The sequence below is a fragment of the Salmo salar genome, chromosome 13, assembly GCF_965601325.2.
Source record: "Salmo salar chromosome 13, fSalSal1, whole genome shotgun sequence".
Classification (NCBI taxonomy): Eukaryota; Metazoa; Chordata; class Actinopteri; order Salmoniformes; family Salmonidae; genus Salmo; species Salmo salar.
The window spans coordinates 38156328-38211314 of NC_138303.1; the positions used below are offsets into that span (position 1 = coordinate 38156328).

The 54987-nt window shown below is 42.5% G+C and overlaps 2 protein-coding genes across 6 annotated transcripts; both read left to right on the forward strand.

The window, feature by feature from the left end:
- The first annotated feature begins 6104 nt into the window (after positions 1–6104).
- Positions 6105–36348, forward strand: LOC106567215 (uncharacterized). 3 transcript variants are annotated; one of them, XM_014136242.2, is made up of 24 exons: positions 6105–6227; positions 11017–11157; positions 14069–14214; positions 14377–14590; positions 15257–17064; positions 17217–17382; positions 21889–21956; positions 23125–23274; positions 23924–24001; positions 24102–24254; positions 24349–24456; positions 24723–24858; positions 25113–25232; positions 25349–25390; positions 25514–25593; positions 25756–25868; positions 25976–26244; positions 26448–26593; positions 26721–26811; positions 27247–27395; positions 31607–31692; positions 32791–32860; positions 33074–33192; positions 33466–36348. In XM_014136242.2, exons 2-24 carry the CDS (start codon positions 11028–11030, stop codon positions 33605–33607), a joined length of 4584 nt encoding a protein of 1527 aa, XP_013991717.2. In that variant the 5' UTR covers positions 6105–6227; positions 11017–11027; the 3' UTR covers positions 33608–36348. The 3 variants fall into 3 exon arrangements, with proteins under 3 accessions (XP_013991717.2, XP_013991714.2, XP_082816179.1); XM_014136239.2 differs by lacking the exon at positions 23125–23274; XM_082960053.1 differs by lacking the exons at positions 31607–31692; positions 32791–32860; positions 33074–33192; positions 33466–36348 and adding an exon at positions 27539–27731.
- Positions 36349–40636: 4288 nt separating this feature from the next.
- mare1 (Microtubule-associated protein RP/EB family member 1) lies at positions 40637–49725 on the forward strand. 3 transcript variants are annotated; one of them, XM_014135584.3, is made up of 8 exons: positions 40637–40774; positions 41249–41376; positions 43474–43619; positions 43717–43909; positions 44030–44077; positions 47941–48053; positions 48249–48401; positions 48561–49337. In XM_014135584.3, exons 2-8 carry the CDS (start codon positions 41256–41258, stop codon positions 48609–48611), a joined length of 825 nt encoding a protein of 274 aa, XP_013991059.1. In that variant the 5' UTR covers positions 40637–40774; positions 41249–41255; the 3' UTR covers positions 48612–49337.
- The last annotated feature ends 5262 nt before the right edge of the window (positions 49726–54987 follow it).

A 54987-nucleotide genomic window follows, 5' to 3' on the forward strand; every position in this document is an offset into this window, starting at 1 on the left:
CCCACACCAGCATAGAGATTCTCCAGAAATACAATAGCCAGCCAATGATACATTTACGATCGTCTTTCCCATTTCATCTGCCAAATAGGTGATATTAAAGGTTATAGAATAGCAAAATATATTTTTTAAGATAGATAATAAATACATTTGGTAAAAATGATTCTATTTTCTGTCATCTGTATTATATATGTAATATATTATCTATCTATAACTATGGGTATCACAATACTCCAAAATGTCTGTGATTATATTTCACCATGGGGGGAATAACCTAGTTTTGGAATTAAGCGAGGGAGAATGCAAGACGGTAGATGGCGCTGTTAAACAAATCTAAAATCTGAGTGAAGTCTACTATGTGAGTACTGTGCGTGTGAGTGCATGCATGTTCATTTCTGCAGGCTGTACTTTCTACTCAATTCAAGTTTATTTGGGACCAGTGTGGTTCCCATATTAATTGAGGATCAGCACCTTGGAGGTCTTTGAGGTGTGCATCAAGTTCCTCTCTAGGCTACAACGCTACAAATGCTTATGATCTTAAAAAACGGTGTGTCAGTCACAATACGTTTTCCTGCTTCTGACCTGTCTGAACCCTACCCAGTAGACTAGAGAGAGACAGCTGTTGGCTCATGTCCAATGCTCTCCAGCTCCACACATAGCATACCCTCCACCCTTCCTGTGATGCCAAATCCAACCCCTTGGGCTCTCTTTGCACTGCTATTGTGAAGGTTAATGCACAATTTATTTGAAGTAATTCAGAGATGAATAAAATAAAACTTTAGGCTTGTATAAGAGGATTTCCCTAGGCACTTGTGACCCTATCAACCATTTTTGTGGGCTTGACAGAGCAGTTTTAGCTGGTAGAAGAACGAGGGGATGGTAGGGAGATTTGTAACACAGCTGAAGTTGAGTTTTGCTGTCAGCTAAAGGATTTAGATGGTTTCGCTTTTCCCCTCTGTGGTAAAAACCTGAAGAGGCCCTCCACAGAGGAAGCATGTTCATTCTACACAAAGGCAAAGTGTGTGTGTGACCCTGGTGACCCTACCTTCGCTCACTGGAGCACGTTTATCTTTGACATAACATCTGTTAGAAAGGGTTGGCAAGCTTATAATAATAAACCACAAATCCTGTTGGTCAAGAAATAGTCCTCCTGGTCAGTTAGTAGGCCTACCAGAAAACACTTGTACTATACCTATATGGACTTCTTGTGAACGAAATATTTACCAAAGAAAATGTTACAATACTGTCAGATGCGTGAAGAGTTCATTGCATTTGCCTACTACTCCTTTGTTCATAATATTCTTTTTAAATTAAGATGTTATTTCTTTACTCTACCAACATGACACAAACTTGCTGCAAATGCCACAAACTTTCCCTCTTACCGAATCTCATACAAAAAGCCATTTAGATATCAACACATCTGCTTGTCTTACATGCACAGATACACACTCACACTTTATCGTGGCTGTCTTTTTTAACTGTTACAGCCACCTGTTTGTCCCTTCTTCCCTGTCAATCCCAGCTCTGATCTGTGGCAATAACAGGTTCACTGTGAGAGACACAAACAATCCCTGCACCCCACAAACCCCTAATCTAGCGCCCTGGTTGTGACATGCTTATAATGACCCCCCATGGTCACACTGACATTCACTTGGGCCTGGTCGCACCAGTCAGAGCCAACCCTAAAGCATTATACCCTCCCCCTCCTTCCCTCTGACCCCTATCTCTGTTTTCTCTCCTTTCAGACTCCCCCTCTCCCTTCTCTTTTTCTCTGACTTACAAATACAACCCATTCTCTCCCACCTCCCCCTCTATTTAAGTGAGGGTTTGAAATAAGTTATTACCTAGGCCTACATACTTACTGCGAGATTCTGGCAATTATGCCATTTTTCTACATACCCAGAGTCAGATGAACTCCTGGATACCATGTTTATGTCTCTGCGTGCAGTATGAAATTAAAGGTTGTTTCGCGAGCCAATGCTAACTAGTGTTAGCACAATGACCGGAAGTCTACAGGTATGCTAGCTAGCCATAAAAATGGTATCCACGAGTTCATCTGACTCTGGGTAAGTAGCAAAATGGCTTATTACCACTTTTTGATGGTATGCACATCTACAATAACATTTCTAAGTCAAACCTTTCCTGCAGACTATTGACCTAGTAGCCTGCTACAGCCTCGCATAAAAACTGAGTTTGGGCGCCATGGGTTTGTCTCAATGTCAATCATTTACAGCAATGGCTAAACCATGTCACTGAGTGAATAATCCTGATCATTATGTCATTAGAATCTCTGGGTAATCCTAAAATTATGACGACGCACAGGTGTTACGTTTTTTGGGTAGTGATAAGCCACAATCCACCTTAGGTGGTGTTTAATCAAGTGGTCATTGTTGTGGCACAGTTTTAACTTCAGGAAAACTCTGACAAAGGCTGTTATAGCCAAAAGACATTAGTGTTGTCCTTTATAAATGCATATAAATGGATTTGACCTTGCTTGCTCTTCATGGCGTGCTAATCTTTCTCCTTCTGTGCCACTACTTCTCCACAAGGTTGGTGGAATTTATGGATGTGTGCTCCCTCTTTCTGTCTGATTCAACACAGACCACATATGATCCCTCCCTTATCTTCCAACCCTGCAGACAAAGCAGCTCTTAAGGAGCAAATCAGACCATTTCATCGTTATTTGGTCACTCCAATTTTCAACACACAGACAATTTTTACACACACAGGAATTCAGTTGCAACTTCACTGATAAACCATTTTTTTTGTTGCATAATATCCTACAAATCTCATTAATGTGTGACTCTCTCAACCTTCTATCTACCCCTTGGTGTTATCATCCCTTGACTCCCACATGCTTGGGAAGATCGAGGATGGGATGGTGAAGAGGTTTCTAGACAAACAAAGGCTACTTTGACCTCTGTGATCCTGCTTTATAAAGGGTAATAACAAGCTTCCACTGGGCTGAAACTAAAGGGGGTGTTGAGAAAGGGATGGGACCATGCTGGAGCACTGTCAGGAGGGCAGGGTGTAATCTTGATGATCTACTGGCACCTAAAAGGCCTACACATGTCTGTATCCTCAACTCTGGAAAAACAAAATGATTCTGGAGGCTACTTTTCTGTCATATAGCTATTGAGGATCATGTAAAGTTACCTCTGATCGTCATGTCATAGGCCTAAAACATTTTAAGAACCTTTTCAGAAAGACACAACTGCACTATTACAGGAGGGCTGCAAAAATGCAAAATACTGTATTTATACTGCCCTCTTGAAGAGGGACTCATGGAATAGTTTTCTACTGAGAGAATTTCTTCAACCCTTTATAAGCTCTTTCATACTGTGACTCTTGTCTCTCTTTTGCCTAAAGAGATGATCGAAGAAACTTCATGTGATTGGATTAAGTATTTCAAAGACCCCTGGCCCTCACAATATTATATTTTTCCTTCTGGGAGAAGTCTATTAGAGCTAATCAAAAGAGAACACAGAAGCTTGACTGGTGGGTAAAACCTGCGAATTCAGACAAACAAAGAGGTGTTAAGGGTTCGCACTAAACATTTTGAGTGTGAACCCATTACACCTCTTTTTAAGTTCTATTTTAGGGTTATAATAGTTCTGTTGACCAAAAATGTTTGGCTACAACAAACTGAAGTTAAACCATGAGAGATCATCAGACCAATGATATGTAAATAACCAGCTAAATGTAATACCAACTCCATGTTTATTTATTGAATTAATGCCATATGCCTAAACCTAGCTCTAATTTAGTTCCCTGTAATATGGACATCGTCCATAGGTTTACAGGGTTCTAGCGTGATGCCTCTAGAAGAATGTAACGCCACTACATCAAGTCACTTTAAGTAATACCTGTAAAAAATGTCCATTCTTTAATGCTTTCCTTGTACTCATGTTTCTCCTGTGTAAATGCAGGCTTTTCTTTGGTTGCTGATATCAATACTTTTTTTAAATAAAAATGTAATTTGATCTGTCAAACTGCGCCCCTTAATCCACTATTTTCCAATGGTGAAGGAAGTTACGACTTCAAGTGTGCACTACCATTGATACTTTTATAGATATCCATTATTTAAGATTTCTGTGTACCTGTTGTTGTCCTGATTGTTATAGAGTTGACAGTTGGATTTGGAATCCATATTTTTTTTTTTTTTTTTTAATATTCTGTGCACACCCTAACAAAAAAATTGCCCATGAACGACGGCACCTTCTCCCTTCACAACGTCTCCCTTGTCAGGGGTCGCGTAAAATATTACTTTTATCAAAAACTATGGATTGATTTCATCACACAAAGAAAAGCTCCTAGTTACACGGCACAAACATAGACAGGCCTACTACAAGAAAAGCGTTAAAGAATGGACATCGACTGATACGGACTCAATGTAGTCGGAGCTACAGTCCGCCAACACTCATTCCAACTCAACTCCCTCGAGATATATATATTGTGGAGTTGAGGAAACTCAATCAACCCATACCTAGTCCTAGATTATCCAACTAGTGAATCATTTGTTTCTACTTTCTGCCAATTAGAGACTGACAATGGTTTTTATTTATCAATAGGAAAATTGCTGCATCTGTCCCTGTGATTCATTATGATTTCATTATCCACCCAAAAATTGTACCCCGTGACCGTATGCAGTAATGATTCACTTGTGTTTCTTTCGCGCGAACTTAAAGCGGCAATCAGCACTTAAAACATGAAGAAAGGTAACCTGCTACTTGTTCCGCTAAAAAGCTGAGGGATGGGGCTGTTTTTTTTACCACTCCCATAGACAGAGCTATGCTTGCTTTTTTACCACTCCCATAGACAGAGCTATGCTTGCAAGCATAGACAGAGCTATGCTTGCTTTTTTACCACTCTCATAGACAGACCATCCATGATTTCAAAATATTAGTTGTAACCATGTTTTGAGGTGGACAATGTTTGTTTACATTACGTTTGTTTCAAACATTGGAGTTTATATTTTGGGTTCTGATGGGGTGCGACAGTTGAACTAAACTCATGAAGCATTTCTAAGTTATGGTCTTCGAGAATCAATGGGTACATATCAATCAATTAGGGGACAAATGGATGTTGAAACAGCAGATAACCCTTTAAAATGAGCGGTGAGTCTTCAACGAGGTTCTATGGCCGCCCACTTTCAACCGTCCACGTGCAAGCTCCCGGCACCCACCGCCACCGGCATCTTCATGACACTCATTTCCATCGTTTGTCTCCCATTGTGGCCGTGCAATTTAAATTAAATTCTGCAAGAGTTTATTCAAACTTTGTTCATAGTGTTGCCTCGTCGATTAACATTCACACTGCCTTTTGATTGGAAATTAAAGGGTATACCTAGTCAATTGCGGTTGATAGGCTACACTGTAGACCTTGCGAATGATGATAGCCTACATAGGTTGTATCCATGTCACGATTTGTAACTTCAGCAAGTGTTACACTACAGCAGCTAACTTGTGGATTTGTTTTGATGGCTGACTCATTACAGCATAAGTGATTAGGCCTACATTAAAACATAATTAGGCTACGTTGGCCTAATGCCATACGAGGAACGTCTAAGAATTTTGAAGACTCAAAACTATCAAATGACAACTTTGTTGCAACAAAAGTATCAGTTTACCGGCGATCATCACTAGTTAGTCATAATCTCATGATGAGTTCACCAAACCTCTCCGCCCATGCGCAATAATAATTTAGCAATTTAGCCTATGTGTTTTAAACTTAAAAAATGGCTTCAATTCAATTAGTCTGTTTAATTTGGTGGTTGTCTGGTCTAATGTTAGGCTATATGTTGGCCTTCGGTTTGGTGATATTCATATGTTCAGGAGGTTTTTCAGTCGAACTCAGTCGGCCAACTTGGTGAAGAACTCCTGGCCCCAATACTGCCCATAAAGTTCGAGACGATCAACCGAGGTTGCCAACGGGACATTACACACAAACGTTTGTGTGTTTCCATAAATCGTCGAGCTATCGCCATATTCGAAATGCGAATAAAAGATAATTGTATAATCTTACACAATTTCAACATCTGGGCCGTGCTATTTTTCTTACTCTACCGCTACCATTGTATGTATAGCAATGGGACGTACCCTTTTCGTACAGTCCGCCAATCCCGAACAAGAATAGCCAGGTTGGAGAGACGTCATTGGAGAGTATCGAGAAAGAAGCCTGTGGTTCTCAAACCGGGTGGCAGAGTGTACCCGGAGGAAGGGACAACGAAGGTAGGTGACCCTTGATTCATATTTAAAGCCACTGGTTATCATTCTCCATCGTGCACCAGGAGAAGCATGGCGAAGCTATGACTATCCGTTTATTTTGTATAGCCTACATTGTGTAGTGGTCAACAACTACATGGAGCCTAATGCACAAAAGCACAAAGACTGGTTGACACAAAAGACAAGGCTACAGTTTAGGAGCCGGCATGCTTACTCCTCTGTTACGGTATTGTATTTGATCAAACAATGTCAGTAGACATGATGCTCCCTGTCTTTTATAATCAATCTAAGGTATTTATCAGTTTGGGGACATTAGAGTTGGCAATGCTGAATAACAAGATTAGGTGAGCAATGTTGTTTGTTAACAACATCTTCAGTAGCCTATAGTGTCGTGATATCTTGGATTACCCACCAGTACAAAGGCAACAGCTTTATTGACAATAAAGGCTAGACAACAGAATAACCATATCCTGAACTCCGGTGTGCATGTCAGGCAATTTGTTACAATGTACAACACGGGATAGATGCCGGCTTCAAGTCAAGATACTTTTAGTTTACTTTGTGGTTGGCCTACTACAACTGTCACACTGCCAGAACATGCAACATTTGACCTAACCTGTATCGGAGAAAAGATAGAGGAAAGACTGACTGCTCTGCTGTTCTTTGTACGGAACATTCGCGGCAAAAATTACCCCGCGAGATTTCTTCATACACTTTGGAAAAGGGGAGGAGAAAACGAGGAGAAAATAAGACAGGGTGTCGGAACTGACGGAGAAAGGGAAAGCAATGTGGTTTGCACATTTTGCAAACGCCTTTGGCAGCAATATTCTCAGGCATGGATTCGATGATTTGACTTTGCCTATGTAACACCCATATACTTCTACAACAACTACACCTAATGAACGACCCGTTGCATTATCATAGCAGTTTCCCTTTTCTGAGTCCTTCAGTCTTATGATGAACCCGGTCTGTTGTATATTGTAGTACCAGTGGGCCTTTATGAAGGATAGCCTAATATTACTGAAATAAGTTGTGTAAAATAGTAGAATTGATTTGACGAAGAACTGTCCTTTGACTATTGCCACACAACAGCAAAAAGTAAATCAGTCCTTTCTCTGTAGAACAAAAGATTGAGCGACCTCATCCATTGGTCGGTTTTCTACCCCAATACCCCATGCTGCCCCCCTGAAGGGGACCGGGGTTGGTTTAATAATGGGATGGGTAGGCTAATTCCTACACTTTTCTGTACCCAGAAAATATCATCGCTTATTTAGTGTAAAATGTACATTCCAAAGGGCTTTAAATAAAAAGTTAGGTGGCATTTACCATAAAAACACAAAGATATGGATTTGATTTTAGTAGATGTAGTCGTTTTTGTCATATTCCAGGGTGCTATTCATCAACTTCTATGAGACCTATAAGACATTAAATAATACATTATTTAAAATCTTTCTTGATTATTTTATAATCCTACTTACATTTCTCTTAAAAAAGTTTTTTCATGATTATTGTATTAAGATTTTCTGTGTTTCCCTGATTTCACTTTCCACCCTGATAGGTTGTAGTAAATTCCCCTTTCAAAAATCAGCCCCTCCCTAGAATGACATCACATTCAGGAAGTGTCATAATATTTGGGGTGGTAAAACAACGGAGCAAGGCTAAGTAAATGTATTCTCCTGAGACCCGAAAAGTTTGGGATTTACATTTTTTTTCTCAAAAGTGTTTATGGTGAAAAAACACATTACCAAGATTATATATTTTTTACATTTTTGTTATTTGTCTTTTATTGTATCTGCAAAATTGTCCTCTGTAGTAGTCATTAGGACGTAAATATGAAGAGGGAAAAAAACATTACAGTCAATGGGTACAGTCGCTGAAAAACATAGTCAAGGCATCTACACAGTCCTGAAAACTCACTTAACTATTCCTGAGATATTCACTTGCTATAAGTCATTTGAATATCATACTCACAAAAAGGATAATTAGTAATTACACCCACTCCTTTAAAATGTTCATAAAATGTGAAAATTGTAATGTCCGCCATTTTTTAAAGAACCAGGAAGATAAAGTTGTCAAAGTCACACCCCCAACATGTGATATAATTGAAATGCCCAGAATGTCCTCACAAAGGGACAACAGGACTTAATACGCTTGTAGGGCCTCAGAGATACGGACCAAGAACTGATGTCCACTAGAGAGGACAAAAATGAATTGCTGGGTCCCAGGAGGATAGACATGTTTCATGATGTTAGTCTGTTTGTCTCACTCATACATTTCCACCCTGGTGGGCTAAATTATAGAGAAAGTTAATTCAATTTCTAAATGTCTAAATAAGTTTGATATACAAGTTAAAATCCTCTTCAAGTGTTTAACATTATGTTAGCTCAATCGCAATCACACAGAGCAATAGCTAATTTAGGCTCCACATTTCCACTCTGTAAGGTGAACATTTTGTTAGAAAAGATAGTAAATATATGACGAATGTCAATATTTATTTATATTTGCATAATACATTTATATTTTATGATACAATACACTTTATTGTCTATTTACATGACAAGATAGCGCTGATAGACATGGTAGCTCTGTTTCTGGCTCCTAAGCAACTTTGCAGTATTTTGTAATTTGTTTTGTGTTATTTCTTACATCATTTAGCCCAGACGTTTTTTGCATACAGCCGGAAATAATTTTTGGATATCAGAGCAGCATTAACTTATCAGCATTCAGACCAGAAATATGACTTTCCCGAACTGGATCCTTTGTTCGTACCCCACAAGGCAATTTAACTTATCCCCGAGGCTGCTCCAAGATGCCACTGTAGGAGGAGAGGTATTCGGAGTGGACTTCTTGTCAGACTCAGGAGGCGTGCACACCATCCAACACTTGCGAGTATATTAATCACAAATGTTCAGTCTCTGGACAAAAAAGTAGACAAGCTCTGGGCAATGATCTCCTTTCAGAGGGACATCAGGGACTGTAACATACTCTGTTTCACAGAATCATGGCTCTCTCCAGATATACTGTCCCTGTCCGTACAGCCAGCTGGGTTCTCAGTACACCGTGCAGATAGGAATAAAGAACTCTCTGGGTAGAAAGGTGGAAGTGTACTACCAGTCAAAAGTTTTGAAACACCTACTCATTCAAGGGTTTTTCTTTATTTTTGACTATTTTCTACATTGTAGAATAATAGTGAAGACATCAAAACTCTGAAATTAACACATATGGAATCATGTAATAACCAAAAATATGTCAAACAAATCAAAATATATTTTATATTTGAGATTCTTCAAATAGCCACCCTTTGCCTTGGCATTCTCTCAACCAGCTTCATGAGGTAGTCACCTGGAATGCATTTCAATTAACAGGTGTGCCGTCTTAAAAGTTTATTTGTGGAATTTCTTTCCTTCTTCATCCCAGAGTTACCTCTGCTGCAGAGGATAAATTCACGGATGATCTCAGCATGTGTATTTCCCACCATAAAGCATGGAGGAGGAGGTGTTATGGTGTGGGGGTGCTTTGCTGTTGACATTGTCTGTGATTTATTTGGAATTCAAGGCACACTTAACCAGCATGGCTAACACAGCATTCTGCAGCAATAGGCCATCCCATCTGGTTTGGGCTTAGTGGGACTATCATTTGTTTTTCAACAGGGCAATGACCCAACACACCACTAGGCTGTGTAAGGGCAATTTTACCAAGACGGAGAGTGATGGAGTGCTGCATCAGATGACCTGGCCTCCACAATTCCCCGACCTCAACCAAATTGAGATGGTTTGGGATGAGTCGGACCGCAGAGTGAAGGAAAAGCAGCCAACAAGTGCTCAGCATATGTGGGAACTCCTTCAAGACTGTTGGAAAAGTATTCCAGGTGAAGCTGGTTGAGAGAATGTCAAGAGTGTGCAAAGCTGTCATCAAGGCAAAGGGTGGCTATTTGAAGAATCTCAAAACTCAAATATATTTTGATATGTTTAACACTTTTTTGGTTATTACATGATTCTATATGTGTTATTTCATAGTTTTGATGTCTTCACTATTATTCTAAAATGTAGAAAATATCAAGGACATCAACCACCCAAGCCCCAGCCTGTTTACCCCGCTATCGTCCAGAAGGCGAGGTCAGTACAAGCTGGGACCGAGAGTCTGAAAAACAGCTTCTATATCAAGGCCATCAGACTGTGAAATAGCCATCACTAGCCGGCCTCCACCCAGTACCCTGCCCTGAACTTGGTCACTGTCACTAGCCGACTAACAGCCATTTACTCTACAATTTTAAAAGGTTAATTGATCATTAGAAAACCCTTTTGCAATTAAGTTAGCACAGCAGAAAACTGTTGTTCTGATTAAAGAAGCAATAAATCTGTCCTTCTTTAGACTAGTTGAGTATCTGGAGCATCAGCATTTGTGGGTTCGATTACAGGCTCAAAATGGCCAGAAACAAATAACTTTCTTCGGAAACTCGTCAGTCTATTCTTGTTCTGAGAAATGAAGGCTAGACATAGAGCTGTCTCCCTTCCTATGAAATACTGGTCCCCATCTTCTTTTTACCTGATTGGGGACTGTTAAGGCTTCAGATTACAGATTTACTATTGTCAAGAAATAAAAATGTGACACTGGTTATTACAAATTTGACACAAGGAAATATAGGCTTGAATATAGGATTGTTATTTAGTTGTTGGTGTATAATATCTTATACCAGCACTTATATTTAAATGATTACACACAGGTGCAAATGTTTGATTTAAAAGAAATGCTATAATGTCCATGTGAAACTTCTTTGTGTTGTGTCATTTTCTAGGTAACAAAAAAATGGCGACATATGTGGACCCGGATCAGACCCCAGATGCCACTGCAGAAAAATGCAGCCGTTTTGAGGTGCTGGACTGGCTCAATAAGATCCTGGACATCAAATTCACCAGGGTAGAGCAGATATGTTCAGGTACGGTCTCACTAGTACCACTTTTCCAAACAAGACATTTTGCCAACCTTTTCTTTACATTTTAGTCATTTAGCAGACGCTCTTATACAAAGCGACTTACAGTAGTGAATGCATACATTTCATACATTTTCTTTTTAGTACTGGTCCCCCGTGGGAATCGAACCCACAACCCTGGCGTTGCAAACACCATGCTCTACCAACTGAGCCACATATATATATATTATATATTATATATATTTATATCTGAAAGGTATTGCCAGCAAAAGAACCTGTACTTTTATTTCCGCCAACCGGCCTAGTCATGATTGCGGAAATGTATTTAAAAGTCCTGCTAACTTCTCAGTATACATGTCACTTTTCGTCGTTTTTGTCAGACATAAAACTTGTCCTTGTCAATCACAAACCTTCACAGATATGCTTTTAATGCATTTATTCTCTCCATTTAAATGTATCTAGTTATTTCCTTGAGCTGTTCTTGTCTACTGTCACAAATGCTTTGGCATTTAGCCTGGTGGAACGCAAACTGTCATTTCACAAATTCTTTCTTGACTTTGACAGGCAAATATTTAAAGGCCCTTATATTTAGCTAATAAATGATGGGTTAATATCCCTAGGCTCCTAGCGATTTGTAGTTTAAGTTAGAAACCTATCTGTCTTCAGACAGAATAACTGGTGGGGAGTTTGAATGGAGAGAAATTGCGCAATGGTGTGATCACATCCAACGTGGATCAAAAAAGCTACTTTCTGAAATTTCAGTTTCTTTACATGATCAGAAAGAGAAGATTTTAATAGTTCTGCAGCAAAAAAATAGGACATGGGCTCTGTTTTAAAATACACGTTTTTTTGTTATATGACAGCGGTTCCACACGTTCTGTGACACTCAATTTGTGTGTGAAAGATATTATTGATATTTTATTCTGTTATAATCTATTATATTAATTCTTACTATAAAATATATGTGGGTTGACTGTGATCAGAACAGGGGAATGAATGTAAGTGTGTCTTGTCTGTTTAATGAACAAAATAAGAACTATTGATTTGATTTGCATGGCGCAGCCATGTAGCCTATATGCTGCACAGACCAGTAACATAATTAAACTCAAAATATACTATTCTGTTATTTTGAAAATAAATTGTATTTGTCTTTGTTTTTTGTGTATGCTTTGCCACACATTAAATCATGAACATTCTATTGTTGTTGTCTGACGTCAAACATGTCCTTGTCATTATGAAAAAGTATAAACACATAAATGGCACATGACATCGCAGCAGCTGGGTCCAAATAGCAATGTTACATGCCAAAAAACCCGATTCGATTAAAAATGTGATTAGGATATTTCACTAACAAGCCAGGCAACTAAAAGCAACTTTCTAGAAAATATTTTGGTTAGTTTTCTAGCTTGTTAGCTAGTTAGCTATCTAGCTGGCTAGCCAGCTCAGATATTACCAGAACATACTGTATGTATCTGACAACATTTTGTGTTGAACTGTAGCCATCTTTTTATTCACCATCACAGAAAACTTAACACACGTCACGTTGGTATGAATGATTCGGGAGATAGACGCAGGAATGTGTAAATCCATATTATGGCAAGAAAAGCTCAAATAAGCAAAGAGAAATAACATACCATCATTACTTTAAGGCATGAAGGTTAGTCAATCTGGAAAATGTCAAGAACTTGGAAAGTTTCTTCAAGTGCAGTCGCAAAAAACTTCAAGTGCTATGATGAAACTGGCTCTCATGAGGACCGCCACAGCAAGACCCAGAGTTACCTCTGCTGCAGAGGATAAGTTCATTAGAGTTAACTGCACCTCAGATTGCAGCCCAAATAAATTCTTCACAGAGTTCAAGTAACAGACACATCTCAACATCAACTGTTCAGAGGAGACTGCATGAATCAGGCCTTCATGGTCGAATTGCTGCAAGAAACCACTACTTAAGGACATCAATAAGAAGAAGAGACTAGCTTGGGCCAAGAAACGCGAGCAATGGACATTAGACCGGTGTAAATCTGTACTTTGGTCTTATGAGTCCCAATGTGAGATTTTTGGTTCCAACCGCTGTGTCTTTGTGAGATGCAGAGTAGGTGAACGGATGATCTCCGCATGTGTGGTTCCCACGTGAAGCATGGTGGAGGAGGTGTGATGGTGTGGGGATGCTTTGCTAGTGACAAATCAGTGATTTATTTAGAATTCAAGGCACACTTAACCAGCATGGCTGCCACAGTATTCTGCAGCGATACGCCATCCCATGACCCAAAACACACCTCCACGCTGTGCAAGGGCTATTTTACCAAGAAAGAGAGTGATGGAGTGCTGCATCAGATGACCTGGCCTCCACAATCACCCGACCTCAAACCAATTGATATGGTTTGGGATGAGTTGGACCGCAGAGTGAAGAAAAAGCAGCCAACAAGTGCTCAGCATATGTGGGAACTCCTTCAAAGCATTCCTCATGAAGCTGGTTGAGAGAATGCCAAGAGTATGCAAAGCTGTCATCAAGGCAAAGGGTGGCTACTTTGAAGAATCTGAAATATAAAATATATTTTGATTTAATTAATACTTTTTTGGTTACTACATGTGTTAGTTCATAGTTTTGATGTCTTCACTATTATTCTACAATGTAGAAAATAGTAATGATAAAGAAAAACCCTTGAATGAGTAGTTGTGTCCAAACTTTTGACTGGTACTGTACAATTGTGAAATGTAGACTCCTGACACTTATTGGGCAGGTATTTTTCTCTCTATGGACTGATGAAACACAAGCGTTTCGCTACACCTGCAATAGCATCTGCTAAACATGTGCATGTGACCAATAACATTTGAACGCATGTTTCACTATTGGCTATTCTGTCCTGCTCTCCCGTGTTACTAGATAGTCTTAGACTTCTATTGTGTGTGTGGTGTGCAGGTTCCTGCTACTGCCAGCTGATGGACTGGCTCTTCCCTGGGTGCATTGACATGAGCACAGTGAAATTCCAGGCCCAGGACACACCAGACTTCATCCACAACTACAATCTGCTTCAAGCTGGCTTCCGAAAGACTGGTGTCACCAAGGTTAGACTACACCCATACTTTCTTATCCATCACATTAACTGTAAATCAAGGATATTTTTTTGATTGTACGTTAATATTTTATCGCTGGGCAGAGGGTTGGTAGGGATTTGCCCTTTGCTTCCCTGTGGTATTTGCTTATTGTTCTAAATCCCTCCCCTTTAGATTGTTCCAGTGGAGGAGCTGATGAACGGAAGGTTCCAGCCCAACTTCGTATTCCTGAAGTGGTTCAAGAGGTTTTTCCAGGCTAACCTGGTTGGGCAGGTGTATAACCCTGTGGAGGCTCGCCAGGGCCAGGAGATCCAGCCTGCCAGACCCCCCCTCCGCTCCCCCCAGGGACTTGGCCGCAAGTCTGCCAGCCGCAACCCCAGTCAATCAGGTATCCATTCTATCACTTATCCTGAGTAGTGCTCTGCTCCACGAGTCCGACGGCCCCCTGAAACTATACATCGGTTAGGGCCGGGTAGGGCCTGTTTTTCGTCAATAAGATCACTTACATTTTGAAGCTAAGCCATTTGCTCGTGCTCTGCAGTCATATCTTACTAAGATCATAACACAGTGTCAGAAGTGCTTCAACCAGGTCAAATATAAGACGACAAGATTATTGTCAGAGTCAACAGGAGAGATTATTTCACAGAAAATAGTCATGTTCATTGAGTTTTGTCAGAGTTTAGAGTGACGAAATGTAGCTAGCTAATAGCTAAAAGTCTTGTCATTGAGCAGCCCAAGGCGGAGCCGTTGCTATGGATACACACACGCAGAGAGCGAGGAACAGACACAGACAAGCAGCTAATGGATACTAATGATGGAAGTTATCTCTAATTTGAGGCAGGGACACATGCGCCTTAAATTTGGCAGAAGCACTCGAGCCTGGGTAAGGCAGGGCCTGAAAGTCGCGGGTATGGCTCGGGCTTAAAATTCATGCCCGTGCAGGGCTCTAATCCTGAGTTGAAATGTTCTTTGTGCTGTTTATGACCTTATATTCAGGATGGAATATTGTTGATATTTTTGTGTTAATCAGTTTGTGTTTTCCTTTTTCCGACAGAGGGGTTGGAAACTAACACAGATGAAGAAGCTTTAGGGAAGTATCTAAGGAAACGTATAGTTTATGAAGATATATGGAGGGAGACGCACTCCTGGGTAGGGCCCAGCACTCTGGGAGAGTTCCATGCCTACTGCAGTCTGTGTGACATGAATTTCAACATCTATCACTCGGGCCTTGTTGACCTCAAGCGTCACTCGCAGTGCAAGAGGCACCACAAGCTTACCCTGGCTGCCAATGGATGCAATGTAAGAACCGAGGCGAGAAAGAGCAGCCAGGGCAGCATCAGCAGCTGTCCACCCTGTAGTGAGTTGGTCCTGTGCTTCATTCAGGTTAACTGCGTCTCTGGTCCGTCCGCGGCTGGGGACCAGGTGTCTAACAGATACGGTCAGTATGTCCTGGGACTACAGTACCCAGAAGACATAGTGTCCACTTGCCAAAAGACTCCTTACTGCATATACATGTACGGAGGAGTGGTGCTAGGGGAGGCTGGCGTAGCTTCTGTAGTTCTAGTAGGCTATTTTGATGTGAAGGCAGCCAGACACTGCATCAGGCTGTTGGATGTCCTGCAGTCTCCAGCTGAAGACAATACTGGAGAGGAAACTGCTGCGGCTCTGGTGGAGACCTTGAAGAGGTTTGGGCTTCCTGCAGCTAACCTTGCTGCTCTCTACACAGATGGTAACGGTGCTGCCTCTGAGCAGATTTGCTCACAGCTTAGGGAGCTCAACCCCAACGTGGTGGTGCTAGGTAGGCTGTATGGAGTGGCTGATGCATCCTGCCATGCTGGGATGGTAGAGCTCTCCACTCAGGCCCAGGAGCTAATTGTAGATATCTACTCCCACTACTCCTTCTGCTCCACCAAGAATGACAACCTGAAGGAACTGTTTTCTAGCATAAGCAGTATCGATGGCCTTACCCTTCCCCTCACCACCTGCTGCCTTAACTTCTGCATGTTAGCCAGGAAAGTGTTGGAAATGTGGACAGATCTAATCTCCCACTTCAGCTCCTGTAACAAAGAGGATGACATAGATGAGAAGGCCAAACTGATCTCCACACAACTGCAGGATCCCCAAATCAGGGCTACCTTTATGTTCCTAAACCAGGCCCTGGAGCCCCTCCGTGCCTTCCAGGAGCGACTGCACCACCATGAGGGCTCGGCCCGGGCCGACCTGGTGCAGATCCTACAGGAAGCCAGCAACCTCCTGCGCTCCTATGCCTCCAGTTTCCTCCGTCCTCAAGCCGTCGTGCGCTTCCTCAAGGAACGTGACGTCTCTCTCCTCAAGAACACAAAGTTCCACCTGCCAGGGCCAGAGCTGAACGTAGGTGGGGCTGCAGTGGAGGACTTTCTGTGTGAGTCGTCAGAGTCAGGAAGTGAAGCACTGCAGTTTTTACAGGAACAGGCTCTGTCTTTCTACACAGCACTTACAGCCAGCGTGGCGGAGGGGCTGCCTCTGAGTGACGGCGTGTTGAGGAGCATGGCCCAGCTACTGAGCCCCCAGGGTAGGCTGAAAGTCACAAGGAAGGTGGTGGGAGAGCTGGGAGCTAAACTTGGGCTCTGCAGCTCACCTGAGGAGATCAGCCAGCTGAACAAGGAGTTCCTGGAGTACCAGCTGGCAGAGGAGGGAGAGTGGGAAGAGGGAGAAAATGGATCTGATGCGGGCATCCAAAATGGCTTTGCAGCCACCTCGCTGGAGCAACATTGGTGCACTGTGTTGAAGGCTTCTGGGTCAACCAGCATCTTCAGGAAACTTGTTTTGACCCTCTTAGCCTTGCCTTGCCCCCCACTTGAAGCTCAGAAGGTCTTCACACAGGTAGGGGAAAGACTAAAAGCATCACACACTTGTATGTCACTGCACGCCTGCATGGAAGTTATTGTGTTGGTATTGTCCCATTTATGTTCTTATCTGCGTGTGCTTGCGTATGTATCTGCATCTATATTCTTTGTGTCTGTCTGTGTTCTCAGGCTGTGCAGAATGGGGACGCTGCCCAGTTCACTGACAATGTGACAGAAAGTGAGCTGGACTCCGTTCGGGAAGTAGACCTGACCAATGACAGCGCTCTATCAGACAACAACAGTATCTACGAGCCTGGCATGAAGAAGAGAGGTCGTCCCAAAAAGATTCCATCAGGTACATTGTTTCATTAAGGGACTGGAATAGGACTATAATATATTTTATTATCACTGTATGAAATGTACTATAGCATAGCGTAGCACACACAAGAGCCCTCAAATGCTTTTTTTAGGGTACAGCTCCATTTTGAGTCAGCATTAGTTTGTGTGTGTACCGGTAAGCAGCTTATCAAGCGGATTAGCACATGAAAGGGTTCGCTTAAATGGGTTGAGTTGCTCAAGATGGCGGCAGCTCTCCATTGTTGGGGTAGGTTAGTGTAGCATGAGCATGCTTCACGTTTGCATGTCTATGGGTAGTATTATATAAGGTTGGTTGTGTTAGTGTAATAGAGGTAACAGACAGATTTATATTTTAGAGTGGGCAAGAATGATTGTTATTTACATACAGTATATTGTTATGTAAAAGAGATGATATTCTTATATGGGGTAGCTATGATAACGTACCATACCATTGACTGGGAATGATTGGGAAAAGGGGTACGTAGTCTGTTTCGGAACTGAATGCATTCAACCGAAATGTGTCTTCTGCATTTAATCGACATGCCTTAATCGACATCCACGTCATCGCTGCCATTGGTTGAGAGGAGAAGAACATTTTTTGGGGCTACACTACAGACGGCTATATAGGTTGGCTAATACAGGACTAGTAAATGCCCAGTACACTACTTTAGTGAAGAAAAAAATGTAAAAATATTATTATTTAAAAATATAGAAATTTTATTTTATTCAGATTTTTCAGGGGGTGCTGCAATACCCTCAGTACCCCTACTTCCCGTAGCTCCGGGTACAGATTTCAAAAGCAGTCAATGATTTCGGAGTCTCGGAATTTGAATTGTGTTTATTGTGTTGTAGCGTGATATAAGCAGAATTCGCCAAGGTAAGTTTCTAGCTAGCATTAAACTTATCTAATAAAAAAACAATCAATCTAAACATAATCACTAGTTAACTTCACATGGTTGATGATATTACTAGTTTAACTAGCTTGTCCTGCGTTGCATATAATCAATGCGGTGCCTACTTCAACTTGATGATTTAACAAAAGTGCATTCGCGAAAAAAGCACAATTGTTGCAATAATGTACCTAACCATAAACATCAATGCCTTAGAATCAGTACACAAGTATATCTTTTTTAATCTGCATATGTAGTTAAAAGAAATTCATGTTAGCAGGCAATATTAACTAGGGAAATTGTGTCAGTTCTCTTGCGTTCTGTGCAACAGAGTCAGGGTATATGCAGCAGTTTGGGCCGCCTGGCTCGTTGTGAACTGTTGAAAGGCCATTTATTCCTAACAAAGACCGTAATTAATTTGCCAGAATTGTACATAATTATGACATAACATTGAAGGTTGTGCAATGTAACAGCAATATTTAGACTTATGGATGCCACCCGTAACATAAAATACAGAACGGTTCCGTATTTCACTGAAAGAATAAATGTTTTGTTTTTGAAATGATAGTTTACGGATTTGACCATATTAATGACCAAAGGCTTGTATTTCTGTGTGTTTATTATATTATAATTAAGTATATGATTTGATATTTGATAGAGCAGTCTGACTGAGCGGTGGTAGGCAGCAGCAGGCTGGTAAGCATTCATTCAAACAGCAGCTCTTAACAATGCTTGGATGCACATCGCTGTTTATGACTTCAAGCCAATCAACTCCCGAGATTAGGCTGGCAATACTAAAGTGCCTATAAGAACATCCAATAGTAAAAGGTATATGAAATACAAATGGTATAGAGAGAAATAGTCCTATAATACCTACAACCTAAAACTTCTTAACTGGGAATATTGAAGACTCATGTTAAAAGGAACCACCAGCTTTCATATGTTCTCATGTTCTGAGGAAGGAACTTAAAACGTTAGCTTTTTTACATCGCAGATACTGCACTTTTACTTTCTTCTCCAACACTGTGTTTCTGCATTATTTAAACCAAATTGAACATGTTTCATTATTTATTTGAGACTAAATTGATTTTATTTATGTATTATATTAAGTTCAAATAAAAGTGTTCATTGTTCATTCAGTATTGTTGTAAATGTCATTTGTTACAAATATATATATAAAAATCGTCCGATTAATCGGTATCGGCCTTTTTTTGGTCCTCCAATAATCGGAAATTGGTATCATAAAATCATAATCGGTCAATCTCTAATTCCAATGCAAGAACCCAAAAAAATGTTGCCCCCTCGCCGGTTTCAACTTCCCCATTAGTCACTTTATCATGGCCGGGCCTGGTGTGTGGTGCCATTAGCATTGTCTAAGCATTGTCTGGAATGCACAAGCCTTGAGATCAAAAGTGCATTTTGGCATGATACCCTAATCAGCACTAAACAGAAAAAAATCTCATGGCTTCCAATTGCATCATATAATATGTTGTAGTTGTGGTGGGTGGCACATAACAGTAGTAAATGGCAGCCATACTCAACAGGCGGATAGTAGAATAACAGTATAATTGGCAGTGCATGGGCAGTTTTCCTCTTGTTACTGTATGTCATTCACTGACAGACCTTAGAGAGCTGTTTATAACCTGTCAGAAAATTCCAGTTGATCAACTAGCCCATGTTCGCTAGGTAGGTCAATTAGGTTAACCAGCTATCTAAATCTTGTAGTTATCATGGCAAGATTATGTGCCAATGGGAGCCTCAGGAATCATATGAACACACATAAGACATAGCAAAATTAAAATTGCAGGAATTTAGCTAGAAAACTGCAAACAAATTCCCCCCCCCCCCCCATGGGAAAATGTATAGAATTGCAGAAAATGAGCTTATAAATAGCAAAATGTTGATTCCGCCAACAAAAGGGGTGTGAACAGTTTGGGGTTGCATGGGTCGTGAGGTGAGGGTTAATTACTACGTCGATAAGTGACAATATCCATACGGACCTTTCCCACCTAGGAAATGTCCCACTGGGCACATATGTCAATTCAACGTATATTCCATGTTGGTTCAATGTAATTTCATTGAAATGGCATGGAAACAACATTGATTCAACTGTGGGTTGTGTGACTGGACCTTCTTAAATAGTAGTTGAGTACCCCTGGTATATGGGTTGGAGTCTATCTATACATACAGTATCCCTTATGATAACCTCAATTTAATTTTACACTGTCCATTGATTCTCTCAGGGTTTCACATACATCTATCATAGGATCCCTGTTAATTACGGAAGCATCAATGTGTTGTTTTCCAGAGGTGAATTACCTTAATGGGACAGTGAAGCCATGCACAGTGCGGCTGCAGAAGATAATCAGTAAGAAAAGATATTGACAGTTAGTGAAGATGATCATTGGTATTCATCTATATCACTTAAGGCCAGTCACCACAGGCCAAAATGACTTTTGTTTTGCATCTACTCGTCCATTTAAAGAGTTTGGGGTATTTTTGTCCATTAATGTTAGTATTTTCAAAAAGTAAAAAATTCAAATGTCAAAATGTTGATGAAAATTTATATTTTCTTTAGTTTATCATACAACTGTCATCAACATTTCATGAATTGTAATTTATTTGAAATGGTCATACATCTTTAATTTCAAAGTTCACTACATTGAATCACACATAATTTAAAAGCCAATTTCATAGAGAATGTTACAAACTGGACTATATGTAGTAACTTACGGTGATTGGGTCTAAATAAGGTTTTGGCATTTGGTAGTTTAAATGCATTGTAAGTTTGTCTTTAACTGCCATTTCCCCAAAGTCAGACTCTTCCCACAAGCCAACAATTTTTCTCTGCCTCAGAAGCATCTTCATTCATCAACTTTCTTGTGGTTATCCTTAGACATATTCTTTAGACTTATACATAGGGAATTGTTGATATGTTGTCATGTTTTTATTCTAGATGACATTTTCTTTAAAAACATTTGCCAAAAATGCATTTTACGTATCTTTCTGTAGTATTTTACAGATAGAAAGATGAAAAGATATTTATCCACAATCTGCTACATGTAAGTCAGCTCCTGGGAGTGTATTAACAAAATGAAACCAAAATATTTGGGCTGACTACATCCAGTGTCCAGAAAATTGGATTTGTGTGATATGCTCATATTTAATGACATTACCTAATTTGCATATTTATGTATGATATTTCAGAAACATTTTAATATAAAAAAGTATTATATTTGTGTCCACATTCTACTGGTAAAAGTTGATTATGATATGATTAAGGGGAACAAAATACCCTATTAGGGTGTGGTGCCTGGCCTTAAACTCAATTGAATTGATGTACAGGTGACACATTACCAGAGAATGCTTAACAATCCACCTTCCATGGTTGAGGTCAAATCAATTCCATTTCAATTCAGTCAATGCAGGAAGTAAACTGAAATTGGAATTTCAGTTTACTTCCTGCATTGACTAAATTTAAATGAAATTGACCCCAACCTTGCCTTTTTACTTATATATCTGCTGTCTTTTCACCTTTTGACAATTTCAGGCAAAACGCTTGTATTTTCTGCATCAAAACATAGATTTTGTTTCTATGAAACTTGTTTATGTAGATGGGCCAAAGAATGAGGACGATACTGTGTTCGTTGAGGACAACGTCCTTTGGACAAATTCTATGGAGGTAATGTTTTAAATTATTTTGTTGATGTTTTTTTGTATCACATTTCTTGCCTAGTAGGATTGGGTGAATCAATTAAATAAATACGGTAACTTAAGATTTAACTAAGTGGGGCGTTATTGTTTTCTTGTGACTCATAATCAACTACGCATAACAGAGCTTTAAAAGACAGCCAGGCCTCCTGAGTGGCGCAGCGGTCTAAGGCACTGCATCGCATGGTTGCGGTGACACTATAACCTGGGGTTTGATCCCAGGCTGTGTCACAACCGGCTGTGACCGGGAGACCCATAGGACGGCACATAATTGGCTCAGCGTCGTCCGGGTAGGGGAGGGTTTGGCCGGGGGGGATTACTTGGCTCATCGGGCTCTAGTGACTCCTTGTGGCGGGCCAGGTGCCTGCAGGCTGAATTCGGTCATCAGTTGAGTGGTGTTTCCTCCGACACATTGGTGCAGCTGGCTTCCGTGTTAAGTGGGCAGGTGTTAAGAAGAGCGGCTTGGCGGGTCATGTTTCGGCGGACGCATGACTCGACCTTTGCCTCTCCCGGGCCCGTTGCAGTGATGAGACAAGATTGTAATCATGAAATTTACATGCTGTAGACATGCTGTAGATATTGTAGCCTATGTTTGTTTTTACCTGTTCTGCTTTTACGTGTTCTTACCTTGCTATAGTGGGGGTGTGACAGATCAAAATAAACTGCACGTGACAACACCTGACAATGGAAACAATATCATTCTTTGGAATCAAACAAAGCAAAACATGCATGGATCTTTTGCATGTCTCCAAAGCTTGACATTATGACAAAACTTTCTATGCAGGTTTTGTGAAGTAGAGTCACTAGTATGCTTTGCTTTGCTGTTGCTTGTGCAATCAACCATTCTCTATGCTTTTAAATCATTTTTATTAAAACCGTAAATGCTTGGGACAAGTTCATACTAGCATCTCACCTGTGTCTAACAAACTAACCTTGTTAGTAACTTTTTTATCCTGTCCTTTATCTTTCTTCTTCTTCTTCTTTTTTCATGTTGGTCTACTTTATGCTTGGTTGTCATAGCAATTCTCGGATGTGAGTGCATGACTGGGTGTGTGTGTGCTTGTGCCCACGTGTGTGCGCTTGTACAATGTCTGTGAGCAGTGTGCGTAATAGGTGTGTGCATGTGTGTTGTCCCTCAGGGCACCATTAGGGGCATTTATGGTTGGGAGAGCAGCTTACGCCAGAAGCCACAGGCGCGCACTGTGTTTCAGGCTGGTGCCGGCACCTGGGTCAAGCCACAGGCGCTTGACAACGACAGCAAAAAGGACCAGGAGTCCAAGGCTGCATCGGTAGGTACTCTCAAAACACCTACCAGTGATGGCTGGTGCGCTGAGATATCGGATGACGGGCTCATTGTAATGACTAAGATTTAAACTATGTGTTTGATACCGTCCCATTCATTCCATTCCAGCCATTACAATGAGTCCATCCTATATATCTGCCCACCAGCCTCCTGTGGCTCCTACGCTTGAGGGGAGCCCTTCTGACCTCTGGCGAATAGGACAGTGAAAGGCGCAATGCAATCAAAACACAAAACAAACCATATATTTTGCTCTAAAGGTGTGCGTGGCTGTCAACGACACGTCATTCTTTCTGTGCATGGCTCTTGTGATTTGCTTCTAACGTTCTAATTTCCTTTTTAACCCTTTATATGGACTTACGTGGTCTCCCATTTTCTTAACTCATTCTCACTGCTCTGAAATTGGGTCACTTGAATTAATTTTGACAAAACCTGACAAACCTTACAAACAAAGGGCCAATATTTGCTATTACATGTAAAGAAGGATATGTACAATTATAGTCACCCATAGGAAAACCATTATTTCTTCCAATTTTCAGGTTCATCAGATATCAGTGGATGTGTTCGTCACTGTCTTCAGGCATGCATTGTCAACTATTTTATCTGTGTATTCAAGCATAAATATTTTTGACTTTCAGCCCCCGAAGAAGGAGAATCATACATCCAACGTGTCTACAACGAGTCCCAGGGGAGCAAAGAAGGGCATTGATTACCAGGTTCCTACTTTCACAAATATTTGCTATGCATGCCAACATGCGTCCATATCATATAAACCCATGTGAATAACCCTCCATCTCTCTGGTTTTCACCCTGTAGGATGGGAAGGGTTTCCCCACTGGAGAGCTGGTGTGGGGAAAGGTGAAGGGCTTCTCCTGGTGGCCTGGACTGGTGGTGCTCTGGAAGTCCAACAAGGCACCGCCTGTATCCAAGCGCCGGGTAGAGTGGTTCGGTGACGGCATGTTTTCCGAGGTGAGGACTTGACTTGACTCATTGTAAATAGCAAGATTGACTTGCAGCACAGATTGGTGTTTGGACAAAATTGTTCCTTTGTTTTGTGTTGCAGATCTATACAGAGAGGCTTCTGCATTTAGCAGCTTTTGCAAAGTGCTTCTGCAAGAATTCCTATTCCAGCTTGCCTACCTACAAAGATGCCATCTACCAGGTTCTTGAGGTGGGACATGAATGCTATTATCTATCACGACCTTAACATTTTAATGTACGACTCTGTAATATACTAGCCTGGTCCCAGATCTGTTTGTGCTGTCTCTCCAACTCAACTTTCATGGTCATTGCGTGACATTGGCAAGACAGCACAAACAGATGTAGAACTATGTTACTACTGCACTGTTACATCCCATATATCACAATATTCCATACTGTATAATACCACAAAGCACCACATCACTCACTCACCACTCATATTTCATGTCTATGCAGTTGGCTGGGGAACGCTGTGAGAAGTCCTTTCTTGCAGCAGGGAATAAGCAGGAGTTGCTTAAGTTGATGCTGGACTGGGCCTACAGTGGATTCCTGCCCACAGGACCAGATGGGTTCAACCCCCCACCACCTGCAAGTATGTGTGGTTTAGGGTGAAGTTTCCCCTAGATGCTTATCTTGGGTCAGTTTAGCATTTTCCCTACTAATGATTAAGGTCAGGATTGGGGCCGGGGAAGTTGATCCTAGATCTGTACCTATGGGAAATTTCACCCTGGCGCGTTTTGTGTTGCTTCCATTATATTTCCACAACAGAGTAACACTTATACTTGTATAGTACACTAGTAACAACAGGTGTTCTCATGTTCCTTTTATTTTGTTTCATTACCAAAGATGCCAAAGACTCAAAGGCAGAATCTTCAGACTCGTCTCTGGCAGACTACCAGCCCCCAGCTAAGAAGAAGTATTTGAACAAGAACAGACCATCCTATGGGAATCAGAGCTACAGCAGAGGTAAGCCCTACACCTACAGCAATCCATATTCATTCATATGGGCCGTTTTTCTAGTTCCTCTGTCACTATAGAATTATATTTGCATCAATTAAATTCCTTTATTTTGTGGTTCACAGAGGCAATGGTACAAGAGGTTATGAAAGGCAAACATGTTAAAGGTATTTAACATTCTTTGAGCTGTAATTGTACTTTTTTGCTCTCTATTTGTCTACACTTTAGAAAAATAGTATATACTGGAATCAGTCATTTTACTAATGTATACAATTCATTATTCACCTCAGAATTCTGTTTATCATGTGGAACCCCCCACATCCACACCTTCCACCCACTGTTTGAGGGGAGTCTTTGCCTGAAGTGCAAGGTAAACTAACTACATCTTCTCATAAATTGAATGACTGTTCAGTTTATTTATGCAAGTGTATCCACGTATACATGTTAGATCATGTCTGCTTATCATCTGAAAGATTGTTGACATGAATGGCCCTCGTCCCCATGGTAAAGCTGTCCCTCCTAACCTTTGCAGGAGAACTTTATTGAGACTTTGTACAGATACGACGAAGATGGCTACCAGTCCTACTGCACGGTTTGTTGCGCTGGCCAAGAGGTCATTCTGTGTGGCAATGCCAGCTGCTGCAGGTTAGCACTGCTCAAGAGTACACTTTCCCCTCTCTCTTCTTTTACTCCCATTTCCTCTTTCACTCGCTTATCCTCTCTGTCGTTCTCTCTCTCTCTTCCTCGCTCAGGTGTTTCTGTAAGGACTGCCTGAACATTTTGGTTGGTGATGGAACCTTTGACAAGCTGAAGGATGTTGACCCATGGAGCTGCTTCATGTGTTTACCATCCCAGTGCAACGGATCACTCAAGCTGCGAACTGACTGGAGCGTGCGAGTCCAAGAGTTTTTCGTCAACAACAGTGCTCTAGAGTTTGAACCCCACAGGGTGTATCCCTCCATTCCTGCCCATCAACGCAGACCCATCAGGGTGTTGTCTCTCTTTGATGGGATTGCCACAGGTTTGTACATTCTCAATATGGGCTTTCATTTATCTTTGGGAGATGGTTGCAGATAAGTGATTGTGATGTGTTTTATGAGTATGCAATGGCTTGTGTTTCTTCTGTATTCTGGCAAATTACTGTGTGCAGAAAGGTCAGGATTCAGTCGTTTTGGTTTGTGTGTCAGTGACTGATAATCTTCTATGCCCATTGTGCTCTTGCAGGATACCTTGTGCTCAAAGACCTGGGCTTCATCGTAGAACGCTACATCGCCTCTGAGATCTGTGGGGACTCAATCGCTGTGGGTATGATAAAACACGAGGGCAAGATAGAGCACATCAATGACGTACGCACCATCACCAGGAAACATGTGAGTTCAGCATACACACACACATTCATGTTCAAACCAGTTACAACACACCCACAATCACACACACACACACACACTCCTATGATCATTCTCTAACCTGTGTGTGTCTGTGTTTGCTGTGTTTCAGCTGGCTGAATGGGGTCCCTTTGACCTCCTGATTGGAGGAAGCCCCTGCAACGACCTGGCCTGCGTCAACCCTGCTCGGAAGGGCTTATTTGGTAAGGTACCTCCTGACTTCAAAGTAAATGGAGTGTTTCCACTTGACCAGTGGTTCTCAAACCTCTCCTCGAGAACCCCCAGCCGTCCATGTATTTGATATTTTCCAGAGCTAGCACACCTAATTCAACTTGTTAACTAATCAGCAAGCCCTTGGATAGTTGAATCGGGTGAGCAAGTTCAGGGCTACAACAGAATTGTGAAACTTCTGAGGTAAGGAGGAGAGGTTTTAAGAATCACTGTGCTAGACAATGTAGAGAGCTAATGTCTGGAGAACTTTATCAAGTATGTTATCACATCGTTTTATTAGCAGTTAACATGGTAGCCTACTGGTAGATGCATGTGTCTGTACACGCTAACCTATCCATTGGCCTAGTAAATGGGTTTAAATGGGTTTTTAATGGTGTTTCATTGGTTTTCTCGGTCTCTGTTTCCAGAGGGCACAGGCAGGCTGTTCTTCGAATATTACAGGATGCTGACCATGATGAGGCCAAGGGATGATGACGACCGTCCATTCTTCTGGCTCTTTGAAAATGTGGTGGCCATGCGCGGTCATGACCTGGCCGACATCTGTCGCTTTCTTGAGGTAAAGACACTAGCAGCTATTTCATGGTCAATGAGGCCTCTCCCTCTTCCTTTCTCTCTCTTCCTTTAACTCTCTTGCTCTTTCTCCCTCTCTCTCCCTGGTCAATGCATTTGGGCGGTATGTTTGCGTCTTCATTTCATTAGTACTAATACAGTTGAAGTCGGAAGTTTACATACACCTTATACCCTGACTACACAGTTTGCGTCGCATGCGCAAGCGTTGCAAAATAAATGTAGAAGGCCTCCAGTGCGTCAGCCCAGTCCAGCTCGTCCTGCTCCTCGCACTAGCCCTGTGGTGCGTGTCCCTAGTCTGGCGCCTCCTAAGCCAGCCCCACACATCAGGCCTTCAGTGCGCAGTCCCCGTCCAGAGCTTCCGGCAACAGTGCCCCGTCCAGAGTGTCCGGCAACCGTGCCCCGTCCAGAGTGTCCGGCAACAGTGCCCCGTCTAGAGTGTCCGGCGACAGTGCCCCGTCCAGAGTGTCCGGCAACAGTGCCCCGTCCAGAGTGTCCGGCAACAGTGCCCCGTCCAGAGCTTCCGGCGACAGTGCCCCGTCTAGAGATGGCCCACAGTTCGGAGCCTGCAGAGACGGCCCACAGTTCGGAGCCTGCAGAAACGGCCCACAGTCCGGAGCCAGCCGAGACGGCCCACAGTCCGGAGCCAGCAGAGACGGCCCACAGTCCGGAGCCGACAGCGACGGCCCACAGTCCGGAGCCAGCAGAGACGGCTCACAGTCCGGAGCCGGCAGAGACGGCCCACAGTCCGGAACCGACAGCGACGGCCCACAGTCCGGAGCCAGCAGAGACGGCCCACAGTCCGGAGCCAGCAGAGACGGCCCACAGTCCGGAACCGACAGCGACGGCCCACAGTCCGGAGCCAGCAGAGACGGCCCACAGTCCGGAGCCAGCAGAGACGGCCCAAAGTCCGGAACCGGCGCAGCCAGAGTCGCCCTCCAGTCCGGAGCTCCCAGAGTCGCCCTCCAGTCCGGAGCTCCCAGAGTCGCCCTCCAGCCCGAGGTCTCCAGCGACGCGCATCAGCCCGAAGTCTCCAGCGACGCGCATCAGCCCGAGGTCTCCAGCGACGCGCATCAGCCAGAGGTCTCTAGCGACGCACATCAGCCCGAGGTCTTCAGCGATGCACCTTAGTCCAGAGACTTCGGGAGGGGTCAAATATAATCAACAGTTGTTAGCGGGGGTGGACAGGTTAGGTTGGGGAGTAAGGCCGGAGCCTGAGCCACCTCCGTAGTAGGAGGTTGGGGGGGGGGGGGGGGGGGGGGTGTAGCACAAGAACCGTGGCCACCCTCCCTTCCCTCCCTTTAGTTTAGGATTATTTTTTGTTTTGGGGTTTATTTTTTGTGTTTATTTTTTGTGTGAGGTGCTTCCGGGGTCTGCACCTTTGGGGGGGGGGGGGGGGGACTGTCACGTCCTGACCAGTAAAATAAGGTGTTTGTTATTGTAGTTTGGTCAGGGGGTGTTTGTTTAGAGTGTTTCGGGGTTTGTTGGGCAATGTTCTTTGTTAGTCTATTTCTATGTTAGTTCTAGTATGTCTATTTCTATGTGGTGTTTATTGTGTTGACCTTCAATTGGAAGCAGCTGCTTCTCGTTGCTTCTAATTGAAGGTCCTATTTAAGAGGTGTGTTTTTTCTATGGGATTTGTGGGTAGTTGTTTCCTGTTTTGTGTTCGTGCACCTGACGGGACTGTTTAGTGTCATGTGTTGTTTTTGTATACGTGTTTCTTTTGTTTTCCTTCTTTAATAAAATAAGATGAGTTTACACGTTCCCGCTGCATTTTGGTCCAATCCTTACGACACCCGTGACACACATGGGTGATTGACAGATTAAAGTTTAGATGCCAATCACCAAGTTCAAAGAAGAAAAAGCCTAGAATGAGGAGAGATGACTAGAAACGATCCAGTTGACCGTTTTATGTGTGGATTAATTGTCGGAGTGAGGACCTTTCAGGTAAAATAACATCAACAGCCAGCTAGCTAAATAGGACAAATTAGCTAGCAAGTGCAAGCTAGCTAGCTAAATTGCCATAAATGTTTAATGCTTTTCGACCTTTTCCCAAATTAATGTAATTGGTTCAGAGTTTGTTTTGATATTTTAACCTGCGTGTCGTGATCGCGTTTGGTGTCGTGGAACAAAATACATTTATGCACGATGGTGCACGATGGGGCACGCGCGCAGCCGGTTTGGGTTCCGTGTTAGCCAAATACATTTAAACTCAGTTTTCACAATTCCTGACATTTAATCCTAGTAAAATCCCCTGTTTTAGGTCAGTTAGGATCACCACTTTATTTTAAGAATGTGAAATGTCAGAATAATAGTAGAAAGAATGATTTATTTCAGCTTTTATTTCTTTCATCACATTCCCAGTGGGTCAGAAGTTTACATTTACTCAATTAGTATTTGGTAGCATTGCCTTTAAATTGTTTAACTTGGGTCAAACTTTTATGGTAGCCTTCCACAAGCTTCCCACAATAAGTTGGATGAATTTTGGCCCATTCCTCCTGACAGAGCTGGTGTAACTGAGTCATGTTTGTAGGCCTCCTTGCTCGCACATGCTTTTTCAGTTCTGGCCACAAATTTTCTATAGGTTTGAGGTCAGGGCTTTGTGATGGCCACTCCAATACCTTGACTTTGTTGTCCTTAAGCCATTTTGCCACAACTTTGGAAGTATGCTTGGGGTCATTGTCCATTTGGAAGACCCATTTGCGACCAAGCTTTAACTTCCTGACTGATGTCTTGAAATGTTGCTTCAATATATCCACATATTGTTCCTCCCTCATGATGCCATCTATATTGTGAAGTGCACCAGTCACTCCTGCAGCAAAGCACCCCCACAACATGATGCTGCCAACCCCGTGCTTCACGGTTGGGATGGTGTTCTTCGACTTGCAAGCCTCCCCCTTTTTCCTCCAAAATAATGATGGCCATTATGGCCAAACAGTTCTATTTTTGTTTCATCAGACCAGAGGACATTTCTCCAAAAAGTACGATGTTTGTCCCCATGTGCAGTTGCAAACCGTAGTCTGGCTTTTTTATGGTGGTTTTGGCGCTGTGGTTTCTTCCTTGCTGAGCGGCATTTCAGGTTATGACGATATAGGACTCGTTTTACTGTGGATATTGTCACGTCCTGACCATAGAAAGCTGTTATTTTCTATGGTAGAGTAGGTCAGGGCGTGACAGGGTTTTTTTCTAGTTTAGATTTTCTATGTTGTTATGTTCTAGTTTTTGTATTTCTTGTTGGTTTTTTGGGATGATCTCCAATTAGAGGCAGCTGGTCATCGTTGTCTCTAATTGGAGATCATACTTAAGTAGTTGTTTTCCCACCTGGTTTTGTGGGAGATTGTTTTTGAGTTAGTGTATGTTGCACCTCTTCATCACGATTTGTTGTTTTTGTTCTTTAGTTTATTTGTATATCTTGCATAGTTTCACAGTGAAAATAAAATGTGGAACGATACACACGCTGCCCGTTGGTCCCATTCTTCAGACAGCCGTGACAGATATAGATACTTTTGTACCTTTTTCCTCCAGCATCTTCACAAGGTCTTTTGCCGTTGTTCTGGGATTGATTTTCACTTTTCGCACCAAAGTACGTTCATCTCTAGGAGACAGAATGCGTCTCCTTCCTGAGCGGTATGACGGCTGTGTGGTCTCATGGTGTTTATACTTGCGTACTATTGTTTGTACAGATGAATGTGGTAGCTTCAGGCATTTGGAAATTGCTCCCAAGGATGAACCAGACTTCTGGAGGTCTACAATTGTTTTTCTGAGGTCTTGGCTGATTTATTTTGATTTTCCCATGATGTCAAGCAAAGAGGCAATGAGTTTGAAGTTAGGCCTTGAAAGACATCCACAGGTACACCTCCAATTGACTCAAATTATGTAAATCAGAAGCTTCTAAAGCCATGACATCATTTTCTGGAATTTTCCAAGCTGTTTAAAGGCACAGTCAACTTAGTGTATGTAAACTTCTGACCCACTGAAATTGTGATACAGTAAATTATAAGTGAAATAATCTGTCTGTAAACAATTGTTGGAAAAATGACCTGTGTCATGCACCATGTAGATGTCCTAACCAACTTGCTAAAACTATAGTTTGTTAACAAGAAATTTGTGGAGTGGTTGAAAAACGAGTTTTAATGACTCCAACCTAAGTGTATGTAAACTTCCGACTTCAACTGTAAATCTCATCTCATCTGTTTCCAGTGTAATCCCATCCTGATCGATGCAGTAAAAGTGAGCCCAGCTCACAGAGCTCGCTACTTCTGGGGAAACCTCCCTGGCATGAACAGGTAAACATAAATACGACTAACACATAGACACATCCCCATATCCCTTCACATACTCCTACTGATAAACACTAACACATAGACTCATCCCCATATCCCTTCACATACTCCTACTGATAAACACTAACACATAGACTCATCCCCATATCCCTTCACATACTCCTACTGATAAACACTAACACATAGACACATCCCCATATCCCTTCACATACTCCTACTGATAAACACTAACACATAGACTCATCCCCATATCCCTTCACATACTCCTACTGATAAACACTAACACATAGACTCATCCCCATATCCCTTCACATACTCCTACTGATAAACACTAACACATAGACTCATCCCCATATCCCTTCACATACTCCTACTGATAAACACTAACACATAGACTCATCCCCATATCCCTTCACATACTCCTACTGATAAACACTAACACATAGACACATCCCCATATCCCTTCACATACTCCTACTGATAAACACTAACACATAGACACATCCCCATATCCCTTCACATACTCCTACTGATAAACACTAACACATAGACTCATCCCCATATCCCTTCACATACTCCTACTGATAAACACTAACACATAGACTCATCCCCATATCCCTTCACATACTCCTACTGATAAACACTAACACATAGACTCATCCCCATATCCCTTCACATACTCCTACTGATAAACACTAACACATAGACTCATCCCCATATCCCTTCACATACTCCTACTGATAAACACTAACACATAGACACATCCCCATATCCCTTCACATACTCCTACTGATAAACACTAACACATAGACACATCCCCATATCCCTTCACATACTCCTACTGATCAACACTAACACATAGACTCATCCCCATATCCCTTCACATACTCCTACTGATCAACACTAACACATAGACACATCCCCATATCCCTTCACATACTCCTACTGATCAACACTAACACATAGACTCATCCCCATATCCCTTCACATACTCCTACTGATCAACACTAACACATGCACTCTCAATATCATGTTGTTTTTCTTATGTTCAACTCATCTACATGAGAGAGTTCACTTGTCTGTATGTGTTTCTCTCCTTAGACCTCTAGCTACCTCTCTGGATGACAAGGTGAACCTGCAGGATTGTCTGGAGCCTGGACGCACGGCCAAGGTAAGACTGATAAGCTCTTGCTTCTAGATTTTCTTATAATTCAGTACTTTACTGACAAGAGAGGTTGAAGTTAAAGGGTTGTTTAGGTTACTTCTGTTGTCTATTTTGTTATTTCTGAATGAGTTTCTAGCATCAGGTGTGACTGGTGAGTATGTCCATATTTGAAATATGGTTAAAGCTGTGATTGTTATCTGTTGGTTCTTTCCCTTACAGTATAACAAAGTTCGTACCATCACCACCAAGTCCAACTCCATCAGACAGGGGAAGATGGGATCACTACCTGTCGACTTTAATGGCAAGGAGGACTACCTTTGGTGCACAGAGATGGAGAAGTAAGTCTTTATTATTGTGTAAAAGGGTAGAGGTGGAACAGCATAGAATATAGAAGTGATCACAGTGTAATTGCATTGTTTTAAAGTTTTATAGTTAGCATTATTCCTATACCGTGACTGATCATGGATACTGCTCTCTTGTAAAAGTCAATGTACTTACAGTGTGGTAGTTAAGTGAATGTAATCTGTAATTTCTAAAACAAATACACTTACCCTCAGGTTGTTTTGAAATTGTTCTAACATTTTCCATGTTATGTGATTGACTTACTGCAGGATCTTCGGCTTTCCAAAGCATTACACTGATGTCAACAACATGGGTCGGAGCCAGCGGCAGAAAGTACTGGGCCGATCATGGAGTGTACCAGTTATCCGGCACCTCTTCGCTCCACTCAAGGACTACTTTGCCTGTGAGTAGGAACCCCACGTTCCTGTGTGCTGCACTGTCGTCAACAACAACAGCAACATGAAATGGCTGATTGTTGGAGAGCGCAGGGTAAAAACAGGATCATTATCCTGCCCTGCTTTTCAGTGAACGGAAATGTCCTGTGTTTCTCAGACTGACCTCACAGAATCATCTTAGTCTTTTTATCACTGGCTGTATTGGCTGTTTTATTAGGTTTTAGATAATGAGCATCTGTTTCAATGCAGTGTGGTCATATGATCATAATATTACCAGAATGCACTGACACTTTTTGGTTCTTTCAGTTTGTCTGGAATAGTTCGCGTTTGTCTATCATTTATTTGGTGTTTGGTTTTGTCAACTTTTGGTCAATGATGGTGAGATCAGACCTCAAACCCTGCCCACTATCTACCTCAATACTAATCTGTGATCGGTCTGACATCTGCAGAAACACAGTTTTATCTCTATTTAATTTAAGGATTTTTGTATCATTTATTTTATATATGAATGTTATAAATAGTCAGATAAATCATGTTCACGTGTAATTATGTGAATAAACCTAATGTTTTGTCACTTGTTTGGAAAAATAGATCTTCCAAGATAATTAAAAATCTAAAAGTCAGATTCAAACCAAGGCAGAAAATGTGCCTTGAGTGTTTGTTTGTATTTTACCTTGGCCAATATTCATCATGGTTACAGTCTGTGCTATGTCTGGTGCTATGTTAAGGTTTTTTATTATATTCTTGTCAAAGAGGTGGTCACAGGACACATATTTTCACTAACTATATGCAGGTTTCCATTGACACAGGTTAATTAGACAAAAGCAATGTCGCAAAAACATCATTGCCACATGTGTAATGGAAACGGCAGATGTAGGAGACATTTTCTAAAGATCTAATACATTTTTATACATTCGACAGGGGTGGATTTTTCTTTCTTGTCTTACGAATAAATTAGGATTGCCGAATAATTTTGAAGGTAGGCCTACGCAGGGCATTTGATGTCCACTCCACATTTAATTCTAAATGCCTACTGCTTGCAAAATCCATTTATTCAACTATAAAAAATAATGTTTCTTTGCATGATGTCCCCTTTGAAGAAACCCTTTTGGTTCCAGGTAGAACCCTTTTGGGTTCCATATAGAACCATTTCCACAGAGGGTTCTACCTGGAACCAAAAAGGGTTCTATCTGGATCCAAAAAGGGTTATCCAATGGGGACCTTTATTTCTAAGAGTGTACAGGCTGTCGCCACATTCTTTAAGCGCAATTTGCTAATTTTACCACATTTTCATTCGACATTCTAGGTTTCTACGAAAAGTGTTATTTTGATCTGGATATCATAAGGTGAATGCACCAATTTGTAAGTCGCTCTGGATAAGAGCGTCTGCTAAATGACTTAAATGTAAATGTTAAGGGGAGACGTCATTACGTCCAGCTGTTTTCATCGACACAAGACAGTTGAATGGAAACGCAGCATTTTTAAATGTCGACAACAAAAAAATGACTGTACAAGTTAATGGAGGCATAACTATTGTCTCACTTGTTAGAACATGCCGCTTATAGGCTTTAATTTAGGTGATATAGTCAAGCATGTGAATGCTATATGTACATGCATGCTTTTTCTCTTCAAAGAAAAAGTTGCTGAAACCAGTCCTTACCAGTTTGATTTAAATAGTAAGATGTGTGCCTTCTCCCTTTCTTGGAGCAATGTGGAGAAGAACGGTTGTAATCGCAAGTGCCTACTAAACAACTGTTAAAACCTAGATACAATATACGTAGAACTATTTTTCTTCTGTAATTATTATTAATTCTTAACTATTTTAAAGGGAGCTGGACAAAGTTCCGAGGAAAGGAGTACATCATCAATGTCTTCACGTAATTTTTTCAGTAAAACAGACAGGCAACATGTAAGTTTGCCTTTAAAGTGGGCACTTTTTCTGAAAGCAACTGTTTTAAACTGACCTTGTATGTTCTTGGAGTGTTGATGAAGGTCACATGGAGGGCCTAGTCATAACATACCCACTTCAATTTCATGCATGTGACGTGTGTTGTTATGACAGGTAATCTGTGTGTTAAGTTGAAGTGATGGCTTTAACTGCAGTGTTCTGTTCATCTCGCTCTCAACAAGTTTGTCGATGATACCACAACACAACCAGCTTTCATCAAAAACTTGAAGTGACGCTACATTCAAAAATGAGTACTGTTTGTCATTTGGGGTTATTGAGATTTTAAACTCATCAGTTTTGAACCCTTGTTCCCCTCCACCACCCATACCTTCCTGTTGTACTGTATGAAGTGTGTCAGTGTGGTGACTGATCTCAACTCAGAGGCAGAACAGATACTGTATACCAAATGTGTTTTTCTTGCCATTTCTATTTTTAATAAGCACAACCAGGTGAACACCGTCTGGACAGTGATATACATAGGATGCTGGCCTTATGAATAGTTTTTTTAAATGAAACAAAAGGAATGAACAATTGTTTTGTGTACTGTATGTTTTCTACAATACTTTAATAACAATACCTTTAAAATGATGTTATTCGGGTCATCACTAGACTCCTATTGGTGCTATATTGTTTTCTTATTTTTCATATTTTTTTTGCATGGTATGTTAATATTGAGTCAAGCTGTATATAACATGTTTAGCTGTCCCCCGGCTTGTTTAGTGTATAGTTGTCATAGTCTCATAACCACATGTAAAGCTTTTGATCATGTTAGAGATGAGAAATAAACTGCCCTAATTGTATTATTTGTACTTTGTCTCTGTTGTCAGTCTGTCAATTGATGTATATATTATACTGTGAATACTGTGTGTCCGGTGTGTGTGAGCTTGTGGGCGGTCTCTGGCAAGCTTTTGACAATACGATATTTTTATTTAGCCTTTATTTAACTAGGCAAGTCAGTTAAGAACAAATTCTTATTTACAATGACGGCCTACACTGGCCGAAGCTGGGCCAATTGTGCGCTGGGTCTCCCAATCACTGTCGGTTATGATACAGCCTGGATTCAAACCAGGGTGTCTGTAGTGACGCCTCTTGCCCTGAGATGCAGTGCCTTAGACCGCTGTGCCACTCGGGAGGCCGAGTGATGCATCCTATTGCTGAGATTATGGAAGTGTCTGTAAATTCAACAGGTCATAGTTCAGGTGGTAAAAAACTAAATCCTATTTCTCCTAGTGGGGCCTATAAGTGGGAACCATGAGTGGTCGTGCCGAGGTACCATGGAGGGAGAAAATGGCGGAAGTGGATGTTCTGTTTGAACCAGATTGTGTGTCGAGTGGAGATGAGAATAATTGTATTACAGTGGCAAATGCAAAAGGAAATAAGAGAAGTAAAGTGGTAGTGGAATCTAGTAAATCCAACCTAGTTCTGATTATTTTTTGGAGATCCGATTAAAACCTCAAAAAATATAGTGGATGCGTTGGATGAGGTGGCGTCCATGAGAGTAACGAGAAGTGGGCTTGTTTAGTTTTTTTGTGTATCTATGGAACAGAAGGAGAGTGCTCTGCGCTTCAGGAAGATATCAGATTGGAATGTGTCTTGTGTGGATCTTTGAAACAGGGCACCTATCAAGGGTTTTATCTCTGGGGTGGCGCTAGAAGTAAAAGGAATCAAGTGTTTGGTGCACACCGACTGACCCATATACTTTTTTGATGAAGAATCTCTCCCTTCTCACGTGTATTTGGGTTTTACTACATATCCTGTGAGAGCCTTCGTGCCCAAACCAATGCAGTGTGATAGATGCAAAATATTTGGTCACGTGTCAAGTGTATGTAGACGGGAGAGGTATCATATGCCAGCTGAGCCTAAATGTTGCAATTGTGGTGTGCATGCACCCACATGTCTGAAGTGTCCTGTCTGACACTGGTGAATGAGACAGAGGTGGTAAGAATAAGGGGCGAAAAGCAGGGCCCATCGAGCTTGCCTGGACTTGAGACGCTTGGCGGTGCGGAGATATTCCAGGTTCTTGTGGTCTGTCCACACAATGAACGGATGTTCCACCCCCTCCTCCAGTGCCTCCACTGCTCCAACGCCATCTTCACTGCGAGAAGCTCACGATTCCCCACATCGTAGTTCCTCTCCATGGCGTTGAGGCAATGGGAGAAGAAGGCGCAGGGATGTAACTTGAGGTCCAAGGCAAAACGCTGGGACAGGGCAGCCCCTACTCCGACATTTGAAGCATCGGCCTCCACGAACTGGCGGGACGGGTCAGGATGAACCAAGATGGGAGCTGTGGTGAAACTTTGTTTAAGATCCCACAGCTGGGGACCACGTGAATGGAACCTTGGGAGATGTGAGTGCAGACAGGGGGGAAGCTAGGGTGCTGTAACCCTGGATAAAGAGGCGATAGAAGTTGGCGAATCCCAGGAAACGTTGCAGTTGCACTCTTGATGTAGGCTGGGGCCAATCCACCACCGCTCTCACCTTCCCGGGATCCATCTGTACACTCCCTGCAGCGATGATGTAACCCAGGAAGGGGATGTTGGAGTGATGGAATTCGCACTTCTCTGCTTTCACAAAAAGCTGGTTCTCCAGGAAGCGTTGGAGAACCTGTCGGACATGAAGCACGTATTCTTGGGAGGAGCGGGAGAAAACGAGGATGCCGTCTAGGTAGACGAAAACGAACCAGTTCAACATGTCGCAGAGAACATCATTCACCAGAGCCTGGAACACAGCAGGGGCATTGGTAAGGCCAAATGGCATGACCAGATACTCGTAGTGACCGCTGGGTATGCTGAAGGCAGTCTTCCACTCGTCCCCTTCCCGTATCCGCACCAGGTGTTAGGGCAGCTTGGAGAACACGACGGCCCCCTGGGGCGTCTCCCCCGGAACGCTTCAATGGTATGTCGGGCGTTTCTCTCTGTGTTCCCTCATCATCGCGCTGCAGCCCTCCTCCTTCCCCTTGGACCGCTCTAAGATAGCGTACCTCATCTGGAAATGCCCAGCTCGGACGCCAGTGTAGCGTCCATAAAGCTCTCATCGGCCCCAGAGTCGATGAGTACACGGAGCGATTTCGACTAGTTCCCCCAGAGCAAGATTGTATGAAAAGGGGTGTGAGTAAGGGGAGAGGAAAAGTTCTCCGTATGGCCCACCAGACTACTTGCTCCTACCGGTGAGCCTGGTCTTTTCGTGGACAGGTGGCCACAAAATGACCAGTAGTCCCGCAATACAGGCAACTCTTCGTGTGAAGGCTGTATAGCCGTTTGGCTGGGGACAGCCTAGGTCTGCCTAGTTGCATTGGCTCGGGAACTCAGGTAGCCTCGGGTTCTCTCGGCAACGGAACAGTCAGGGACTTCCGGGATGTCTCGGAGGCGAGGTGGAAGCCTTGGGCGGGCAAGAGAAATCAAACCTCCGTTCCTTCCTTCGCTCCCGTAGTCTCCCATCTATCCGAATGGTCAAGGCGATGGGCAAGTCGAGATCCGTTGGTAGTTCCTGGGCTGCAAGCTTGTTCATTACTTCCTCTGATACTCCGTGCAGGAACATGTCAAACAGAGCTTCCAGGTTCCAGGCACTCTCAGCTGCCAAAGTGCGGAAATCCACCGCATAGTCTGCCACACTGCGGGAGTCTTGCCGAAGCTGAAGTAACTTCCAGGCAGCCTCTCTCCTGGACAATGGAGCATCTTCACCTACGCCACGAACTCCTCCAGACTGAAGCATACGGCCGACTGTTGTTCCCATACTGCCGTAGCCCAGGAAAGAGCTCTCCCGGACATCAGCGTGATGAGGAATGCTATCTTAGTGCGGTCCGAGGGGAAGGAGGAGGGCTGCAGCTCGATGATGAGGGAACATTGAGTGAGAAACGCCCGACTCTCCATCGAAGCGTTCTGGGGGAGGTAAGCGGGGTTACTGGGAAATCGGGGTGTCTGGGGAGGTGGCGCTGCTAACAGCTGGGTTACTGAGGGGCTGGGAAGTTACCATCGTGGTAGGCTGCCTAACAGACAACCCGCAGAATTGCTCCAGCAATGTGTTCACCGCTCGGTCATGGCGTTCGGCCAAGGTCTGGACCCCTTCCATAAGGTCATGAAGCTACTCCCTGTGCCTTCCAATGGTGGCTCCTTGGGAGGAGATGGTGTTGCGTAGTTGGTCCGAGTCTGCTGGGTCAGTCATGGCCAGTTCATACTATCACGTTTCAGGGAAGACCCAGATGCAGACAATGTCAAAGCAACAAAAGTTTATTACTAGAACAAGGGGCAGGCAAAACGACAGGTCAAGGGCAGGCAGAGGTCAGTAATACAGATCAGAGTTCAAAAGGAACATAACGGAAGGCAGTCTCATGGTCAGGCCAGGCAGAGGTCAATAATCCAGGGAGAATGGTCAAAACAGGAACTAGAAACAGACAGGCGCAATGGGATACCACTGGTAGGCTTGACGAACAAAACTAACTGGCAACAGACAAACAGAGAACACAGGTATAAATACACTGGGGATAATGTGGAAGATGGGCGACAGCTGGAGGGGGGTAGAGACAAGCACAAAGACAGGTGAAACAGATCAGGGTGTGACATGTCCAGCATGTCTCCTATGCAGAGGGGATGAGAAGGCTGGAAGAAAGGAGTGAAGTTGAAAAAATAATGGCAGTAGAAGTAGAGACCCTGGATAATATTCCTTGTCAAAAGAGCGATTCTGACATGTTGCATGTTAAGAAGGTCGACTTTGTAACGTTTATTACATTGGTTATCAACTGCACAGCGCAAACAGAGAGGAAATCTGAGAAAATAGGGATCATTGTGAGTGCGGTTGATTGTTTTTTGGGACTCAGGGATTTTACAGCAGAGGCATTACAATGAATTCTGTCGATGAATGCTCCGTCCTCACAGGCAGCTAAACCTGTTTAGGGATGTGATTTGAACTGTTACTGAAGGAGTGAGATGTTTGCCCCTCCCCCCTCAGTGGGATATTTTTGGGTTCAGTAGACCGTACAATAGGTGGCGGCAGTAGACCAATAGGTGTAATCTGCTATAAAACCTTAAAGAAGAAGAAGTGGGAGCCAAAGCCTGTTGTGTATACTCCAAGCCTTTAGGTGGCAGCAACGTTAATGTTCAGCTACCGTCTAACAAGAGCCAAGAGGAAGGAACAAGGCACGTAAGAATTAAAACGCCGGTGAACGGCGAGAAAGTTTGGTGTATCCACAAGTTTTAACCTTTTTGTAATTTGATTCAACCAGTGGAAGATTAAGAAAATGTAAGTTCAAAAGCGTGTTTCACGGAAATGGATAATGCACAGTAAAACTATCCAGCTAAAATGGATAGCGTATCTAGTATTAGCGATGATGTCGTTGTTGACGGATAGGTGTGTTTGATAGCTAACAGCTAGCTATCGTATTGTTAGGTTAGCTGTTCCGGATTAGCTCAATATTAGCTAAGCTGGCAAACTCTATAACGTGATGCTAACATTATATGACTAACGTTAGCTGGGAATGATCACTGTCAACTACGTCAAAGTTGATGGTTAACACGGTAATTTAGCTAATAGGGCGTAAAGTTAACAAACGTTAAGCGGAAACGTTGACTAGCTACTAGTAGCTGTCTAGCCATAAAGAACATTGATCGTGCGTTTCTTAGCTAGCTAACTAAGATGTAAATTAGCTAGATGTTTCTTTGTTTGCCCCTTCTTCCCTAAAACTTACATTATTCTCATGTCTTCCCATATACCAAGCTAGAAGATGGCTGTCAACGTTTACTCCACATCTGTGACCGGCGACAACCTTAGTCGCCATGATATGCTATCTTGGATCAACGAGTCTGTACAGATGAACTACGCCAAGATTGAGCAGTTGTGCTCAGGTCAGTAAGAAAGAACCTTAGCTAGCTAATTTAGCTGATCTAGATCAAACCAGAAATATGTCCATCGGCATAGCTAACTAGCCTGTGATGGCCGTTCTGATGGTTCATTCAAAGCGTGGTAACGTTATTTTCGACACACCTTTATTTGGAGATGCATACCTTGTCTTTTAAACTTCTGTTTCCAGTTGCAGATGGAGAAAAAAAAAGAGAATATAAAGAAAAAATATAATTTCTGACTCAATACAGAAAGTGCATTTAATATTTAATCAGAATATTAAATTGCAAGTTCCACCTGCAACTGGAAACTGACGTTTTATAAGACACCTGTGGCATCAGAATCGAGAACCAAGAAAGTATCACCAGGAAAAGGTTGGATGGAAGTTTTTTTTAAATCGTATTGTCAATGCATCCTTTAAGCGATCAATTAAGACGTATATCTATAACGAGTCTGCACTATGCTCAATTAAGACATAACTATAACGAGTCTGGACTATTTTAGCTATGTGCTGGAGGTTCAAGCCCGCTTGGCAACTAACTACAACACCACCAGCCTGTATGTGTAGGCCTATACCATGCATTTGAAAGTATTCAGACCCCTTCATTTTTTCCCCAACATTTTGTTACGTTACAGCCTTATTCTAAAAGGTATTAACATCTTATCAAAATACCCAGAATGACAAAGCAAAAACAGGTTAGAAATGTTTGCTAATTCATATTAAAATAAATGAAATTACATTTACACAAGAATTCAGCGACTACAGCTTCAAGTCTTCTTGGGTGTGACGCTACAAGCTTGGCACACCTTTATTTGGGTAGTTTATCCCATTCTCTGCAGATCCTCTCAAGTTCTGTCAGGTTGGATTGAGAGCATTGCTGCACAGCTATTTTCAGGTCTCTCCAGTGAGGTTAGATAGGGTTCAAGCCTGGGCTCTGACTGGGCCACTCAAGGACATTCAGAGACTTGTCCTGAAGCCACTCCTGCGTTGTCTTGGCTGTGTGCTTAGGGTCGTTGTCCAGTTGGAAGGGGAACCTTCGTCCAGGTTTCCTCCAGATGTGACGCTTGGCATTCAGGCCAAAGAGTTCAATCTTGGTTTCAGAATCCTTTAGGTGCCCTTTGGCAAACTCCAAGTGGGCTGTCATTTGCCTTTTACTCTACCATAAATGCCTGATTGGTGGAGTGCTGCAGAGATGGTTGTCCTTCTGGAAGGTTCTCCCATCTCCACAGAGGAACTGGAGCTCTGCCAGAGTGACCATCTGGTTCTTGGTCACCTCCATGACCAAGAATGGGGTATTGTGTGTAGATTGAGAAGGCTGTAACGTTAGAAAATGTGGAAAAAGTCAAGGGTTCTGAATACTTTCCAAATCCACTGTATATTCACCTACCGCCATCTTGGAAACTACTCCTCGTATAGGGAAATTGTACTCCCTACAGGTAAGTGGCTTGGGCTGTCATTGGACATTTAGGCAGGAGGTAATGTCAGGAGCAGAAGAAAAAGTACCCCGATTTCTATACTTGAGTAAAAATAAAGATGCCTTAATAGAAAATGATTCAAATAAGTGTCACCCAGTAAAATACTACTTGAGTAAGTTATAAATTATTTGGTATTAAGTATCAAATGTGATTGCTAAAATATACTTATGTATCAAAAGTATGGATCATTTCAAATTCCTTATTAAGCAAACGACACCATTTTCTTGTTTTTTTCCCCCTTTATTATTTACGGATAGCCTGGGGCACACGCCAAAACAGACATAATTTGCAAACGAAGCATGTGTGTTAAGTGTGTCCACCAGATCAGAGGCAGTTGAGATGACCAGGGAGGTTCTCTTGATAAGTGTGTGAATTGAACAATTCTCTTGTACTGCTAAGCATTCAAAATGTTACGAGTACTTTTGGGTGTCAGGGAAAATATATATGGCGTAAAGTACATTTTCTTTACGAATGAAATAAAAGTTGTAAAAAATACTGAAGTAAAGTAACCCCACAAAAAATGACTTAAGGAGTTTTACTGAAGTACTTTACACTGATTAAAGCCTATAAAAGTTGAGACATGATTAGCTGGTAATTTAATAAATGATCTTATCACATTCACACAGGTGCTGCTTACTGTCAGTTCATGGACATGCTTTTCCCTGGATGCATCCCTTTGAAGAAGGTAAAATTTCAGGCAAAACTAGAGACTGAGTTCCTCCACAACTTCAAACTTCTGCAGACCAGTTTTAAGAAGATGGGGGTTGACAAGGTGAGTGTTTCCGAGTGTAACTCGATGTGTACTTTCGGCTATTGCAGTATTCCTAAAAGATCACGTTACAGACTGACACTTTTTAATCATTTTCCAGATCATTCCTGTTGATAAACTGATAAAAGGCAAGTTCCAGGACAACTTTGAGTTTGTGCAGTGGTTCAGGAAATTATTTGATGCCAACTACGATGGGAAGGATTATGACCCACTCGGTGCTCGCCAGGGCCAGGACACTGCTCCTACGCCCAACCCAGGGCAGGTCGCATCCAAGCCAAGGAAGCCCACCACTGGTGAGTAAGGAAAATGTATAATTTCCAAGTTACTCCCAGTCAGCCGGTGGGACAAACAGTTATTCCTGCGTCTTTGATGCTTGATCCCTTAAATGCATACTGTATGCATCTCTATTTCAGTACAGTTCCACAGCTCCCCACCTCTTATCAGACCAGCGGCGAGAGTCGGTAAGGTGGTTTAATGGTCAAACTGGGATCTCCAATGGGCACCTATGGTGGGCTTTCACAGTCATGGTCACACTGTGGAAAGGACTTTTTTGTTGTAAGGCTAGGTCATAGATGGCCTCGTAATTTAGTAGGGTATGTCATAAACATCAAAGTTCCAGAATGGGGTGAAAATGGCAGCCATGTTGGTCAGGGAGAAATCCAATAATCCTGATTATACTTATGCAGGAAAACAAAAGGAGTGATCTATCATCAGCTGTTAGTGGCGGTCTCAGACGATCCTGCAGGTGAAGAATCTGGATGTGGTCCTGGGCTGGTGTGGTTACATGTGGTCTGTGGTTGTGAGTCCTGTTGGACGTACTGCCAAATTCTCTAAAATGACATTGGAGACGGGTTATGGTACTGAATTGAACATGAAATTCTCTGGCAACAGCTCTGGTGGACAACCCTGCAGTCAGCATGCCAATTGCACTTTCCCTCAACTTGAGAGATCTGTGGTATTGTGTCGTGACAAAACTGCACATTTAAGAGTGGCCTTTTGATTTCCCCAGCACCAGGTGCAACTGTGTAATGATCATGTTTAATCTGCTTCGTGATATGCCACACCTGTTAGGTAGATGGATTATCTTGGCAAAGAGAAATGCTCACTAACAGGGATGTAAACAAATTTGTACACAGCATTTGAGAGAAATAAGCTTTTTGTGTGTATGGAACATTTCTGGGATCTTATTTCAGCTCATGAAAGGTGGGATCAACACTATCCGTGTTGCGTTTTATACACTGCTCAAAAAAATAAAGGGAACACTTAAACAACACATCCTAGATCTGAATGAAAGAAATAATCTTATTAAATACTTTTTTCTTTACATAGTTGAATGTGCTGACAACAAAATCACACAAAAATAATCAATGGAAATCCAATTTATCAACCCATGGAGGTCTGGATTTGGAGTCACACTCAAAATTAAAGTGGAAAACCACACTACAGGCTGATCCAACTTTGATGTAATGTCCTTAAAACAAGTCAAAATGAGGCTCGGTAGTGTGTGTGGCCTCCACGTGCCTGTATGACCTCCCTACAATGCCTGGGCATGCTCCTGATGAGGTGGCGGATGGTCTCCTGAGGGATCTCCTCCCAGACCTGGACTAAAGCATCCGCCAACTCCTGGACAGTCTGTGGTGCAACATGGCGTTGGTGGATGGAGCGAGACATGATGTCCCAGATGTGCTCAATTGGATTCAGGTCTGGGGAACGGGCGGGCCAGTCCATAGCATCAATGACTTCCTCTTGCAGGAACTGCTGACACACTCCAGCCACATGAGGTCTAGCATTGTCTTGCATTAGGAGGAACTCAGGGCCAACCGCACCAGCATAGGTCTCACAAGGGGTCTGAGGATCTCATCTCGGTACCTAATGGCAGTCAGGCTACCTCTGGCGAGCACATGGAGGGCTGTGCAGCCCCCCCAAAGAAATGGCACCCCACACCATGACTGACCCACCGCCAAACCGGTCATGCTGGAAGATGTTGCAGGCAGCAGAACGTTCTCCACGGCGTCTCCAGACTCTGTCACGTGCTCAGTGTGAACCTGCTTTCATCTGTGAAGAGCACAGGGCGCCAGTGGCGAATTTGCCAATCTTGGTGTTCTCTGGCAAATGCCAAACGTCCTGCACGGTGTTGGGCTGTAAGCACAACCCCCACCTGTGGACGTCGGGCCCTCATACCACCCTCATGGAGTCTGTTTCTGACCGTTTGAGCAGACACATGCACATTTGTGGCCTGCTGGAGGTCATTTTGCAGGGCTCTGGCAGTGCTCCTCCTGCTCCTCCTTGCACAAAGGCGGAGGTAGCGGTCCTGCTGCTGGGTTGTTGCCCTCCTACGGCCTCCTCCACGTCTCCTGATGTACTGGCCTGTCTCCTGGTAGCGCCTCCATGCTCTGGACACTACGCTGACAGACACAGCAAACCTTCTTGTCACAGCTCGCATTGATGTGCCATCCTGGATGAGCTGCACTACCTGAGCCACTTGTGTGGGTTGTAGACTCCGTCTCATGCTACCACTTGAGTGAAAGCACCGCCAGCATTCAAAAGTGACCAAAACATCAGCCAGGAAGCATAGGAACTGAGAAGTGGTCTGTGGTCTCCACCTGCAGAACCACTCCTTTATTGGGGGTGTCTTGCTTATTGCCTATAATTTCCACCTGTTGTCTATTCCATTTGCACAACAGCATGTGAAATGTATTGTCAATCAGTGTTGCTTCCTAAGTGGACAGTTTGATTTCACAGAAGTGTGATTGACTTGGAGTTACATTGTGTTGTTTAAGTGTTCCCTTTATTTTTTTGAGCAGTATATTTTAATTCAGTGTATGTGACACAATATCAATACTTGTTGCATTTCCAACTAAGTCCAACTATGTCTATCAACTGATTTCAACCAGTGTATGGCTGTGTAGGGTCCTATTAAAATCAGCGTTAAATCCACGTTGCGGAGAAAGTGGACAGAATTATAGAATCCAGACATTAAAACGGAATTCAATATTCCAAAATGTATGAATTTAGTAGGAAATCAACTAAATATCGCGTTTATTAGAAAATGCGTTAATTTGGTCAAGATTATCATAACACGTGAGTAAAATGCATCAGTGATTTTTGTATTTTCCTCGCCCTGTGCGTCCATTTGTCTACCACTTTGTGTAGCCATTAGCGATGATGCTAATGTAATGTCAACCATGTTCTGGTAGATGGAAAGGTTTTCCCCAAACATTTCTTAGTTAACTGTTAACTACAAAGTGGCCCATGCCTACCTGGCAGAATATGATTATTTGCACCAATCCAGTGGCCATTTGTTTTGCAAACTCTGGAATCACATGAGCGCTACAGAAACATTGCTAACCAAACAATGATCTCTGGCTGTTGCACAGTTGAATTAAAGGGTAACTACACTAAATATCTTAGATTTTTCCCATGAAGACCTCAAATGGTCTCCTGATGTGGTTTAAGCATTGCTGTTAACTTAGAAAAACTAAATTGGATGGTTTATTAAAAAAGCAATGTTGAGCCAAAACTGGGAAAAATGGAAACCTGGTTTAAAAAAAAAAATACGGAATTTGGGCAATTTTTTTTGTTTTTTGAATCACGCAAATTAAACAGATTTTATAGGATTCTAGCTGTGCATTGACTGCATTTGTTTGAATGGCATATTGACAGTTAATTGGAAAATGTATGGAATCATTCCTCTAAAACTGTCTGGCTAACAGAGAGCGTGCAGATATGTTTTTCAAATTCATTATTTTACACTCATCACAGCACTGGAAAACCATTTAAGTCATAATTCCAGAGAAGCCGGTGTTTGGAGGATATATTGGCACAGGTGTTAGGCCCGAGACAAATGTCGGAGAGACACAGCAAGGTTTATACAAATCTCCACTGTTGAAAACTAAATGTTAGTCTAAAAGAAATGTGAGAAAGTCTAGATTTTTTTTATAGTGGAGATCAAGTTCATAAATTGCCTGGCTGGGCTGATGAGACAGTGGATTGTCCAGTCAGATGGAACAGAGTAAATGGGCATTTTAACGTCATAGATTTAGCCGGTGGTAACTTGTGGAATAGACACCAGCTGGAATACTGTTTTAACCAATCAGCATTCAGGATTAGACCCACCCGTTATATAAAGTTGACTGACCCCCTGACAAATGGCTGACCTTTATCCCATCATACGAAGGTTCATATCCATTCCAGTATTCTATAGGCTAGAAACTGGAATCAGTGGGTATAAATGTGCAGTTGTGTCTTAAGGTTGAGTGCATGTGCACAGTCCACTGTTATTATTCAGTCCTAGTTTGCCAACTGTGATTTGTGTTGGATCCAGCTCCCACGAGGTCTACAACGATGGTAACCAAACCCCCGCCCAGGTCAGCAGGGAGTGCCTTGCGGAGGCCCGGAGGGGCAGAGGACGTGGAGAGGGTGGAGCTAGCCCAGGAGGTATGTTCTTTTGGAGGGTCACTGCTAAAATGACTTGTTGTGATGAGACGCAATGAGATTTCCCCTCCATCTCCTGTACGGCTTTTGTGTGCTAGGTGAATAGTTTATTGAAATTGAAGCTTGTTTAGTTGTAACATAAGTCATGACAGCCCCGCCCAGTCGTTCCCCTATCACTTATGTATTCTCTCGTCTCAGGTCAGTTCCCTGAAGGCCACTGTCCAGGACATGGAGAAAGAGAGAGACTTTTATTTTGGAAAGCTGAGGTCCATTGAGGTCATCTGCCAGGAAGTGGATGGAGAGGCAGATACAACTATGCAGAAGATTCTGGACGTTCTCTACGCCACTGATGTGAGTGTAACTTCACAGGAATACTCTGACAGACACGTCTGAGAGACTCCGTCTTCTGCATTTCTATCCATGTTTCATAACTGATGATTATCTCTAGTAGGAAACAAATGTAGCGTTGTATTTGAATATTGAAATCCCCATTTTGTTTCCTGCTAACAGGAGGGGTTTGTTATTCCTGATGCTGAAGGAGAAGAACCAGAAGAGTTCTGATAAATGGACACAACTGCAGTTCATACCTTAATCACACACTTTTCAATACACACACAGACACACACACACACACACACACGTTTGCATGTGCAACGTTCATACGCACTCTTTGGGTCTAATGAACGTGCACTTACACTGTGGATTGTTGCCTCTGGATTATACACTGCCTGCCACCTTGGTCCAAGTGTTTGTTGGACCAAGTGTTGTTTGTTTTTGTTTTTTTGGACCATAAAATAAATTTCAGAGACCCTGCTGATCCAGCCACCAGAGAAGAAGAACCCTGGATAAAATTCCAATGGGTCCTTATTTTCTGGGGGTTTTCTGCCTTGTTCTTATTCTGGCCTTTTCTGTGCCTTTAAACTTAGGCCTGATACTTTTGAAATATGTTCAGGTTGTCTTTTTATTCCTTATATTTCCAATTTACCTGAACAGTACTGTACTAGATTATTTTGATATGATATTTGCAAATATGAGTAATTCTTAAATATATATGAATGTTTACTCTGCCAATTGAAATTATTGTAATTTTTATGGTATGTTTACACACATTCATTATATACTTAAGAGTTCAAATTTGTGGTTTAGGCGATCAGCATTTGTATTTAGTTTGTTTTTATCTCTGCAGGTATTCATCACATTAGTTTTTTGATTTCAATGAAATTAAGTGTTTTTATTGAGCACCTTAAATAAAATTAAAAAAAATGTACTTCTTACTTAAAAGCAAAATTATAAGACTCATTCTGCCATTTGTGTATTGTATGTAGGCAAGAGTTACACTCCACTGACCTATGTTCTAATTTACTTCCTCATGTAAGCCAAAGACAGGATGTATGGTTGCCAGTCCACACTGAAGAAATACTTCCCTCTAGTCTAGTTAGAGCAGAACTATACACTCTTAGCAGAGGAACTGAGAGCTCTCTTTTAGTAGGAAGTCTGTTTGTGAACTTAGTAGCAATATAAGGCTTCTACAGGCATAATTTTTCTTAAAATAAGGTTTGATTGGGAAAACTAAATGTGTTTTTAGGTTGAAGAAATAACTTAACTTCTATGTGATGTTAACTCAAATTGAACTAGAATGTGTATATTTATCTGCTCATTAAAATGTCCTGACATACTTTTGCATTGCTATTGACAGCTGGTTCTTGGTAGAATAACTGCAGTAAACCAGAATCAGAACAGTGATATAGGCTAATTCAAAATGAATGTTAACATGCCCAGAGTAAAGGGCCATAAATAAAAACGTCTAGAAACCCACTGCGCCATAGACGTGGGTGGCAGGGTGTACTTGTCATACTGGGTGGTGTCAATTCTGCCACCGGTGGGCAACATGGCAGCCCTTTCTATGGGCTGGTTGCTGTTCCTGATCGGGCTCCCTGCCTGGACCCTGGGGGTTCGCAATAGGGAGCACCTGCCTTGTGGGGACCACTGTGAGGCAGGGGACCTGAGCGGTGGTGGTGGTGTGGACCCTATCCGTGTCTTGATTCTGTCTGTCCCGTTGAGCCAGCTCCATCTGCGTCTTCATGTTGCCCTCTCCCTCCGCTGTTGGCACCAGGGGCTTCCTGACGACCGCTCTCCTCATTCTGAGCTGGGCCGTGTCATCTTCTCTGATCAGAATATACAGGTCCTCGTCTAGATCCTCCGTGTGGGGTTTTCCTCTGTCTCTCTCTGACCCCCATCCTTGCATGTTGATCTGGCATCCGGTTTCTGCTTCCAGTCACTTGGCCGAAGTATTCTGCCTATAAAGTTATAGTCGGGCTATTATTTTACAGGCACAAAGCTTCTCCTGCAGGTGAACGATGAGGTAACTGCAGAGGTTGGGCGGCTTGGGTAACTGGGGGGCCTTGGGTAACTGCAGAGGTTGTTTGTCTACAACATGTCCTTGGACATGTTATCCTGCACTCTATTGATCTCTTCATCCATAAGCTTCTCTGTGTCAAGATGCAAAACAGATTTGGATAACTGGTCATAATCTTTTCATGTAACGATTGTGTCAAATAGGCAGGACTCTGTCTCTCCCCTTCTGTCTCCCTATTGTCATCTTTCTGTCATCAAGAGTGCAAGGTTTTTTTATAAGCAGAAAAAAGCTTGGAAATCTGGTCAGAATCTGGTTAAGTTTGATCTCCATAGATATCAATGATTTATGTTAGGAGCATCTGTCTCACATTGTGACCACCAAAAGAGCATTGTTCTTCTGTGAGCATTTGTGCCTGTGTTAAAGTTGGAAAGCCATGACCAGTGTGAGCTTGTGGACTGTCACAGGGGAACTGTGAAGATGGCCAGCCTTACAAGGTCAGACAGTAATATCAATATAAAGCTAGTTTACATTAGGACTTTAAATGTGTTTGATCACTAAGTCACATTTTGAATTGCTGGGTGTTCATTGTATCCATTGCCCGTGTTATCACAGTTCCACCTCCGATGACAAGCAGAAACACACCACAGCTCAGGTAAATCCAGAACAAAATACATCTGCACACTTTTTATGCTCCCCAAAGTGCTCTGTTTTATTTACACAGACATTTCCATTCAAATTACCTGGGTTTTTGCCGACTTGTCACCCACATTTTCTACACAGTTTTTAATTAATCTTGCCCTCCTAAGACATTTTCAAGTGAAAGATGGTTCATGTTGGTTTTAATATCAAATGTGGAGTTAAGTGTAACTGAGGTGCTCTATATTCTCCCTCAGCAGGGTATTTCAGGGGAGGCGGAGCGTTCAGGGAAGAGCAGCGACCTTGCGGAGGAGGACATGCCGGCTCAGGGGGGAGTGGAGAATCAGATCAACGAGCAGCACCTTCCCCGCATTGAACGCATGTTCAGAGAGGCTGACACGGATGGAGGAGGGGGTGAGGGACTCCAACACATTATAACACCTCCACATAACTAATAGTATACCACAGTATCATTTTTAGCCCAACCCAGTGGAACCCTGCCAGTTTCACCAACCAGCTGCACATTTCTACATCGTGTTGTCATACAAACACACATGGGTCATTCCATGAAATTAGTCCCTGTTGCACCCATTTGATATTTTAAGTCAAATTTATATGCTAAAGTGCCAAAATTCTGCATTGTTGGGTTTAGAGCTTGCAAATAAGGTATTTTACTGTACTTGTGCATGTGACATTAAAACTGGAAAATTCTGCATTTTGGCATGTACCTCTATGCACCCTCTGTGACTTCTATTAAGATTTTAACCCACTTAACCTTAAAATTCCCCCAAGTGTTCACCATCATTGTAAAGCCCTCGTTATTTTGTTTCTTTGACACAGTCATTTCTGGAGATTATTATTTATTTTTTGTGATATATTTTTCTTAGTGATTCATTATGAGGGAAAATAACAAAAACAATCCGTCCCTCATTTTAAGGTCGATCCTGTTACATGAACTGAACTCTCATTTTAATATGGTGAAACTATTCCTTTTTAAATGTTTTTTTCAAAAGAAACATTGAACATCTAATAGTAAAATCATAGTGATAAAATCAGGTGAGCTGGTTCTATCCCCATTAAAAAACTGCAAACATGACTCTCCACCCTATGGCAAAATGTGTAGAATCGCAGGAAATTTGTCACAGAATTGCAAAATCTTTTCTCCACCCCATGGAAAAATGTTTAGATTGCAGCAAGCTTGCTTTAAAACTGCAGCATTTTCTCTACGCCCCATGGCAAAATGTGTAGAATTGCATGAAAGGAACTTCAAAACTAAAAATATTTTGCTTGCAAGGTGGGGGGTGGCTCCCTAACAAAATTTTGCTAAGGGCCCTGAATAGGCTAGGGCCAGCTCTGACTGCATGTGTGGGTATGGAGGTGGGTACGCAGACCCGCCAGCCACTGCGGCCCCCCATGATAAGTTCAGATTTTTTGTGGACCCCACCCCAATCTAAGTTGCCCATCCCTGCCATACATACAGGCTAGAAATGTTTTAACAATTTCAACTTTTTTGTGAAGCTTGCATTCAATTGCCCATCCCTGTTGCACACGACAAGCTTCCATTCCTCCTGTAACAAGGGGATTTATGGCTGATTTAAGATGAAATCGTCAACCCTGTTGAGGTCAACCCTGTTACTTTATTTGGCACATAATAGGCACTTACTATAGTAATTTTTATTTGGTTGAACATGTGCTCTTTATGACAGAATGTGAATAATAAAAATAATCATCAAGTTACACTATCCAAAAGGGACACATTTTCTTGAACAATGTCTCATTCTCTCTGTCAGGGTTGGATATGGATCAGTTCCGAGATGCGATGAAGAAGATCATGGGCGATGTGGATGATGAGGATGTGGACATCATCTTTATGAAGGTGGACACCAACTGTGACGGCAGAATGGACTGGGTGAGAGAGCAAAACGACAATGAACAGGAGTGCTGTTTTGTCGTCAGTGAACACATTTAAATTCTTACTCTCATAAACAAAAACTTTGTGTGGTTTCATACAGGTTGAATATCTGAACTACATGCTTTTAGAGTACAGAGAGAAAGACTCTTTGCAGCACCAAAACAGGCCAATCTACTTTCCCAAACCACTCAAGATTGTGCCTGTGTAAGTGGTATTTTATTGGCTATGTTCTACAGGTTTCTAAGTAGTACATGTGCAGTGTATGCATCCTTTAAGTTTTCTGTGTGTCTGTCTGTGTAGTGCACACTGTGAGGCCATTGTCCGCCTCCAGTTCTACCCATTCCAGCCCCCAGCCGGGGAGAAAAAGACAGACTCTGGGGAGCATGGCAGGGCCTCGGGGGGGTACTAAGGGCCGCGCCCACAGTGGGCGCTACCTGTCAATCAGCCGGGATGGCGTTCTCAACTACTGGAGCGAGAGGTTCTAGCTGCTGCGCACTGTCAATGTGCGTATCAGCCATGTTCTAGCATTATATCATCAATAATCAATCAATTAATCTATTACAATTGAATTGAATAGCAATTCCTATGTTTTCCCCAGACAATAATGTTTGATATGATGAGAAAACTCTGAAGTAATACATGATGTTGACAGAGATGGAGAATAGACAGTTGTGAAACACTGCTAGGTAATAGAACATCCCACCAGCAGGTATGCTTCATGTCATGCTTGTGGACCAGCAGGTATGCTTCATGTCATGCTTGTGGACCAGCAGGTATGCTTGTGGACCAGCAGGTATGCTTGTGGACCAGCAGGTATGCTTGTGGACCAGCAGGTATGCTTCATGTCTTGCTTGTGGACCAGCACGTATGCTTCATGTCATGCTTGTGGACCAGCAGGTATGCTTCATGTCATGCTTGTGGACCAGCAGGTATGCTTCATGTCATGCTTGTGGACCAGCAGGTATGCTTGTGGACCAGCAGGTATGCTTCATGTCATGCTTGTGGACCAGCAGGTATGCTTGTGGACCAGCAGGTATGCTTCATGTCATGCTTGTGGACCAGCAGGTATGCTTGTGGACCAGCACGTATGTTTCATGTCATGCTTGTGGACCAGCAGGTATGCTTCATGTCATGCTTGTGGACCAGCAGGTATACTTGTGGACCAGCAGGTATGCTTCATGTCATGTTTGTGGACCAGCAGGTATGCTTGTGGACCAGCACGTATGCTTCATGTCTTGCTTGTGGACCAGCACGTATGCTTCATGTCATGCTTGTGGACCAGCAGGTATGCTTCATGTCATGCTTGTGGACCAGCAGGTATGCTTGTGGACCAGCAGGTATGCTTCATGTCTTGCTTGTGGACCAGCACGTATGCTTCATGTCATGCTTGTGGACCAGCAGGTATGCTTCATGTCATGCTTGTGGACCAGCAGGTATGCTTGTGGACCAGCAGGTATGCTTCATGTCATGCTTGTGGACCAGCAGGTATGCTTGTGGACCAGCAGGTATGCTTCATGTCATGCTTGTGGACCAGCAGGTATGCTTCATGTCATGCTTGTGGGATGTTCTATTCTTTATCTGTGAAACATTCTTTGCATGTTTTTCTCTGCTCTCGATAAGTCAGATGCAGCACACAGTGTCTCAGCCCGTCTGGGTGACAGACATGGTCTGCCTGAGCAACATCAACCAGCTCTCCATCTCCTCCACAGGGCGAGACGTAGGTGCGTCTGTGGGAATGTCTGTACAAACATTTGTACACATGAAAACATCTTGTTATGCAGTGATATTATGTTGTACAATGTAATACCTACTGATTTATAGCTACTGTATGTTTGTTGAAGTGTTTGTACAGTGTGTTTGTTTTTCTGTCACCAGAATTCTATGACATCAGTGCCAGTAAGTGTGACATAGTGTTCCCCCTGTCGGAGCTGGAGGCCAATGTGGAGGTGATGGACTACTGGTAGGCTTTGTGTGTATTCCAAATGGCACCCTATTTCCTAGTGCACTACTATTATTATTGATTATTATTTCTG

Bases quoted from the DNA above. Each gene is read 5' to 3' on its own strand.
- LOC106567215 (XM_014136242.2), top strand. From the start codon at position 11,028: ATGGCGACATATGTGGACCCGGATCAGACCCCAGATGCCACTGCAGAA. The intron at 24,002-24,101 runs GTTCCTACTTTC...TTCACCCTGTAG, and splicing joins AGAAGGGCATTGATTACCAG to GATGGGAAGGGTTTCCCCAC. The intron at 27,396-31,606 runs GTAAAGACACTA...ATCTGTTTCCAG, and splicing joins ACATCTGTCGCTTTCTTGAG to TGTAATCCCATCCTGATCGA.
- mare1 (XM_014135584.3), top strand. From the start codon at position 41,256: ATGGCTGTCAACGTTTACTCCACATCTGTGACCGGCGACAACCTTAGT. The intron at 43,620-43,716 runs GTGAGTGTTTCC...ATCATTTTCCAG, and splicing joins AGAAGATGGGGGTTGACAAG to ATCATTCCTGTTGATAAACT. The intron at 48,054-48,248 runs GTATGTTCTTTT...CTCTCGTCTCAG, and splicing joins GGGTGGAGCTAGCCCAGGAG to GTCAGTTCCCTGAAGGCCAC.